The 60,948-nt window shown below is 46.7% G+C and overlaps 1 pseudogene; it reads left to right on the top strand.

Moving 5' to 3' along the window:
- Positions 1-201: 201 nt before the first annotated feature.
- Hnrnph1-ps2 (heterogeneous nuclear ribonucleoprotein H1, pseudogene 2) lies at positions 202-24,896 on the top strand (annotated as a pseudogene).
- Positions 24,897-60,948: the final 36,052 nt, after the last annotated feature.

Genomic DNA, 60,948 nt, shown 5'->3' with positions numbered 1-60,948 from the left:
GGAAACATCTTGGAGTGGTTGTTGGAACAGAGCTATAGCCACAGCAGCAGGCTGTAAAGGGAAATACCTGGGGAAGGGGGAAGCAGGCAGACTCCCCTCTTCCCTGGGTCCTTTTCAGAATGCTCTTCATCCAGGCAGATGACAGGATCTGGCCCACCCTTGACTTCAAGCAGATTATTGGCTGCCTTGGCCTACCTGAACATGGACCACTTCCAGATTCTAAAGTCCATCTTTCAGGTAGGCAGAGACAACAGCAGCGATAGCACAGATGCCTATCTCCATGGGAGCCATTGAAATTCCTCACCTGTCAGACAACACCCAAGGTGTAATGATCAGATCAGAGTAATTAGCCTTTCTCCTTGCTTAAACTCATAGCAATGCTGTTGATACAGAACAGCTGTACTTGGTAATGAACTATGATGTACTACTTCCATTCACATATACAGTGTGCATAAACAAAGCCAGGGTAACCAACATTTCCATCTTCTGATTCCCCGCTACTTCATGAGGGCCACGGTGGGCTTTTGAGAGCTATGGAAACTGCACCCTGAGTAGGGTTCTACAATCGGATTCTGCAACGTCTTTTCAGCTTTCATCATGAAAGTGGTAAGGTATTTTAACCACCTTGGTTATCATGAGATATCTGACCCAAAACGCAAAATCACAGCCATGAAAGAGAAGACTGATGAATATTGTCTTTATCCATGGTCTGCAATCTACAATGGCAGTTAGGGTGGGGGGGGGGCAGCAGGAAGGAGGGCATGAAAGAGCCAAACAGCATGCACAGAAAGTTCTAGATCTTGATCTAGTCAAGAAGTACACTTGCAAACCATTCCTTGAGATGTACGCCCGAAGGCCTGTGCGCTCTATGCATACAATACCAAGCTATCAACTCAGCTAAGTTCCTCTTTAATTGTTTGTTTTCGACAGGCTGGCCTTGAACTCTCTAAGTTGTTGAGGATGTCATCAACCTTCTGATCCTCCTGCTTCCACCTCCTGAATGGTGAGATTCCAGAAGTGAGTCATCATACCTAGGTCTGCAAGGTGTTGTGGATCAAACCCAGGGCTTTATGAATACTAACTAGGTAAGGACATGACCAACTGACACATACCCTAGTCCTCTGTTTAGCTTTTACTTTAAATTTATTTTATTTACTAGTAGGGTGTGTGTGTGTGTGTGTGTGTGTGTGTGTGTGTGTGTGTGTGTGTGTTATGAGCAGAGGGAGGTATGCACGTCACTGCATGGATCATGCATGTAGAGGTCAGAGGACAACTTTGTGGAGTTGGTTCTCTCCTCCAACTTTATTTGGGCTCCAGATACTGAACTTAGGTTGCTACTTTCGCGTAAAGGTGGCAAGTGCCTTTATCCTCATAGCCACCTCAACAGCCCCTCTATTTAGTTTTACTAGCCACAAGTTTTCTGAAGCGATCCTGCATACTTCTTACATCCTCTATGGTAACATACAAAGTTAGCAATAATAGTAACTACCTCCTTACCAGGTACTCCTTCCTTCAGCCAAGAAGAGTCTAGTGAAACATTGCTTAGCTCGCCTCGGAGGCATGGTAGGCTAACTGATTCAAAACTGATGGGAAAGGACAGCAGTGGCCAAACCATTCATTGTCATGGGAACAGAGCACTTTCTACAGTGAGCAGAGCATGGCCATCTTGTCCCTTCACCTCAGCTCTCCCAGGAAACAGTTTTCTAGTTTCATGAAACAGATGAAGAAACAAAGACTTGAGCATCACACTGAGCTATCCCGAGTCTTGCAGAGAAAGAAATGAGGAAATTGATCTGCATAGTTGATTTACTCTCCTTAACATGTCCATTTTGTGTAGGATGGAAACCTGTAAATGTTTTTACTCTGTAAATCCACAAATCCACACGCTGAAAGGCGTATTCGCTGACAGGGAGACCAGAGACCAGGCAGTCTGACTTCATGATCCAGCATGTGCTGTCCACTGGTATAGATGAGGAAATTGGGTCTCAGACATCTCAGGGATGCAACCGAATAGGCTGTTGAGCAATTGCCTCCATCACTGGCCTGTGAGCAAGTGTTTGGAACATTTTCTTAACTGATGACTGATGTGAGCGAGGTCCATCTTACTGTGGATGCAGATAGCCCTGGGCAGGTAGTCCTGGGATAGATAAGAAAGAAAACTGAGCAGTTCATGGAGAGCAAGGCAGTAATCAGTTTCCCTCTGTGATTCCCACCTCTGCTCCTGCTTGAGTCCCTTCTTTGGTTTTCCTCAGTGACTGGGCTGAGTAGCCTAACAGCCCTTTCTTTCCCACGTTCTTTAGGACCCTGTGTTTATCACAGAAACAGAAAAGCAAATGCAACGGGAGCCTAGGCTGATTCTCGGCCTGGCTGTCATGAAGAGTGCCACAGTGAACATGGGTTATAGGCAGCTCTGTGGGCTTCTTCAGGTTTGTACATGGCAGTGGTGTGGCTAGGTTATGCAGTACCTTTGGTTTGGTTCTTGAGGAACCCCCATACTGATTTTCATTAATGGCTGCACTAGCTTACAACCCCACCATCAGAGAATAAGGGGGTCCACCTGACACGCTCAACAGCTTTTGTTATTATTGTCCTTTTCCATAAACAGTATGTATGTGCGTGCATGTGAGTGTATGTGTGCATGCATGTATGCGTGTATGTACTGATTGTATGTACGTGTCTGTGCACATTCCACACCTCACATGTGGAGGTCAGAGGGCAACTAGTCGGGTCTGTTCTCTCCCTCCATCATATGGGTTCTGGGAACTGAAATCAGAGCCATCAGGCTGGGAAAGAGCCTTTGCCCATGGAGACATCTCTCTGGCCTTTATTTGTTTTCTTAACGACAGAAACCTGACTGAGGTGACATGGAATCTCAACGTAGTTTTAATTTCCATCTCCCTGATAGCAAAAAATGTTGGACATCTTTCACCTTCCTCATGGCTAAGGATGTTGGACATCCGTCACGGTTATTGGCCATTTGTACTTCTTCGAGAACCTTCCATTCGATTAACTCCCCATATATGGATTTGATTTGGTTTTCTGACTTTTAAGTTTTTGAGTTCTTTATGATATGATATGATATGATGTGTGTGTGTGTGTGTGTGTGTGTGTGTGTGTAGCTACAATGAGCTCCTGCTATACATTAGCTGTCTCTTCACTATGCTGTTTCCTTTGCTGAATGGAAGTTTTTAAATTTTACATAAACACCAATCAATCATTGTTGCTATTGCCTGGGTCCTTTTCCAAAAGTCCTCACCCAAGCCATGATCTTAAGGAGATTCCTAACAACTCCAGAGACTCGGGACTTACACTGAGGCACTTGACACAGTTTGAATTGACTTTTTTTTTAACAGAGTGAGATATATGGGTCTAGTCTCATCCTTCTCCATGAGGGAAACCCAGTATTCTGCACAGCACTTGTTAAAGGGGTAGTCCCCTCTGCTGAAAAGCAGGTGTTGAAGCTTTGTGGGTTTCCATGTCATTCCATGGGTCTAATGTCTGATCTTTCTCTCTTTGGGGTAGTATGTTCTTTGTTACCCTGATGTTTTTCCTTTATAAAGTCACATAAGGCAGCTTCTGTTCCTCCCCTCACTCCAGTGTATGTCTGGAGACATTCTCATTTCAGATGCCACATGCAGGCTTCCTCTGTAATCAGGACGGGATTTTAGCTTAGTTATAGCCTCTTTCCATCTCTGGCTTCCTCAGGTGACGGACAGCGATTGTTTTCCCTGGTGCTTACTTTTGTTAGTTTTGTCTTCAGTGTTTTGCTGTCGTGACTGTCGATGCTGATTCCTGCCGTGTCTACTCGATCTTAGCAATGGCCCCTCTCAAACTCTCGGCCTTCCCCTCCCCCCATTACAATAGCCACTTAAACATAGTTGTTTTCTTTGAGCACTTGGCACAGTCTCTATTCACCCTGAAAAGAGTCCTATGATGTGGCTCCCTGAGTGATCTCTTCAAAGGCCAACATGTCTGATAGTTAATGAGGTTGCTATTTTTCACCAGGCTCTGGGCAGAGTGTCAAGAAATCCGTTTCCTATTGTGTTACACACACTGTCACCTGCATTTCAGGTTGCCCTAGAAAAGCCACGAAACAAAGATCAGGAGATTCTTGACTTCTACTCAAGCCCTAGTCTTCTACCCCAGTCATAATAGACTTTGACCAATGAGATAACAGCAAACACGTCACAGGGGGAAGCTGGGGAACGACTTCTATCTTTGGGTCTTTGTTTCCTTCAGCTCAGGGAAGCCCAAGGCTGGCAATAACCCAGGCTGGCTTCCTGGAGGACAATGGATGTGTGACGAGATCATTTCTATTACCTCAGCCGATGTCAGCTGAGTGGGCTGTAGGGCACTAGGCATCTGAAGGAGACATTTAAGGGAGGCCAGACAGAGCCACATGAAGCTAAGCTATACTATGAAGCAATCCACTGTGGCTGTTTGGGTCACTAAGTTTTAAGACAATCCCCCTCCCTAGAAATGCTAAATTTTTGGAAGGGACTCTTTCCCCTCTCCCCCTTTGTCTACCTCCTTTCTTTGCTTCCTGTCCATATTATAACAGTGTGGCCATTTATAAACAGTCCCACAGTTACTTAGACAACCATCGTACTAGGAAGTGGAACTTATGACCATGAGTGAAATCTACCTTTCCTCCCTTAGATTGGTTCTGTCAGGTATTGTGGTTACGGAAGCTAGGGACTCGATATGATTCTTAGTGAGTTCTTCACACAGGATAGGACAAGGTAGTCCTAACGTTCTCGGCAAAAGGGTTGAGGTCCTCCTCTGTCTGGCCTGGAGCACCTCCCTTGGGGGCCTCTTTGGTTCCTCTTTCCAGTGAGTTTCCCTTGCTGGTTGGCTTTGAGCGGAGCCCTGGATGGACTGGACAAGGGCTTGGAAATCTAGGGCTCCCAAGTCCAGCCTTCCTCCACCACAGCCTCGCTAGCACCTCTGCTGGCGTCTGGCTCCTCTAGTCCTTGCGTCTTTCTGAGAAACCATTCAGTTGTCTGCAGCCCCAGAGCATCTGCTCAGTACTTCTCCGGTCCATTGATGGATCTGCTGTAGTTCAGAGCTTCAAACATCTCGGCTCCTGAGTCTGTATTCCTGTTTGTTCTTATTTGGGGGGAACTTGAATTCATTCCGTTTTTATTTTGAGGCAGGGCCTCACTGTGGAGCTCTGACTGTCCTGGAACTCATTATGTGAATCAGGCTGTCCTCATACTCACAGAGATCACCTGCTTCTGCCTCCAGAGTGCTGGGACTGAAGATGGGCATCAGGGGCGGTTGTTTTATTTTATTTTATGCTAACAAGAAGAACAGGGATGTCTTTAGTTGGCTACTATCCCAGTCCCTTCCATCAGAGATCCAAGTGGAAAAACACTCCGGTACTGGGCAGAGCCTCAGCAAACCAGTTCATTAGTATTTTAAATGGAAAAACACTGCTTCGAGGGGCAGACGTTTACCAATAACAAGGGTTCTGAGCTCGTCACTGGACAGTCCGTGTCTCCCATGGAAGGGCTTGGCAGTCTGGTTTTACAGATGTGCTGGGTACAGTTCAAAAAGCGACAAGTGATTTGTTGAAGGAAGCGCAGATAAGACACTGCAGGCTGGGCAGGCAGCAGGAGGGACAGCACTGGACCCTGGCCAGGAAACCTAGAAGTAGGAAAGCGGGTGGGCGTTGGGAGCTCAGTCTGATTCTTTTAAGGCTGTTAAGGTAGAAGTCACACTGCCAAAAACTTGCCACCTTCCCCCCTCCACCATAGGTCTCTGCTCAGAGTCACTTTCTTTTTTTTTTTTTTTTTTTAAGTTTTTTTTTTTTCTGGAGCTGGGGACTGAACCCAGAGCCTTGCACTTGCTAGGCAAGTGCTCTACCACTGAGCTAAATCCCCAACCCCTCAGAGTCACTTTCTTGTAGGGTCCTCTGCCTTCCTATGACTGACTAGCTATAATCTGCCTTACCTGTGCTTGTCTGTCATCAGCCTAGCAAGGAATGACAGACACTCTGGTTGACACATCTAGTTGGAGTACCTGCTGACCCCTGTATTCTACTGGCTCCTGGATAGGATGAGGATACCTGTCTTCTCACTCTCTTGCCTAGAACAGTACTTGGCACACAGCAAAAGTGGTAATGTAAACAAATATGTACATGGGTTACTGTGTGTGTCCACAGTTTTCCATGACTAACACAGATGAGAGCTGGGGTGCTGATGGGGTCCCACTGCTCACAGAGTAAATACCCTACAGACACCTTCCATGGTGGCCCTTTCTCTTCAGGAACTATTTCAGTATCCACAATAGTAACTCCCTCCTGGGATGCCAGGGGGCTATAGAAATGGGAGAGATATACAGTCCTCTTCAGGGGAGTGAATTTTTACCTTCAAGGCCTGCCCACAATATCCCTATGGTCTGCCCACAGGCCTAGCCTGTCCAGAAAGTGCCCTGGAAGCTAGTCTTCCCTTTAATTAATAAGGAGCAGGCTAGGGAGTGGGGTGGGGTCAGGCTCATAAAGTCCCTGAAGGATCTCAGCCTCCTGTTTATTTTCCCCAACAATGTTCCCCTTTCCCCAGAACAGGGTGGGGGCCCAGCCGGCCGCAGGCAGGGAAAAAAGCCTTAACCTCCACTGCCTGCTTCGCTCAGGACGTCGCAAATGACTTGCACTTTTCAATAATTACAAACTTAATGAAAAAATAATCTAACCCCCAAATAGGCCAGGGGCTCATGGCTGGCCCTGGCGGGAGCCCCAGACAGCTTCTAGGGTGAGATGCAAGGAACAGAGGCGCTCCTGGGAGGTGATGGGCAAGTTTTGCCTGGAGACTCCTTCCCAGAACTAGCCTTCACTCCCCACTGCCTTTTGGACTGGGCTTAAATGCCTCAGCCTGTCTCTTAGAGCTAGTTTTGTTCTGCCCTCTATGAAACATCTCCTCCCAACCCCCAAAATAGAGGGAAAAGGGAATAGGTCTGTTGTATGCCGCAGCAAACCAGGAGGTGAGACTCAGGCACAGCTGGGGAAGACAGCATGCGTCCTCAGCCTCTTTTGAGTCTGTCTGAGAATAGTCAACATACCCTGCAGCCCACCCAGGGAAGCAGGTACATGTGCACCCATCCTCCTACCAGAGCTGGATCCCAGCCCCGCCTGTCTCCAACTCCCATGGAGGGCTCTAAAGGGATCTGGTGGTAGGAAAGATGGACCTCTACCTCCCTGACAGAACCGATGTGCACTGCACACCTGTTGCATGCAGGCTGTGTAAGGGCTCCCCATTTCCACGTCTTTTCCTCTCCACCCCAGCCCTGAGTGGTAGGTGGTGGTACTGGTCCGCTTGCAAACGAGAGAAGAGTCCAACATTATGGAGGCTGTAAACTTAAGGCCTAGGATGAAGGCTGGGCAGTGAGAGAGGGTTGAAATGAGCTTTGTGAGTGCCCAAGGGACGCAGTCTTCCATATTTACTTTTGTGTCCTCAGAGCCCAGATGGAACTTGACAGCTGGTTAATAAAATAGTTTGGGTGTAGGTAAGAGTGCACAAAGGTATGTAGTCCTAGAAGAGTTTCCTAGGCATCATCTTGACTTCCCTTCCCTGTTCATAAGCTCTCAGCTTTAAAGTGGATGAGAGCTAACCGGGTTTCAGTAGCCGGGCTGAGAGATAGGACTTGTTTGGAAAACAAGTAGGGAGCCACAGTAGGTCCTCGGTAAAAGGAGTTCCAAGCTAGGAGAGGGATGGCCTTTGTTTGTCTTCATTGATTATAAGAGTTAGCTACCGAAGGTCAGTGAAGAAGGTCAAGCCATCTCTGGATGTTTCTTAGGCTTATTGTGTTTATTTGGCTGGTGGCTGAGAGTACCAGGCTTGGGCTAGCCAGACAGGCTCCCAGCTTGCATGAGGCAAATCCACAAAGTTATGGATCAAGGATCCCAGAACACGGCATCTCCACTAGCCGCTTACAGATTTGGAATGTCACGGAATCCCTGAACAATAGATTCTTTGAAACTTGCAACTCCAGAGTCTCGGAGAAAGTAGGAACTTTATCTTCGACTAGAGGTGAGCATGAAGCATTTATTGAGTGGTTGCTATTCTCCAGGCACTATATACAAACATCAGCTCATTTACTTCCCACCCCGCCAGGACACTCTGAGTTAGCAGCCAGTTAGCAGTTTCCCATGGATGGGAAACTGAGGCATCACAAGGGCATGCAACTACCAAGGTCTCCCTAGCTAGTGGGGTAGGGCTCACAGTGGGCAAGGAGTGGTTTCTGTTTCCTTTTTCGTCATTGTCTTTGAGACAATAGCTTATGTAGTCCAAGCAGGCTTCCAGCTAGCTATGTAACCAGTGATGACTTTGAACTGCTGATCCTTCTGCCTCCACCTCCCCATTTCCAGGATTATAGGCATGATAATACCATACCATGTTTTCTGTTGTGTTGTTCATCAAACCCTGGGCCAATCATAACACTAGGTGCTCTAGTTTGCTTCCTGTTGCTATGATAAAAAAAAACGACTGAAAGTAAGTTGGAGAGGAACGGGTTTATTTGGCTTATACTTCCACAGCACAGTCTATCATTGACGGAGGGCAAGGCAAGAACTCAAGGCAGGAAGCTGGAAGCAGGACCTATGGATGATTACTGCTCACTGGCTTGTTCTTTTGGCTTGCTTACTCGCTCAGCTAGCCTTCTTATATAGCTCAGACCCACCTGCCTAGGAAGGGTGACACCCACAGTGGGCTGGACCCTCTTACATCAATCATTAATCAAGAAAATACATCTCTCTTAGACACAGCCACTGGCCAGTCTGAGAAGCAATACTTCCATCAAAATTCCCTCCTTCTAGGCAGGCATCATGCCAATGAAGCTAACCTCCAGCTTGCTAGGGACTTGAAGCCCACGGTGTCTAGATCCTTGGACTCACCCCAAAGGCAGCAATCCTGAGCCCAGTCTTCTACATGGTGGATGTTGGAACTGAGGTCCGTGGAGGTGAAAGGAGATTTCCCCAAAAGACAGACCGTCAGTGTTCGGAGAGAGAAATTAGAGTGGACAAAGAAAGGGTCAGGTTGGCAGGGGTCTGTTTGTGATCTGTGGCAGAGAACATGTCCATGGTCAGCGGTTCCACCACCTCCATCACTGTTGCTTCTTCCTTCCCCGTCTTGAACCCTCCTCTCAAGCTGTCCTCATCAGGCCGGGGGTCCTATCTATACTGAACACAGATTTTTAGAAGTTGGCACATAGAGCTAGCTTTGTGTAAGCAGGCTTTCCTCAGAGATGCATATTCCATGGGGGCTCAGAGTAACTCCTCTGCTCATCTTAGGCCAAGGAAGATGTCAGATTGGAACTCTGAAGAGATATGTTCACAGAGTTCCGTGCCTGGAGATGGATGACTGATAAGGGATTCTCAGTCCCTCAGCTCCATCCATCACATGGCCTATGCATGATCTCTACAGTTTTTCTTCGTGTGTGTGTGTGTGTGTGTGTGTGTGTGTGTGTGTGTGTTATGTATGTATATATATAATGATATTTTATGTATTTACATTTCAAATGTTATCCCCTTACCCCCCCTTTCCATTTCTCCTCCTCCTTCCCCCTCCCCCTGCTTCTATGAGGATGCTCCCACTCCCATCTGCCCACTCCTACCTCAACACCCTAGCATTCTCCTACACTGGAGAAACGAGCCTTCACAGGACCAAGGGCTTCTCCTCCTCTTGATGCCAGACAATGCCATCTTCTGCTGCACACGCAGCTGAAACCATGAGTCCCTCCATGTGTACTCTTTGGTTGGTGGTTTAGTCCCCTGGAACTCTGGGAGGTCTGGTTGGTTGATACTGTTGTTCTTCCTATAGGGTTGCCATCCCCTTCAGCTCCTTCAGTCCTTTCTCTAACTTTTCCATTGGGATCTCCATGCTCAGTCCAAGGGTTAGCTGCAAGCATCCTCATCTGTATCAGTAAGGCTCTGGCACAGCCTCTCAGGAGACATCCATATCAGGCTCCTGCCAGCAAGCACTTCCTGGCATCAGCAATAGTGACTGGGTTTGGTGGCTGCATATGGGATGGGTCCTCAGGTGGGGCAGTCTCAGGATGACCTTTCCTTCAGTCCCTGCTCCACTCTTTGTCCCTGCATTTCCTCTTGTATTTTGTTCCCCCTTCTTTTTTTTTTTTTTTTTTTTGTTCTTTTTTTTCGGAGCTGGGGACCGAACACAGGGCCTTGCGCTTCCTAGGCAAGCGCTCTACCACTGAGCTAAATCCCCAACCCCTTTGTTCCCCCTTCTAAGAAGGACTGAAGAATCCACATTTTAGTCTTCCTTCTTCTTGAGTTTCATATGGTCTGTGAATTGTTCCTTCGGTATTCCAAGCTTTTGGGCTAATATCCACTTATCAGTGAAGTGAGTGCATACCATGTATGTTCTCTTGTAACTGGGTTACTTCACTCAGGATGATATTTTCTAGTTCCATTCATTTGCCTAAGAATTTCATGTAGTCATTGTTTTTAATAGCTGAGTAGTACTCCATTGTGTAGATGTACCACATTTTCTCTATCCATTCCTCTGTTGAAGGACATCTGGGTTCTTTCCAGCGTCTGGCTATTATAAATAAGGCTGCCATGAACATAGTGGAGCATGTGTCTTTGTTTTATGTTGGAGCATCTTTTGGGTATATGCCCAGGAGCGGTATAGTTAATCCCTGAGCACAACAGCCAGTGGTAGATGGAGCCCTAAGGGGCTAGCCCCAGACTGAAAGCAGAAACATGTGGAAAAGACACCAATCTGTACAAAGTGATGGTTCTCAACAGAGTCCAGAGCTGTGCTTTCTAGATCATTCTAGAGTGTTCCCAAGGTCTAACTCTTATGAATGCTGGAATATCATCTGTCCTGCTCACTCCAAGGGTTTCCCCAATTCCACACAGCAGGTAATGCACTGTTGCACTGAGAGGAGTACAAAATATTAATGCCAAAAACTCATTCACAAATAAAAATACCCAAATTTCAGTTAATTATGAATTCAACCCACATTATGCACTTTCCCTTTTGTCTTGGGTTTTAATGTGGATTATATTTTTAAGTATTGAAATATTTATCTTAATGACTGAAAACCTTTAAAGATTTATTTTTGATTATGTCTCCACCTGTCCTGTGTGTGTGTGTGTGTGTGTTGAGTGTGTTGAGTGTGAGTGTATGTGAGAGTGTGTATAAGTATGTACACGTATCTCTGTGTGTGTGTGTGTGTGTGTGTGTGTGTGTGTGTGTGTGTGTGTGTTGTGTCCAAGAAGGCTGGAGGTGTTGGATGTCCTGGGGTTTGGGTTACAGGTGGTTATAAGCTACTTGACACTGGTGCTGGAAATTGAACTCCAGTTCTCTGCAAGATCAGTACATGCTTTTACTGCTCAGCCATCCCTCCAGCTCATGATGGAGATTTCTGATGCACTTAAATTTTACACTCAAATGCCTCATTGTCATTAGCACTGCCCTACTCCTGTATCAGGCTATACTGCAGATAAATAGAAGTCCCCAGGGGTCCTACATGACTGAAGGGAATAAAGGGGGTTCCCAGATCAAAAGGACAAGACGACTGAGGCTAACAAAGGCAGTGGAAGGGCCTAGATTCCAAGGTTACCACCCTATCTCAAGGCATATGGATAGGTTAGAGACTGTCCTGGGGGTAGGGCTAGGTACCCAGACCTTCTGTCCCCAGCATCTGAGGCATTGTCTTATTATCCAGTGTGAAATTTTCCATCATTTTTCTGCACACTCCAAGTAAAAGCCAAGCCTTCTCCATGGCCCATGCCCTGGGAGGCCTGATCTGCCTGCTATACCCTTGACCAGCTGGCATCGCTCTTGCCACAATGGCCTCTTCCCATTTCCTCAAAGTGCCCATCTCTTTCCACCCCAGGGCTCTTGCACACGCAGATCCCTGTGCCTGGAACTTCTTCCATCTTGTTTTTAAATCTCTCTCTCTCTCTCTCTCTCTCTCTCTCTCTCTCTCTCTCTCTCTCTCTCCTGAATGCTCTCCCCTTCCTGGTCCTCTCTCAAAGAGTTCCTGCTCCTATCCCTCCTCCCCTTTTCCTTTGAGAGGGCACTACCCCCCCCCCCCCCCCGGTATCCCTCCTCCCTGGTGCATCAAGTTTCTGCAGGATTAGGCACATCCTCTCACATTCAGGCTAAACATGGCAGCCCTCTGCTACATATGAGCTGGGGTCCTCAGACAAGCCAGTGTATACCTTTGGTTGGTGACTCAGTCTCTGGGAGCTCCCAGAGGTCCAGGTTAGTTGACATTGTTGGTCTCCCTGCGGGGTTGCCATCTCCTTGAGGGCCTTCAATCCTTTCCCTAACTTCCACAGGGGTCTGGCTCAGCTGTCAAAGGCTAAGCTCACAACCTGTTCTGCACTCCACCATCATGCTGCCCTCCACACACAAGAGATCAACTTTTTCATGACCTTTGAGAGGGAGGAAGGGAACCCTGTCCGGGCAGCCAGGTCAGCTTCGTTAGCCTTAGGCACCTGCAGGGTGACAGGTGTCACAGTCAGATGGCCCTCACAGTGAGAAGATCCCTACATACCCCAGTCACCAGCACGGATCACCCTTGGGGGGTAACACATCCTTCAGCAGTTCTAGGGCAATTCCCAGGCAGGAACCACCTACAACCATAGTTCCATAGTTGGCGTGGGTTTCAGGGGAGGGGATCCTGAAGATCCCAGCACCCCCTCCAACTCTACCATCATTCATGCAGCCGCATCTCCTGGTGGGCACTGCCCTCTTCTTAGACATCTAACTGCATATAGTATCCAGGTTGCCTCTCGTCATTCCAATACCGAGGCTCGGTGCACTGGGGAGTATGCTGAAGAACTCTATAGCTGGGTGCTAACCTCAACATGGGATCTCAGGTTCCTACTTTGGACTCTTCTAAGAGCACTTTCCTTAGCCCACCTTAGCTCAGAGTCCCAGAAGCCACTCTTTCTGCTGTTATGGAACCTATAGACCAGTGAGATCTAGATACCTAGAAAGATGTACAGAGAATGTGGCTCTGAGAAGTGACTTGAAGCAGGGGAAGGCCACCTGGGAAGACACAGACGTTGAGTTCAGCCTCAGTGGATGACAGATAATGAGAATGTTCCAGAAGGTAGAGCAGGGGTGATTCTAAATGGTGAAAACACAGATTTAAAGACAGCCTGAAAGAGCGAGACACATTAGGAATGGGCGTGGTCTGCTAGGACAGGATGAGGTGGGGAGGATAGAAGTGCCCAGCTCCATTTCTCTCTCCCCTTAGCATATTCTGAATGAATGAATAAATGAATGAATTTCTACAAATGAGGGCAGGTAGGGAAACCAGAGGAAGGCCAGGGTGACTGGCCAGGTGAGAAAGGACGAGCCTAACCACAGAGGAGCCATGGAGATGGAGGAAGAGGAGGAAGGAGTAGGGGGGGAGGAGAAAAAGAATATACCCCAGAGGGTTCAAGACCCAGAGCTTCCCTGGTACATCTCAAAATCTAAGTTGAACCATGCATGGTACCACATCCCTTGCCCTGCAGCTTTTTTCCCTTGTCATCCCTTGTCCTGCTTAAACTGTGTCACTGGGAAGCTTGTCTGGCCACTGCTCCTTTCCCTTTCCCACTGACAGCGGCCTCTTCCCTCTTGTCTCCCTTGAGCTGGTGATTTCCCTTCAGAGTCCGTGTTCAAACCCAGCACACTACAACTCTTGAGTGTGTGTCTGGGGAAGACCCCTCCCCCCCCGTGCACTGGAGCTGGCTATGACAGGCTGAGCACAGGGCCACATCCTCAACACAGGTAGAGGCTCTCCCCAGCTGCCCACTCCCTCGCCCTCTCAAGGCAGCATGTGGTTGGAACTGGGGCTTAAAGTCTGGGTAATTGGAAACAGAGCAGCATCACTGAGGACAGTTCCTAAATGCTCAGAGAAGACAGCACAGTTCTTCATCGTGGGGCTTGAAAGCCCTTCATTAAAGTTGCCATCTGAACAAAGGCTCTGATGTAAGAGTTTGGACCCCACTGGAGCAGAGGATCCAGGGAACCAAGCTGCCCCAGTGTGCAACACAGAAGTCCTCAAGCCCTTGGGGAAGAAATCTTTCAGGCCCTCAGGAGGGAAGTCAAATGCCCTGCAGGCAGCATTCATTAGCCTTGTACCAGCTGACTCTCCTGTTTGCAGAGAGAGCTGGCCTTCATACAGGAGACCCACTGGATGGGAAGGTTCCTACTAGAGCTCCAGGGACACCAGGCTCCATGAGGATCCCATGTGTTGTTGGGGTGGACTTTGTCTCTATTTCTCTGCTCAGCACCCTTCAGAATAGGCTTCATTCTGAGTCTCTAAGGAAGACAGATTGGCTTCACGAGGATGCAGCCACCACAATGAAGCAGTATTACACCCTGAGGAATTGCCCTCAGGTTATACTGTCCATGAGCAGGGAGGGATGCCACAATCAGAATCCAGTCTCTGAGGCGGGGCTGGATTGGAGGGCAGGATGCCATCAAGCCTCCCATGAAGGCACATCTGCTTGTCAGCCCTTGTGTTAGCCATTACAGACAAGGCTTGAGCCCCAGAAATACAAAGCCACTCTTACCATAAGGAAGAGGCGAAGGCAAGCATCCAGCCCAAGCCTGCCTGGCATTACAGCTCAGTCTATAAGGGCTCTGCCATCCTGCCTGCCAGGCCACATCTGTTTGAACTTGGGGCATGGCACTGGGTAATTAGAAGGATGACATTGCCAAGGGGCCTTCCCTGACACCCTCTCTGACAGCCGGACACTCAGTGGCATTGGCTTGAATTAAAGACGCACTCAGAGCAGACACATTTTGGGGCTATCTGAGGAGACAGTTAACTGGGGGTTGAGGGGAGCAGCCAACTTGGCTATGGAGGACTTCCAAGCAAACAGAGCCTGGAGAAGGAAAACACTCCATCCTCCCCAGGCTTTGTACGGCTACTCTGAAACCGTAAGTAATTTTCTTCATTATGCACAATGGCAGGGGCCTTTCTATGTCTTCCGTGTGCTTTAACCTTAGTCTTTTCAACAACCCCAGGAAGCTGGTGCCACTATTGATCCCCATGACTGGGTTCACGTAGCCTCTACTTTGTTCAGAGTTCAGTAAACTCTGTGTCAGTCAACTTTCCAATGCTGTGACAAAATGCCAGAAACAATCAACTTGAAATGCAGAAATGCTTATTCTGACTTATAGTTTCAGCCCTTGTTAGTTTGTGCTTATGGTTGATAGTGTCGTGTATGGATGCATAAAGAGAAGGGCGAATATAGAAGTAGAAAGATGGATGTGTAGGCGCAAGGATGGATGCATAGGTGGAAGGTGGATGAATAGGTAGGATATTTGCTGGACACAGTTTGCCTACATGGTTAACTGGATGGTTGGATGGTAACTTGGTAGATGGTTAGGAGGAAGGATGGATATGTGGATAGGTGGGAGATAGGTTTGGGAGTTGGTAGGTGAACAGCCAAGTGGGTGGAGAGGCAGGAGGGCGAGTTGGTAGCAAGCTTGAGGGTGGGTAGAATGGTACTCGGAGAAACACAGATGATTGCCTTTGGCCTCTTGGCCACCTCTTCCCAGCTGCTTTCTCCAGTGGAAAAATTGAAAATCATGGGCCCTGGGAAGACATTCCCCTGTGTGGTCTGTTAATAGAGGCCCAGAAAGGCCAGCCGAGGTTGTCAGCTCACCCCATACCAAGACCCTGTCATTAGCCACATTCCCCCCTACCCTACCCTAGAGTGGAAGAATGAGCTGGTGGCCAGTGAGGGGCTGGGCCCAGCCAGGCCCCTCATTAAGCCTTATTAAGACCACAGAGGGAGAGAAGATCAGGAGGGGAGCTTTCTCCAAAGGTCAGCAGTTGGAAAAAGAAGGTTCAACCATGCTCCGGGGAGGTCACATGCCCTTGGCACTCTTTCAGGGAATGTGGATGTTGCCTGGCCCATTCTGAGCCACCCTCGCCTTGCAAGCTGGGAAACTAAAGCTGGCAGAAGAGAGAAGAGGGGTCCACACAGAAGCCAGAACAGAGACAACCCTGTCTCTAGTCTCCTTGACTCAAACATTAGTCTTATCTTTCTGAGATTTACAGCAACGGGGAGAAGGGGAGGGAAAGGAATCTACATGGGTGGACTTCATGAAGCCATTGGGTCTCCTGTGTGCTATTGTAGTCTGGGTTCGGGGGGGTCAGCATCATACCAGAAGATGAACTGGAATGTATTTTTCTCCTCTTCTCGTTTCTGGGTGACATCATTTAAAGAAACACCCATTAAGCAGCTGTCTCTGGCAGAAACCTAATCTGGGTGCTAGGAATATGGCATAGAGTGGCCAAAGTCCCCAGCCTCACAGGGTTTACCTTTCAGAAGAGTTACAACAGATGCAGACATAAATGAGAGATAGTGAATAAAAGAAATAATGGCAGTGACAGAGGGTCATTTTTTTAAAGAGATGGCCCAAGAAAGGCATCTCTGAGAAGGCGATCACTAAATGCTCTCCCTTTTACTAGAACTTGCTCATGGCCTCTCTCCATCCATGTCTGATCCCATGACCTGTTCTTGCTACCTAGATGGGAGCAGATCTGGGTTCTGCAGACCTGGACAAGCCTCCTCCCTGGTCTTTTGCCTTCCTCTTGACTGCTGAATGCAAAGATATGGCCCCGGGATAGAATAGCCACAGTGGAGGGGAGCCTGGGTCCCTGCGTTATCAACAGGAGGAGGACCACTCCTGACCAGCTCATCTACTACACACTGAGAAATGCACTCCATGACTGCTTGAGCCTGTAAACATCTCGGGGACTTTTGTCATTTACATTCTCTTGTGGTGCTTGAAAGACATGTGACAAACTGAGTCAGGACAGAGCTGAACTCAGCATGTTGGAGAGATGTAAAGGTTGGGATCACGGTCAACAAAGAATAGAGCAAACGACAACAAAACGCAATGGTGTAAGAGGCAGAGAAGGTGAGATGGAGGAGGTCACAGTCAACCATCTTGATTTTGGAGAAAGGTCAGTGGAGGGGGAGGGGACACAGGCAGGGTAAAAAGGGAGGAATACTACTTGATTCCTACTTTAGAAAGACCCTTCTCTGCTGGGGGTCTGAACTGGAGAGATGCAAGTGTGTCAAGAAGCATGGCTGACACAGCATGCAGCACCACAGTGGGGAGCAACAGGGAGAGGGAAAGAATGCATTCTGGGTCAGCATCAGGAGCTGGGCTGGTGAGCAGCTTGCAGAGGGCAAGGGGAACTACATATCTCATAGGCCACAAGACACACTAGCACCTAAGCCAGTGTATACTAACGGAAACTTCTGAGGTATCCTTCTAGCTCCTAGCCTCTCTTCCCAAAGGCACCGTCCCCACCCACCAAACACACTGTGGTTGTCTGGCAATGTAAGCTTATCTGAGGACCTTGCCTCACTAGCTGACTGGGCCAGACTTGGGCTCTTGACGGATCAAATCATTCTAGCTGGCAGAAGACAGAGCTTGCTTCATTCCCATGGGAAGAGAGCTAAGCCTCAGAGCTCTTTCTTATCAATGAAAACCCAAGAAGGATGGGAAGAATGTGTTCTTCAGTGGATCTATTATTCATTTACCCCATAGGAACACACAGATGGAGTCAACCTCCTTTATCCATAGCAAGAATTCATTAAATACAAGTCTACTGCCCCACTCCCCTATCACACCTCTGTGTCCTACAAGCTCCAGAAACCCTTCCACACTTTACAAGATCTTCTGAGTGTCTCAGCCACCCCAGCCTAAATTTCTGCTTACTGTGTCACTTTTCCTGGGGACATGTAAACACAGCTCTTCTCCCCAGATAGGACACTGACAGTGAACTGAACAAGCAATTCCCCTCAATCCTAGCTTACCAAATCATTGAGTTTATTGGGCTACTTATAGAGTGAGGATGAAAGGTATTTATAGAAGTATGGTGACTTACAGACTGCTGTCACTGAAAAGTTCACCCATGACAACTGCATTCCTGGAACCCCACCAGGCCATTCACTGGTCAGACTCTCTCCTCTCCCCAGCAACAATTGCAGTCTTTATAAACTTAGGGAAGTCTTGTGGGAATCTTGTAAATTTCAGGAGCTTCCTGAGACTTATGAGCTCATGGACTTCCTGAGACTTGTAAGTTCGCTGACTGAGTCTTAGCATCCTTTCGTGGAGGAGTATTTCAACTAGAATGAATGGTTAGGCAGCACCAGAAAGTCACTATGTAAGAAACCACAGCCCCTTACCCACCTCCTTCTCACTGTCCTTTCTGTGAAGCAAGGCTCACTTTGCACTGAGTGTCCGTCCTGAGAAGGGCCTTGCTTCAGCTTAGAAAGAAGAACCAGTCCAGAGAGGAACCCCTACCTCTGTGCCCACCATGCCAGATGCACATTTGTCTCTAGGCTACAGAAGTTTCCCAGTTGCCAGGGTCCTTCTGTAGATGCCAGGAGATGCTCCCCCAACCGCAAAGGGGCCAGAGCCTGCCTTCCTTCGTGATTCCAACATCTGTAACGCTTTCCCTGCATCCCAGAGCCCTCCCCTCCAAACTCCTCCTGCTTCATTGCTAGAGTCCACACAACATGAAAAAATTCAGCTGTCTCCATCATTTTCCATATTTGCTGACAGCCGCCTTCCACATGCCTGAGGGACACCATACGTCCTGTGTACCCCTTCCATTCCAAAGCAACTACCTCAAATGAGGTCCAGTTGTTGAAAAGCTTTGGTACTGGGGCCTCCACAGCCCTGTCCCCTGGATGTCCTGCCTGAATGGTTGGAGGTTGACTCATGCCTCAGCAGACACAGGGCTCAGGGTAGGACCTTACTAAGCCTGGATCCAATCTTAGTACTATCCCTCATGAGTGGGAGGCCTCTGTGTTTTCCCTGTGCCATCCAGAAAAGGCAAGGACATCCATCCCAGAGCACATGGATTTGGATCCACACGCCAGCTCTGCTGCTGTGACTCCCTTAAGCTCTCTGGGCCTCAGTTTCTCGTTTGCGAAGTGGCAGAAACGATAAAAGCAACAGCAGCACTGTGACCAGGAGTCAAGAACACTGTGACAATGAGAGCACTTGGCTCCCATCAAGTCCTGTTGTGTGCCAAGCACTGAGCCAGGTCCCTCCCTGCAGCCCTTTAAAGGTAGGGAATGACAAAGGCCAAGAGGTCAGGGATCTCCCCCAAGGACAAGAAAGGGGCAGTGTGGGAGCAGAACCAAGTGCAAATATCCCAAGTCCAGTGCTTAGAGTGCGTCTGCTTGCCCTGGTCATTTCACATCCTCTCTTGGTCCTGAATGCAGGTATCAGAGACTTGCAGCCTTGCAGTGCCGCAGTCCCACTGTTCAGGTGATGGACATCAGGAGGGGAGGAGGGCATCACCAGTCACAGCTAAGATGAATCCTGAATAAGAAGTCCCAGGGTGTAAGGAGATGAGCTGTCTCCCTGAGCGCCAGTCTTGAAGGCTAGTTTGTTTGTTTCTTCATTCATCTGCACCAAACTGACTTTCTGCTAAAAGGGAGAACAAAGTAAGTCGGTTTCTAAGAGAAAATTCCAATGCATGTCCTACAAATTAAATTAGCCCACATGGAGCTCGATCCAAGTAGCCGTATCATCTGAGAATAGTTATGTTCGTAGTGATAAAGAGCGCTAATATTTGCATCACCCTTGATCCATTGAAGTCCTATTTCTGGGCCTTGCACCCTGAGCGGTAAAACTTTGTCCTTTGCATGGGCATTTGTGGGAGGTATGATTTATTCCCATCTTACAGCTGAGGAGGTTGACACAAGAGGTTAAATGTTCTGTAAGAATAGAAAGTGCGGTCTGGACCCAGACCCCGGATCGTTGGGTCTGTAGATGGGCCTTCATGTGACTCCCCGGGAAGCTGCTGACCTTCAGAGGAACAGCCATGACCCTCCAGAGTGTCTTTCGTCCTAGGAGTGCTGCAACAGGCTGCTGCTTAGCACAGGTCGCAGCCGAGCCACTCAGTCACCGTGACAACTCTGGGAAGTCGTTTGCCTCCTCTATGTTAAGATAGAGTACACAGTACTCTCTGGGATTCTGCCTGGGCAAGGAAGCAGTGAGGAGCCTGCAAAAGTCACATCCGCTGAATTAGTTTACTTCTCTGACCGCGACCCCAGCGCCGTGGGAAGTGAAGCGTGATGGCGGGTGCTCAACAGATTTCTCACTGGTGGCAAAGGGAAGCCTAAACAAAATGGAAGGGGATGGAAAATGACTCTTACAACACACGATGATGGGTTTCTATGGGAATGGGAAAGTGGGTAAAATCTGTGCTGTCAGTTTCCTGACTGTACAAAGCTCTGATCTGGGAGTAGAACTACCAAAGCTTATCTGGGGGAGAGACAAGCCTGCCCACCCTATGTTTCAGAACACATCTTGCTTTTAGAAAGTTGAGGCATGTGTGAGCAGAGAAAGGAGGGTGCTTACAACGGAGGAGCCAGGCCCCCAGTCGCACCGTCAAGATCACGGTCTGGAAAGCTGTGATGGTGCATGAGTGTTACCCCAGCACCCAGGGGACTTTGGAGACAGAGGCATGAGTTCAAGATCACCCTCAGCTACCTAATGAGGATTATGACTAGCCTGGGCTACATTGGTCTCAAATAAAACAAGAGAAATAGTGAATAGGAGAATGAGAAGGGAGGAACAAGGAGAAAGGGAAGGAACATCAAAAGAGAAAATGAGATAATGGCCTGGTAGAGAAAAGGTTCGTGACATTTTCGTGTGTTTGTTTGAAGTGCTGGGGAATGAACCAGGCAGGGCCTTGTGCGTCCTGGGTAAATGCTCCACCACTGAGCCACACCACCAGCATCCAATGGCACTTGTCGAGAGGACGGGGATATGAACACCCTTCACTGTTCTCAGAATCCTGACGTCATCTGAACCCTGCCTGTTCACCTGTCCCATCTGGAGGACTTTCCATTGCAGGTCCAGGACGGTGTGTGAAGTCTGTATCTCTGGCTTGGGACGCGGTAGTCTGCTGAAGGTAGACATCCTGAGAACTGGGTTCGAGGTAGCCTCCCATTCTGATCCCTGCCCCTGTACACTTCCTGGCACTCTGTTCCTATTTTACAGATGAGAAGTGTGAGGGGCCAAACGGTGAGGAAATCAGGACCTTCCTGCTTCCCGTGAGAAGCCCATCTCCTTCTCCACTCTGCAGTCTCCTTCTCAGCCCCTGCCCGCATCACCCCAGCCCTCTCCTCCCTGCCGGGGAGATTCCTTCCTATGCTTTCTCCCTAAGTTCCAAGTGCCCTCCCTGTTCCTCATTAACAAGACTTTGGGTATTTTTGTCTCTCTGAGTACTGTATTCTAGTGCCAGCAAATAACTTTAAATAGAAAAAATATGCCCAAAATTAGACTGGAAAACAGGAAATAAGTAGAAAGGGATTGAGCTGAACGTCAGCCTGCTCCCTGGGCAGAGAGGCGAATACAATTAACCACCTCTGAGCACCTGGCTTTCAATCAGGAGCGATGGGGAGTGGACACACCATCCAGGGACCGTGGGATAGGCCCGTGTGGCTGACGGACTAGAGGAAAGGCAGAGGAAGATGGAGTTCGGAAGGCTTCTTGGAGCCTGTCCTGGAGGGCCTTTAGCCAAGGGCATTAAGGCTGGGGAGTTGAGAAGGTCACACTTCAGCTGTGGAGATCACTGTTGTGTCTACCTCCTGGAGTACCACGTGATGCTGTAGAAACGGTGTGTGCCCTGCTTAGATCATCTAAGTGTCCACTGCTGTGTGGAGTTACGAGTTCACTCATTGCTCGGACTTGGAGACACTGTGGAGAGTTAAGGGACGCTCACTCCCGATTGACCGTTCCCAATCAAGACCTACTTCAAAGCATGCCCTTAGGTGGCATTTTCCTGTAAATACAACTATAAGAGAATCTCTTTACCTTTTCCCCACTCCCAGTTTGGCTGTTCACAGCAGCGGTGTGACTTTCTAAAGGCCTAACTCAGACCACAGGATTTCCAACTCCAAAGCCTTCCCTCACTCCCCAGTCTCAGCACTAGGCTAAGCCCCCCATACAGCCTTCATGGGGGCTTCCAAATTCCATCTTCCTGTGATGTTTCTTCTTGGTTCTCAGTTTGACCAGGTCTGGAATCAACTAAGAAACGTGCCTCTGGGTGACTCTGTAAGGGTGTTTCCCAGGATGGTTAATTAACTAAGGATGAAGACCCTTTCCTGAATGGGCATCACCTTCCACCTCTAGCTCGTATTCTAAAAGGTCCCATGGAGAAGCTGTTGCATTTGCCTGCCTGCTTCTGCTTCCTGCTGGGGAGTGCATATACACTGTCGCTGCCTCTGACACTGCTGTCCTTTGTTGACATCGGAATACAGCTCTGTCTGCTTTTCAGCATGATGGAAGACCAGTGGCTCTCCAAGAATCCTTCTGGCCTTTAGCACCGGATGGGGACTGCTGAGGCTTGCAGCCTTGTAGACTGAGTAGCTGCCAGGCTTTCAGCTTTTCCCATGGGGAGAACCATTGTTGGCTTTCCCAAGCTGCATAACTTGACTTTTGATACTTTATGGGTTCTTTATTCTATCTCCCTTCCCCACCCCTATTCTAACCTCCACCGCCTAACACTAGGTAGGAGAGAAAGAAGATTAAAGAGGAAAGGGGGCGTCAGTATAATTAGACTGCTTCCTGCTGGTTATGGGTTTGAGCCCCTTGGGCAAGTTTGATCTTCGCAGTCAGGATTTCTTCTTCTCATCTCTTTGCACACAACCACTTGACAGACTGAAACAATGGCAACCAGCAAGAGCAGCAATAGCCACAGCCCCTCTGGGGCTGTAGCCTTTATACGTCCTCTCAGGAGTCCCCCAGCACTCCAAATGGCATACACTTGCAGGACCTATGTGCAGCTGGCAAAATCACGATCGTGCTGGAACACGAGGCAAATCACAGGCAGCTGCTGAGGACAATCTAAAGCAGCCCCACATCCATCCCACACCTGGGACCAGAACGAAAACATATCCCTCTAACATTTATGTGTTTTAAAAAAAAAACAAAGTTCTCACTACAACACCACACTGTAAAAATCAACCGAATACCCCCCCTTTAATACAGATTGCATTTTTTCCTATATAGAGGACTCGTCAACTTCTCTTCAACCTTGTTTGCATTATGTACTTCTACTTCCGTGGTCATCATCCTCTTCCAGATTCCCCTTCACTGGCAGCCAGGTGAGGGGAGGTGGTTAGTCTTATTGTTCTATAATAATTTGCCTATTATATGTCCCTATACATCATCCCTTTCATGCCCACGGCTACCTCCTTCCTGCCCAACCCCAGCACTCCCACGACACATGGGGGCTATGTCTCGAAACATGCACAGCTTCTTGGAGAAAATGCACAGGTGTTTTCTATGTGTGTAATTTGCATTTGCAGATATGCTTGGTGGTAAAGGACCTAGACTCCACCCAGCCCTGTTCAGCTGATAAAAGGGAGCGGGTGTTTGTTTTCTGACTGAAAAATCCAAAACGAGGTTCAAGGGATTCATTTCATCCACACCAGAGAAGGCAGACTGGTGAGACTTCTGTTGAATGTGAAACAGACAATGAAATCAAATTAGTCTTGGAAAAAGACAGAGAGGAACTATGGGGCACAGATAATGTTGAAGTATTCATGTCAAACAACATTGAAATGGATTAGGTGTTGAAGCATACAGGTCCAAATAGTCATGGTCAATGATCCTTTGTACAGCTTAGAGGATTCTTCTACAGATATAACAAGGAAGAAATTGTTCAGGGTTGGAAATTGTGCCAAGCAGAATAACACTGCTGGCAGACTTCCAGCAGATGAACACAGAGGACCCTTCCTGATACTTGGTTCACTGAAAGGGCTCTAAAAGCACAGGGAAAGAATATGGCATTGGTACATTGAAATATTTAAGAGCAGTAGAGCTGAAGTTAGAACTCACTGTTGCCACCACAAAAACGTATGGCCCTGCAGCAGCCAGGTCCCTATGACAGACCTGGGGATGGCAGAGATCTAGCAACAGAATTGGCAGAGCAGAGTTGCCGGCTTTAAGAGATGAGGTGTGGTGTTTGTGGTGAAGTTACAGAGGCTATGTACATTATAGCTACCATGATAGCTATGGATTTGGTTCAGACAGATTGCGTGATGGTTTGCATATGCTTGGCCCAGGGAGTGGCACTATTAGAAGGTGTGGCCTTGTTGGAGGAAGTGTGTCACTGTGGGGGTGGGCTTGGAGACCCTCTTCCTAGCTGCCTGAGGATGCTCAGTCTGTTCGTGGCTGCCTTCAATGGAAGACGTAGAACTTGGCTCCTCCTGCACCATGCCTGCCTGGATGCTGCCATGCTCCCGCCTTGATGATAATGGACTGCACCTCTGAACCTGTGAGCCAGCCCCAATTAAATGCTGTCCTTTATAAGACTTGCATTGGTCATGGTGTCTATTCACAGCAGCAAGACTCTAACTGAGACAGAAGTGAAAGAGACATCATCAGTTATTGTTTTTCAGGAATGTCTGACCACAAATACAAGGTGGAGGCTCAACTTTCCAGAGCACAGCACTGCACACTATGCACACACTGCCTTACAGAGCTACTGAGAAGGACATATATTTTCACCACCCAACCCTGTGACAGTACGCACATCCTGAGTTTAGACCTGACGGCAGGGTCACTGGTGGAGCTCCCGTTGAGTCTGCAAACTGAAGATGCTGTTGCGGCTATGTTAAAAGGCAGAGAAAACACACAGCACAGGTATGTAGAACTCTCCTTGAATTCTACAGCAGGAGTAAGTGGTGGTCCTTAGAGTAGCCGGATGCTAGGTCACATGGGTTTGCCAAAGGAGTCCCATTCTGGTGGTCCAGCCAGCCAGCAGCTGGATGGTGGTTATGGAGGTTGCTAAGGGGCAAGAGGGACATCGGTAAATATGACCAAGTTTTATAGAGAGACTCCAGTGATTTTCATTTAAACATTACATAAGTAGCCAAGGAGCAATGGATCGCAACTACTACAGTAGGAATGGAAGGGTGCCTAGCATGGCCGTGTGAGTGATGGGTGGGGAACACATTCGATTTTGATTGTTGACTCTTGGTTAATTTTTTTAAAGAAATGAAACCCTTCACTTACTTTTAACAGTTTTTGCAATCCAGTCCTGACTCATGTCTACTCTCTTGCGTGAACGTCGGTGTTGCTCGAAGGAGCAAGGTTCAGTATTTTTGAACATAGCGGTCACCTAGGATGACGTTATAATGAAGTTATTGGACTGTAACTGTTAGGCAATTCCCAGCTTTCCTCTAGCCACTGCAGGATATGTGCAGGCAGTACAGTGTGCTTAGATTAAAGCACCTGAATTATATTAAGTGTTGCTCTTGCACTGCCTCACACTGAACACGCTGAAGCATGTTGAAAAGAAAAGCTTAAAGAACGCCATATAGAAGATGTATCTATAATTAAAAGTGAACGATTTGGGCATGTTTGTTAGTTTTGATATCATTTGATAACCTTAAGGCCCATGATTTTGAAGCCCTTTATTCTAAGCTAATAGGGAAACTTTGAGTTACAACAGCGATACCTTAGAGTTTCTTTCCTAAGTTCTAGCACATGTCCTAAGATAAATCAGCATTAGGAGGCCTGGATGGGCCAAGAACCCACCCACAAATCAACCCAGTGACTCTAATACTTTATCCACTTACGATTATAACAGAGACTTTTTCTCAGTGTAACACCAGGAAGGTCCTGCCTGGGGGTTCATGAATGCTGGGAGGGTCTAAATGACAGTCAGGTTTCATGCATACATTGCTCCTTCTGCATGAAGTACCTACCCTCCATCCCTCCATCCTCTCTGTAGGGCATCTCAGCAGCTTCCTCCTTGGAATGTCTCCAAAGCCACGTCCAATTCGGGCTCCTTCCAGGTGAGCATCCAGTGGGTCATTTGTAGTCACCTTGGTCAGTCTTCATGACATGCTCCGAGGCACCCATCTCCCACCCGGCCCTAACGAATAAGTACCCACTCCAGCATCCGCAGGCCCTGTGGACCCATGGGACTGAAGCAAGTGCTCCATCAAGGATCTCACAGCGCATGGGGGGAGGTGAGACACAGGACCACACCCAGCACCCCTTCATTATCTCCCTCTCTATGAAGGTGAATAAAGCATGTCTAACCCCCAAAGACTAGGAAAGTTCGAGGCAAATGGGGCAATTACCAAATAGTGAAAAGCCTAACAGGTGACAGGAGCCACTAGGCACAGTGCCTGATGGGAACAATGAAGTAGCAGGTGCCTCCTTGATCAGGGAAGGGCATGCTAGCTAGGCCGATGCTGTGAAAGCTGTCTCTGTTTACCAGGGACAGGCAGCAGTGGAGTCTGCTGTGACATAACGAGCTGGGGGTGGGGGGTGAGTTTCACACTCAAAGAAATCCGGATCCCGTGGGAAGAAGATTCAGAAAAAACAGTGGCCAACTGCAGGAAGAAGATGAGCATTGTGAGTCTGACCTGATGCAGACAAGGTTGTGTAGGAGGTGTTTCTGAAGGGTCAGGGTTTGGGAAGAGAGAGCAGAAGGAGCAGGTGAGGAGTGGGGCAAAACGTAGCCGTACCGTGGTGGCCAACCTAAGTAGAGAGTAGGAGTCCCCCAGAGAGTAAGTGTGTCCCAACAGAGGCCAAGATGTCTGGACCCCGCCTGCACCTCTTGCTCACTTCTAGCTGCAGGCTGCCCAGGGAGGGAGACTGGGGACAGAACTGTGCTTCAGAGCTGGGGCAGCCTGAGGACTCTCCTCAACTCTAGTTCCTGGTCCTTCAGTCTCACCTCACTTAAGAGTGGTATTTTATTTCAGCCACTTGCTTTTAAATTTTATTTATTTATTTATTTTTTGGTTCATTTTTTCGGAGCTGGGGACTGAACCCAGGGCCTTGCGCTTCCTAGGTAAGCGCTCTACCACTGAGCTAAATCCCCAGCCCCAATTTTATTTATTTTTAAATTGTGTGTGTGTGTGTGTGTGTGTGTGTGTGCACGTGCGTGCGTGCGTGCATGTGCGTGCCTACATGTGTGGATGTATGTGCTTGTCTGTAGATGAACCACTGCATCTAGGTGTCCATCAGAAGGTATCTGATGTTTTGGAACTGGAGTTCCCACAGCTATAAGCTGCCAGGTGGGCATTAAGAACGGGACCTGGATCCTCTACGAGAACAGCCAGTGCTCTTTTTTTTTTTTTTTTTTTTTTTTTGGTTCTTTTTTTCGGAGCTGGGGACCGAACCCAGGGCCTTGCACTTCCTAGGTAAGCGCTCTACCACTGAGCTAAATCCCCAGCCCCTCACAGCCAGTGCTCTTAACAGCTGAGCCATCTCTCCAGTCACTTCTTTAAAAAGGACTCCAGGAACTGTGGGTGTGACTTAGTGGTACAGGTCCTAGGCTTCCTCCCAGCACCAAACAAGGGGAAGGGTGGGCAACTCATTATAGTGTCACACAGGATTATGAAGATCTGCTGAACCAGGTTGACTCTAGCTAAGGTATTAAGGAAAGAAGTTCCTTGAAGAAGAAAATCTGAATGGCTGTGCCCTTCCCATCATGCTTTTGGGTAAAGGTAAAGCTATTGACTCTCAGAAGGAGTCAGGGATGGGCACATTTGGACTTGGGGCTGAGGCTGAAAGGTCCTTTGAAACAACCACCCCTATCTAGCCAGTATTAGGAAGCCTGTGTCCAACAGTGGGTGTGCCAGCCACCATTCCAAGTACCCTCCCCCCTCCCCATATCAGCCGTTGACTTCTCACACAACACCTTCAGGGGTGTTGACCAAGGCTGAATTTATAGTCAGAAGAGGCAAGACCCTAGTACACAAGCCCAGGGTACCAGTGAGGACTAAGCCGAGCATTCAGGAGAACTCAGCCATCCATCTGCAAAGCCATTATGAGGCTTTGGGGTCAGGGGTGGGGGTGATGGCTGCAGACCTGGCAGCCATCTTTCCACATAGTTCCTGACCCAAGCTACCCAGGCGCCTATGAACAGGACAGGGAATTGTGATGAGAGCCTCGGTCAAAACACACCAAAATCTCTTCATCACACCCAAGGGTGGAGACCTATGCAGCTCACTAGAGAGATATAAGGAATATGCTCCAAGTTGGACCTTTGGCTTTGACATTTCCATGAGACATTTACCCAGAGCACAGCAGAAGCAGGTTATTCATCCTGAGCCAAAGAAGTGGGGGATTGTGGGAGATCAGACCCTGGTCCCATTGGCCACTGGTACCCTTCCCTCATTCTGCCACGCCCACCAACAGTGGCACATGCTGTTCCTGACTGTTAAATACCCATCACTTAGCCACTGTGCTCATTAAGATGCTGCTGCTGCTTCCTGCAGGTCCTCTTGTGTCTCTTGGGAAGGACACAGGCCTAGAGGTCCCGGGAGTGAGGAGTGGAGAGAGTATGTGTAGCAGACCTGTATTGATCTTGGAGTCTGGCCTGATCAACTGAGCCCTGGCTTACTGAGTCTCAGGAGGGGCTGTGGGAGAATGAATGAAGTAGATGTGTGTTGGTGACATGAGGACAGCCATGTTGAGGACTTCAATGCCTCTGACTTATGAGAATGGCAAGGCCTTTCCCTGGTCTGATGGCTTCTTCCCAGCTGATCCCATTCTGCCATCTATCAATCAATTTGCCTTTTATCTGCAAGTGTGTGCTGCTTCATGGTTACAAGATGACTGCCACAGCTCCAAACATTACAATGCATCCTCAAAGATATAAAGAAGGAGGGAGCTAATGCCAGCTTGAGAAAACGTAGAATGGCTGGGTCTGTACTGTGGCATTTTTAATAAACTCCAGATGTTGGTCATGCTCTAGACCTGGGGGCCAAGCAAGTCCTGAGACATCGGCTGGCCTGTCCCAAGCAGTGTTCAGAGTCAGGCTACATGTTGGGCTCATAATCCATCCTCTGGAGCCCACTGTAAGTGTTCTATTTCAGGCACCCGGAATAAAAACTTACTTCGTGATCTTAATGTGTTACCACAGCAAGGACTCCTGGTTAGGAGTCAGCGTACACACTGCTGGGTTTTCATTTACTTCCCTTCCCCACAGTTGCCCTCTGAGTTTAACTCAGGCTACAGTCAGTCATCCAGCATCTTCACCTGACTGGTCACGATTCGTGCAGGGCGTAAGTCTGGCTTTTGTTTTCGTTTTCCTTTTCCTGTGGTGTACATAGTATTCCTGTGGATATGTGCAAAACGGTATGTGCTAGAACGTGTGTGTGTAGGTGTGTACAAGCGCGTTTGCATGTTTCCATGTGCATGATACATATGTGGAGGTCAAAGGCAATATCGGGTGTCCTCCTCCTTTGCTTCCCACCTTATTTTTAATCATTATTTTATGTGTATGGATATTTTGCATGTGTGTCTGTGCACCACATGTGTGCGTGTTGCTCACAGAGGCCAGAGGAGGGCACTGCGTTTCCCGGAACTGGAGGTATGGAGACTTGTGAGCTCGTGCTGGGACTCAAACCTCTAGGAGAGTGGTTAATGTTCTTAACCCCTGAGCCGTCTCTAGCCCCTTCTACCTTATTTTTTGAGAGAGGGTCTGTCAATAAATGTGGGGCTCACTGAATGATCTCTACAGATCTGCTTGTCCCTGGGTCACAGTCACCAACATCTGTCTGGCTCTTATATAAGTGCTGGGGATTAAACTTGGGTTTCATTCCTAGGCAGCGAGCATTTATAGACTGTGCTGCCCCCTCAGCTCCACGTCTGACTCTTTATTTCCAAACACAGCACTTCTCTGTCTTCCTCATCTCAGAAAACAGCAGCTTGGTCCCCCGGTCTCTGGGACTCCATCTTTGCATTTAGCCTTGGTTCCTCCTCCCCTCAGGTGCTCCAGAAAATCCTTAGGTGCATTCTGTCCACACTGCCTCCAGCGTATCCTCCCTCCCATCCCCTCTTTTTCCCATGGTCACTGCTATACCTGGGTCACACGCTATCAGCAACTACCTGGCACTCAAAGAGTTCTGGCTTGCTCCTTCCCTGACTCCCCGTCTCTTACCGAGGCAGCCTTCACACAGCAGCCAGAACCAGACCTCAGGACACCTGTATAAAGTCTCGAGAACCCTTCTCCATATCCAGGATGCAGGTCCCAGCTGCATCCCTTCTCAGCCATCTCTAGTTCCCTCTCCCCCTGCCTCGGGTGCTCCATCATGCTGCCTTGCCCTCTCCCTACACAACGCTGGCTACTTCCCCTGCCAGCTGTCCCAACCACCTGGTTCTTGTTTTCCAGGCTCTGCCTGGCAAGTTGCCACTTCCAGCAAACACGTCGACGGGCCACCTGTTCCTCCATGACGTGTGTTTGTGCCCTTTTAGTCCCCCCCAGGGCCTGCCATCTTCTGCCTTTCTCTCTAGACTGGGAGCTTCATGTGTCAAGGTAGATGCTCCTAAAATACTAAAGTAAGGAGTGGGGGAGAAGGAAGAGGTCAGAAGGGAGTGCAAGAGGGAAAGAACCAAATGAGGGAGGAGGGGAGAGAAGGAGGGAGGGAGGAAGAGGGAGAATAAGGGAAGAAGAAGAGAAAGAGGAAGAGAAGGAGAGAGGGAGGGAGGAGGGAAATCCAGCAAGGCTCAGACGCATCCTTGACACAGGACCCTGATTCTTCTCTATCCAAGTTATAAGTTGATTTTCAAGGATCCAGACTGGGTGCTCTGAACTGCTGATTAACGACAGAGCATTTGGGCAATAATGCTCCAACGGGAACAGCCTCTAAGTCCCCTGAGCTTAGCAGTCACAGTTCTTTGGCTCTTTAGCCTGGGCATTTGCACAACTCCTGGCTTCAAGCGAGGGTTCAGCCTGCGCTTCATGAGTTATTTAAACAGCCCGAAATTCAAACGACAATTCCTTTTGCCTTAAGGACATCTAAGAAAACCTTGCTTCAGTTTCTGCGTAAAGGGGGTGAGAAGTTCTGGTCTCCCTTTCCACACATCTATCATCATCCTGGGAGAAGGGCTGGCACCCAAGCACCCCTGCAGAGAGTCCCCTGGAAGCCCCGTCCTCAGCACATCAGAGCCCTGACCTCCCCAGGACCCCAGTGTCCCAGCCTACCCCTCTTTGCTCTGCAGGAGGATGTCTAGTCACCCTGGCCAGCTCACAGCTAGCGGCACAGGGGGCTTCCTCTAATCAAAAGCCAAACGGCAATTATAGCTGGGCTGAGGCTAGGCACACGGTGCCACTTAAAGGGACAGATTTATAGGACATTAACAACTCTAGAGGCAGAGCACCAGGTGCTACAAATCATCAAAATTAGAACCAAATGGGTCCCTGAGGCTCCAGATACAATATCCAGCAGGGCCTGACTCTTACAAGGATCACCCGAAAGTCGCCAGCAGTGCTTCTGTCTCGGGGCCTTGGCGTATTGCAGGCACCGCTTGATGGTTCTACATGGGCTCTGATTCAGTGGAGAATAGAATCACCATGCAATCTTTGCTTTCTTTACATATGGCTTCCTGGACCAGCTGGCCAGCACCCTGGTTTATTTCTTATCATAGCATTTATTGTTTTTTATTGAGACAGGGTCTCCTGTATCCCATGGTACCCTTGGGCTCACTATGTAGCCGTTGATGTCATAGACATTCTGGCCCTCCTGCTTCTGTCCACTGAAGGCTGGGGTTACAGACACACATCACTGCGCCCAGTTTATGTGTTATTGGACATCAAACCCAAAACTTCCTGAACGGTAGGAAAACTCTCTATGAACTGAGCTACATCCACAGCCCCAAGCATTTATCTCCATCTGATAGTGTGTGCTCGTATTGAGATTGACATCCCCACTTGCACAAAAGTAAAACACATATCCAAACTTAGAAGAATAATACTGTTCAGATACATTTCCCCATGCTGCGTGTTTTTTCCAGCCCCAGGCCGCCTGTGACATTGTCTTGTTCTCAGGGTCAAGCTGCACTTCAACGCACTTGGCAACCAGCTCACCCCTGCTGTAGCTTCCTGGAAGCTCTCATCTCTTTCCTCTCAACGTTCCTCTGAGCAGACGAAAGTCAATGTGATAACAGATGTCCCACGCCCATTCTCCCATCGATACTTTGCCTCCTTCTCCCTCTCTCCCATCCTCATGTGCCCTGGGCCCTGCCATCTTGCACCCTTACAATCAACCCCAGGCATTGTTATAACTGTCTGGCTAATCGTTCCCGTTGGGAAGTAAATACACCACTAAGTGCCATCTTAAAACAAAGCAAACTCTCTTCATTCAACGTTCTCTGTCTTCATGTCCTTTCCTTCAACACCAGTCAAGTCTTCTTCCTCTGGTCCACCAAAGCCACTCCCATCATGGTTCCCAACAGCTTCGCTGTTGCCACATCTGGGGTCACTTTGCAGTCCTTGTCCTGCTGGCTCAAGAGCATTGGATAAGATTCTCTTTGTAATTCCTTCCCCTCCTGACTTCCAGGTCTTGGTGGCCTGAGAGTTCAGCCCTAAGAGCCTTTCACTTCTTTCTTTCTACTTCCTCTTGATGACTTTGTCTAGACCAGTGGTCCTCAACCTTTCTAACGGTGCAACCCTTTAATACAGTTCCTCACGTCTTGATGACCCACAACCATAAAATTATTTCTGTTGCTACTCCGTAACTGTGATTTTGCTTCTGTTTTGAATATCCGTATTTTCCAATGGTCTGAGGCAGCCCCTGTGAAAAGGTTGCTCCACACCCTGTCACCCTGTGGTCATGCCCCACAGGTTGAGAACATCTGGCCTAACCCATGACTCTAAGTAACATGTCCATGTTGGTAGCTCTCTAATACTTCTAGCTAGAAGCTCTCGGGAACTCGAGGCTTTCTTTAGAAACCCCATTGCTCTTGCTCTCTGCTTCCAGTCACCATACCCCAGTCACCACACAGCAAATGAAAATGACCATGAACATGCATTTGATTAGCTTCAGCCAGCAAAGGGAAATGATTCATTCTGGTGATACAGGCTCCAAAACCTCAGCCAAGATGGTGTGAGGAGTACGAAGTGGGCTCCAGAGAGAAGCCTGTCCTTCCTTTCAGCAAGGAAGGTGCCTTACTTCCAGGATGCTGGGATCTCCCAAATTCCTCTCCAACCTCTTAGAATTGCTTGAAAATTCTGTCGTTGCCGGGCCATTGCGGATGCACCCTTCATTTGCCTATGCTAAGCCAAACTGTTTCCATTTACGACTCCTCCTCTCCGCACTCCTAGACAGGGGCTCTTGCTGTCTTGTCTCCAACACTCAGCATTACCAGCCTCCTAATGTTTGTCAGATTAATAGACGGAGAGCAGTGACTCACTGGGGACTTATTTACTCAGGTGTTAATGAACTTGAGCATCTCCCATTCGTTCCCTTGCTTCTTCCTTCACAAATCATTAATTATTTGTCTTTGCCGTGTGTGTGTGTGTGTGTGTGTGTGTGTGTGTGTGTGTGTGTGTGTGTGCATACAAGCATGCATATTTGAGTGTGCAGGTCCCACAGAGGCCAGAAGAGGGTGCAGGATTCTCTGGAGCTGGAATTACAGGCGGTTGTGAGCTGTTCGATGTGGCTACTGGGACCCCTACTCTGGTCCTCTGGAAGAGCAGGTACACATTCAACTGCCCACCCATCTCTCCAGCCCCATGATTATGCATCTTCAGTGCCAATTAAAGGACTCTTTTGAAGTGACTCGTCCTTTGTCAGATTTCAAAATTACAAACCTGCTGACACCCAATTATCTTTGTTTGCACATCATTTAAGAAAAACCCTCAATTTGTAAGTTTTTAAATCTTTTTTATCGGAAAGTGAAACATGGAGGGAAATCACACATATTAGTAACAGGTCAGCATGTATAACTTTAAAAAAATTGAATGTTTTAGATTAGCATGTATTTGCTCTCCCCCCGCAACTGCCTGCCCCCACACCCCCAACCAGTCCCGCCCTTCCCTCTGTCACCCCACTGCCTCCTTATCCTGTGTATTACATCATTCTCTCAATTTCCCAGCTTCCTCTGCTTTCATGACTCCCTTTTTACTTTCATGACGTACACATAACTTTTAGTCTAGGTTCTTCATAAGGAAGAAGACCTGGAGAATTTGTATTTCAAATCTGGCCATTTTCCTCGATACAATGATTTCCTGTTTTATCCATTTTCCTGGAAATGTGATTCTGTTTTATTTAAGGCTACATAGAATCCCATTGAGTATATGTTCCAATGGATTAATCCCTTCATCAGTCGACAGGCCTCCAGGTTGCCTCCGTTTCCTATTTTCGAGTAATCAGCAATGCGCATGAATTTGTGAGCGCCTCCATGGTAAGACAAGTGTATAAATACAGGGCTGATATAGATGGGTCTATGACAGCTCTACTCAATTTTTAAAGAAACCTCTGCAGTGATGTTCACAGCGATTGTATATGTTTGCATTCTCACCAACAGCAAATAAAGACTTTTCGTTTCCCACATCTAAAACATGGCGTTGGCTACCATTTCTCTTGGGCCATTTATTCTGACTGGAGGTGATTTGTCAATACCCTTTGTTTGCATTTCCCTGATGACTCAGGATGATATGACTAGAACAATTTTCTAAGAAACTGTATGCTTTCTTTTGGGAACTGTCTACCCAGTTCGCTTGCCTAGTTAGTGATTGGAAGACTTCTTTTCCTTTTTTTGGTATTTAATTTTTGCACTTCTTTATATATTCTCTGTCTTAGCTCCTGTCTGAGGTATGGCTGGCAAGGATTTTCTCCCATTCAGTAGCCTGACTGTTAACTCTGCAGATGGTTTCCCTCAGCAGGCAGAAGTGTTTTACTGTCATGTAATTCCATTCGTTCACTCTTGGGGTGATTTCCCACGCCATTGGAGCCCTTTCAGAAAGCCTTTGCCTGTGCCTACATCTCTAAGGGTCTTACCTATGTTTCCCTCTCCCCTTTCCAAAGCTTCAGGTCTTACATTAAGGTCTTTGATTCATTTAGAACTATGCAGGGTGAGAGACATGAATCTTCCAGTCCTCCACACATGGAAATACAGTTTGCCCAGCACCATTTGCTTAACGTGTTAAGGGTGTTCTGAGAGAGCCTGTGTGGTCTGTTAAGTTAGCAATAATTTGACGTCTTCCTTTCCTAATCACAGCCCTTTAATTAATTTCCTTTGTTTTATTGTCTGGCAAAGATTTGCATACAATATTGGATAAGAATAAAGAAAGTGGGCACCCCGTCTCATTTCAGAATTTATCAAAATGCTCTTGGCTTTCCCCCATTGAGGCGAATGTTGGCTATAGGTTTGCTATACGTAGGCCTGCCATATGTAGGTCTTCCATATGTAGCCTTTATTTTCCCACCATATGGCTCTTCTATTACTCGTTTCTTTGGAGGACTTTATCATGGAGGAATGTTGAATTTTTCAAAGGCCCTTTTCTGCATTGCTTAAGATGACCATGTGATTCTATTATGCCTACTTATATGCTGTTTTGCGCTCATTGATTTTCATATCCTACATCAGCTGCACACTCCTAGAATAAAGCCAACTCGGTAATGGTTTGTCATCTTCTTCATGTGGTTTTGTTTTTTGCATCTGTCTGCATGACTTTTTTTTTCTTTTCTTTTTTTTTTCAGAGCTGGGGACCAAACCCAGGGCCTCGCGCTTGCTAGGCAAGCGCTCTACCACTGAGCTAAATCCCCAACCCCTGTCTGTATGACTTTTATCGAAAAATTTTACATTTATGCCCATCAGGGAAATTACTCTAGAGTTTTCTTATCTTCTTTTGGTATCAGGACAATGCTGGCTTCATAGAATGAGTTTGATAACGTTCCTTCTGTTCTATTTTATGGAGCAGTTTGAGAGGCATTGGTGGTAGCATTTCCTTAAAGGACTGACAGAATCCATGACTAAGTTCATCTAGTCCTGGGCTTTTCTGTGTTAGGAGACTTTTTATAACTGCCTCAGCCTTGTTGATTGTTCTAAATTTAAATTTTATAATTTTATATATCTAGGAAGTTATTATTTTACAGACTTCTCCATTTTTAGAGTATAGAGTTTCAAAATACCTTAGATTTATTAGACTCTGGTAATCTCCTATTTACCGCCCTGATAGGTAGCATGAACCTGAGAGAGCAGGAGCCTAAAAATGAGGCTGACCAAAGTCTCATGCAATAGCTAACTTTAGTCAGAGCATCAGACAATTTATACTCTGAGGGTTAAGAAGAATGACATGAGTAAGATGTTCAATCACAAGGACCAGTCACACGTGGAAACAAACAGATATGTTTTTCCACAGAGGCACATGAATAACAGCAGCTGAAGCAAACTCACTCCTATCCGCTCCAGTTGTGAGGAGTACAAGAACAGATTGCAAGAACCAGTCTGGGTTTTGAGGAAAACTGGGGTCACAAGCCTCTTGAGTTCTTGGATTTTTCTCATAAGCACTCAGAGTTCTCACATGATTCCATTCTTGGACCGTGTTTTGACAACCTCCCCCCTTTTGCTCTCTACCTTCATTAAGACTTTCTTTCTCATTCTTTCGGTTTACATAGCTAGGAGTTTGTCAATCATGTTTACTTTGTCAAAGACTCAACTCCTTGGCCGATGTAGGCGTTGTTCTTTTCAGCCTCCAGTTTAACGGTTTCTGCCCTGATTGTCATGATTCCTCCTGCCTTCCTCTTTGGAGTGCTCCTGTCGTTTTCTTGGAGTTGCAGGTGCATCATTGGGTTATTCCCCTGAGGTCCTTTTGGCTTTTTACCATTAGCACCCAGAGTAAATTGTATTTGCATTTGCATTCGATTCTAGGAACCTTACACTTGAACCCTGCTTTTTCAGTGTCCTACTAGGTATAGTTTGTATACTGTTTGTGTCTCATTCATTCTACTGTGTTCCGATAAAGAGATCAATTTTATTCTTTTGTACTTGAAAGACTTGATCTGTGACTTAGGAAATGGTCTATGTTAAAGGAAGTTCCATGGGCTGCTGAGAATATATATATATGTATATATGTATATATGTATATATGTGTATATATATATATATATATATATATATATATATATATATATATTAGAATCTCAGTTCATCTGGGCAGACCACACCAGGCCAGTATAGTTCCACAGGAGAGAGGTTTAGTGTGGGAGAAAAGGGCAAAGGAGGAAAGAAAAAGGGGTGAATGTCAGGATGTAACCACGCACAAGTAAGGATGGTCATCGCTGGATTCAGAGGTCACCTAAAGTCGGTTCCTGATGCCAACAACATGTATCTGTTGGGTGGAAGATTATATGTGTGTGTGTGTGTGTGTGTGTGTGTGTGTGTATACACATATAATATATAATATATATATAGCGTATATATATTCATTCTACAATGTGGCAAACACTGAAGCTTCTCTCTTTTTTTCAGAATCATTTTTCTTTTTAATTCTCCACGTATGTGCACACAAGTGTAGTTGCTCACAGAGGCCAGGAGCATCTGATCCCCCTGAAGCCTGAGTTACCTGACATAGGTGCTGAGAACCAAATCCAGGTCCTTTTCAAGAGCAGTACATGTTCTTAAGCATTGAACCGTCTTGCCAACTCCGATGCTGATGTCTTTGTTGGAATTTCCAGCTTAGATGACATATTTAGAGATGAGAGTGAGGGCATCGGGACTATTTAATCTTTTGTGTCTATCACCTTTTTTTTTTTTAAAGAAATGAAGTTTGTAGTCACAGCATTTGGCGTGCGTGCACACACACACACACACACACACACACACACATACACACTCTCATTACTTGTGCTCATAAGTTTCTCAGTGTTCTGCTTTGTTTTTGGTCAGCTTGTCACAAGCTAGGGTCATTTGGGAAGAGGGAACATCAACTGAGAAAATTCTTCTATCAGACCAGCCTGTAGACAAGTCTGTGAAGCTTTGACTTGAATGTTTAATGTGAGAGGACCCAGTGAACCAGGAGGAGCAAGCTAGTAAACAGTATTCTACCATGGCCTCTGCTTCAGTTCCTGCCTGCATTACCGGAAGTCCTAACCTTTCTTCCCTCAGGGATAGACTACAATTGGGGACATGAAGCCAAACAAACCCTCCCCAACCCAAGTTGGCTTTTGGTCACACATTTATCACAACAGTAAAGGGGCAATGAGGACACAATTATTAAATCTACTTGGATACTATGTCAGATATTGAAATAGCTACACCAGCTTAATTTTTGTTACTCTTTACTTGATAGGCTGTTTCCTATCAGTCTATATGTTTCCTGGAGATGGAAAATAGTTGTATCTAGTTTTTCAAGCCATTCAACTAGTCTGCATCTCTTTATTAGTCAATTTAAGTCATTTATAACTAAAACTATCACTTAGGATGTTTATTAGTAACTATAGTTTCATTGGTTGTTTTTCGGAATGGTTAGCTTATACTTTGTTCTTGATTTTTTCTTTGTATTAAACCTTTAGGAGATTTTTTTCCCTAGGAGAATAGAACCGATGGAACCTGACTGAATTTATCTACTTGTTAATATCCTCTTTCAGGCCTTTGATCATTTTTACCAGAAATGTTTTGAAATCTTCTCCTGGCATTTCATCTGTTTCAAAGCATAACATTGACAGCTGGGGAGTCAGCCTCCTTTGGGGGACTTGTGTTGCTCTGCCTTGTCTTGTCTGTTGCATTTCTGCCTGGTGATTTGCATGGTATCTCTTTAGATTGTTTTGTGGGGATTTTGTTACTGACCATCCTACCCTTAATTGCTCAGTAATGGAAAGAGATTCAGGGAGAAAAGGAAAAATGAAGATTTCTCAGTAATTAAAAACAAAATTAGGTAAATATAAGAAAGGGAATAAAAAGCAAAAACATGAGGATTTGAAAACCCTAAAATAAAATCAAAATACTACTAAATATATGCTGGGAAGCAAAACCACAAAGGATAAAAAAAAAAACGCAAGAGAAACTAGGAAAAGAAAAAATATCCTATAAAGATAACAATGCATAAATGATGTAAATGTATAAAGGAGAAGAATAGCAAATCTAGTTTTTATGCATAGCTTTCATTATGTCATTATGTTGAGGTAGGTCCACTGTGTTCTCAATTGCATATATATATATGTATATATATATATATGTATATATATATATATCTTTATCCCCTTGTGTCTTCCCTCCAATTCTCCCATATCCCCTTGAACAGTCCCCTCTTCCAATTTCATGTCTAAAAAAAGAAGCTGTTGCTAGATTATGTGGTGTGCACCTCTAATCCCAGCACTTGAGAGGCAGAGGCAGGTGGATCTCAAAGTTCAAGGCCAACCTGGGGTCCAGAATGAGTTCAGGAGATCCAGAAACGCTGGATTGAAAAACTAAAATGATGGTGGTGGTGGTGGTGGTGGTTGTGGTGGTGGTGGTGGTGGTGATGGTGATGGTGATGGTGATGGTGATGGTGATGGTGATGGTGATAGGCTGTTAAGTCTAAGTGGTGCTGCCCATGTATGTGTACATGAGTGTGAGGCCTTCCAGTAGAACATAAGAATCCTAGCAATGGCCGCATCCTCAATGAGGGATGAAACTATCAACTGCCAAGATCCCCTCAGTAAGGGGCAGGGCCAGAATGTTTTCTGTCCCACCTTTGCAAGAACTGTTTCCAGCTTGATCGTGTGCCGATCCACCAGTGCTATGAGTTTATGGTGTCATGCTCAGATATTTGGTGGGAATTAAACCTCTGTTCTCATGCTTTCCTGGCAAGCATTTTACAGCATTTCTCTCCATCCTCAGGCCCTCGCATCCATGATAATGTCCCTCTTGGGTCTCGGAGCAGGGAGTTGGTGTAGGTGTCCCATTTGATACAGTGAGGTAAAAATCCTGCTGAAGATGTGGCAAGAGAAGAGCAGGGCTCACAAGAAGATAAACATGATAAAAGGAACATGATAAAAGGAACATGATAAAAGGGGGGGACAAAACACTCACAGGAGGTAGAGGGTGGGAGGGGCTTGGGAGGAAGAGAGGAGGGGGAGGGGAAAAGGGGGCAGGATCAGGTATGGGAGGAGGGGGATGATATACAGAGGGTCAGGAAATTGAACTGAGGTGGGTAGCAATGGGGGGATGGGGAACTAGGGATAGCCACCAGCAAGTCCCAGATGCCAGAAAAGCAATGGGGATGACATTAGTTGAACTATCCAACAAAGGGAGGGAGAATCTGTAGAGACCATATCCAGAGGATAGGCAAGGCCCCCAGTTGAGGGATGGGGCCAAATTTTAACCCAGAATTGCTCCTGTTTAAAGGAAATGAGGGCAAACTGTGAAGCAGAGACTGAAGGAAAGGCCATCCAGAGACTGCCCCACCTGGGAATCCATCCCATATGCAGCCACCAAACCCGGTCACTATTGCTGATGCCAAGAAGTGCTTGCTGGCAGGAGCCTGATATAGCTGTCTCCTGAGAGGCTCTGCTAGAGCCTGACAAATACAGAAGCAGATGCTCGCAGTAAACCATTGGACTGAGCACAGGGACCCCAATGGAGGAGTTAGAGAAAGGACTGAAGGAGCTGAAGGGGTTTGTAACAGCATAGGAAGAACAACAATATCAACCAACCAGACACGACACCACCCCCGCCGCCCAGAGCTCCCAGGGACTAAACCACCAATCAAAGACTACACATGGAGAGACCCATGGCTCCAGCTGCACATGTAGCAGAGGATGGCCTTATCTGGCATCAAAGGGAGGGAAGTCCTGTGAAGGCTTGATCCCCTAGGAATGCCAGAGCAGTGTGGTAGGAATGAGTGGGTGAATGGGGGAGCACCCTCATAGAAGCAGGAGGAGGGAGGATGAGATAAGGGGTTTGCAGAGGGGAAACCGGGAAAGGGGATAGCACTTGAAATATAAATAAATAAAATATCCAATAAAAAATGAAGTTGAAAAGTAGCTTTTTTCTGGGTCCTCAAAATTGGAGACTGCCAGTCATGCACAGAGAGTGGGTGGGACCAGCTGAGTTTGTGGGGTCTTGTGTTTCTCATGGTTTATGCTGCTGCTCCATAAGGGTCCGATGTGCACCGGAGCTCTCTTCACCATGGTTGCTTTTCTTTTTTTTTTTTTTTAAACAAAGCTGGGGCCTCTGCTGGTCACACTGAGTTCTTCAGAAACTCCCTGAGGTGGCTAAGGTATTTTATCCTAGGGTGTCTCTGAAGTGTTGGGGTGGGAAGTAGCCACAGCACTAAGGTCAGTCCAGGAAGAGGACGCTCCTGTCTCTGCCTTCTCAGAGCTTAATTACTGGTGCATAGTGTTGCTGCATGGGCTGCTGTAGTGGGGATTAAACTGAGGTCCTCACACTTTCATGGGAAGTACTGAGGCCTGTCTTCAGCGTGAACACTCCTCTCTTACGGCATAACATGTGCTTGGCCTTCTCTCTTTGAGAACCCACTAATGCTCAATACTCACAGGAACGAGCTCATCGGAAACTGGAAAATGAAGGTGTTCGGTCTTTTCTTTTTCACTTCTTTACTAGAATAATCTGTGAAGAGATTTTTCCCCCATTGTCTTTGGTTACTCCTACTGTTTGAATGTAAAATGTCCCTACAGGCTCATGTGTCAAACACTTGATCACAAATGACATTATCATCTGGAGAGGTGGTGGACACTTGAGAAGGAGGGGCAGATGCTTGAAGTGTTATGGGGACATGCCTTTGCAGAATATCTCCTTGTCCTCTGCTTTCTTTTTGACTCCTTTCTTCCATGAGGTGGACCGCCTTCTCCTCTTCCTGAGGCTGCCTCACTGTGGACTCAGACCAACAGAACAGAGGACCGTGGACTGAATTCTCTGAAACCCTGAGTTAAAACGAAGCCTTCTTTTCCTAGGCTGTTTTTGTCAGGTACTTTGTTGAAGTAACTAGGGCTGTTACTGTTGCAATCTGAATTATGCCCCCTCTTTAACTCTACTGTGAATTGTTGTTTTGGGCAACAGGGAGACAATTAAGATAAAATGAAGCCAAACGGGCTGATCCAATAGCAATGGATGCCTTATCAAGTGAAGATGCTCCAGGAAATTTCTTTCTGTCCGCATCCACGCAGAGGCCAAGTTAGAAGGTAGAAAGCCCATGAGAGATTTCACAGACACCTAATTCTGGACACCATGGCCTTGTATTTCCAGGATCCTAAGTTATAAGGAATGTATTTCTGTCATTTAAGCCACCAGCCTGTGGTATTTTGTTATGGCAGCCAGAGAAAACTAAGTCACCAGCGGTAGACTTTGTACACAGAGGGATGAAGTTGCTGTTTGATCCTTTCTCTTTATTTACCAGATTCCGAGACAATTAATTTGTTTCTATCGTCCTCCAAGGGTCACCCCATGGTGTAGATGCTTTTGTCATTACTGAATCACGGATTTAAGAATAGTTTATAAATTTCAATTCATCACATTCCTACTCTAACACTCTAACTGTTTCATCTTCAGCCAATAAGGAGCCATTTCATACTGGCACCAGAGTTCTTTGGCCAGATCTGTCTTTGAAGCTTCTGTATGGGATATGGCTGAACATTCCAGGTTTTTCTGGTCCTCATGTTTTGCCTCAGACTGAAGATAATCTACATCTGCAAGAAGTGTAGGTTCCTGGTAATGAGGATGGGTATTTCAGGGAAACAAGCCAAAGTCTAGAAACATTGTTGCTTACTCTTGGGATGTCTGTTGTTTCTAGACCAGGGCCCAAGAACACTTGCCTAGCAAGTGTAAGACCCTGGGTTCAATCCCTAGTCCTGGAAAAACAAAAACTCTAGATACTTCTATCTCTCTTGATGTGTGTGTGTGTGTGTGTGTGTGTGTGTGTGTGTGTGTGTGTGTGTTTATGTGTGTTACATTGACAATTTTGGATTCTGATGTCATAGAGATGAGAGAACTAAAATAGACCATAATTAGGCATCTGCTTTATCGTTATGGTACACAGCAATCTCATAATATTATTAATATTCCCAGTTTTATCCATAATCACTAAGAATCATTCTTGTATGAGTATACTGTAGCTACCTTCAGACACACCAGAAGAGGGCATCAGATCCCATGACAGATAGTTGTGATTCACCATGTGGTTGCTGGGAATTGAACTCAGGACCTCTGGAAGAGCAGTCAGTACCCTTAACCGCTGAGCCATCTCTCCAGCTACTAAGAATCATTCTTAAGGCTTATACATGGGCTCAGGAGATGATTCCGAGGATAACAGTGCATGTTGTGAAAGCATGAGAATTTGAGTTTGAATCTCTAGAATGTTCATTAAAAGGACAGGTAATACACACACACACACACACACACACACACACACACACACACACACACACCCATATACCTCCATACATCCATGCCCACGCACCTACCTACATACACCCATACATGCACAACCACACAAACATACTCAAATACATGTACACATACACACACCTAAACACATACACACACAAGTTTGCATGTGCAAGTCCATTCCTGGTCCCAGTCAATATTGTACTATTTTTTCCTCCCCTTGTTGTGTGGCATTTTTCCTAAGGAGATGGGACACAAATATTTCACCCCAAATAAAGAAGCAATGAGAGGCCAAAGAAATAATACCATCGAAGTCCAACTTGGAGAACCAGTGAGTTTTCAGGGCTTACTCACAAGAGTATAAGTGAAAGGTTATCTACAGAGGAATCACTCAAAGACAGTTGGATCCCTGAAAGCTCACCTAGTGTGGCGGTCAGCCCAGGAAAGCTGGAAGGCTAAAATGTCACTAAACTCCTGGAGGCACCCAGGCAAAGGTCAGAGGGTCTTTTAGCTACCTGGCCTTTTTTTTCCTCAGGTCCTTACTGCTTATAGAACTTCAGGGAGAGAGGGGCCTTGTGCATCTAGTTCATTTTAGAACCTTCCTGAGACTTCTGAATTGTTTACTTCCTGAGTCTTTTTTTTTTTTTGGTTCTTTTTTTCGGAGCTGGGGACCGAACCCAGGGCCTTGCGCTTCCTAGGTAAGCGCATTACCACTGAGCTAAATCCCCAGCCCCTACTTCCTGAGTCTTAAGGGACTTCCCTCCCTGATGGAATGTTTTTGGAAAGTTGCTATACAAACCCCTCAGCCAGTCTTGCTCTATATTAGTGCTCACTTTCAATCCCATTCTGGATGGAGAGAAACTAAAGTATTTCTACTTAACTCCAGGACAGAACAAGGGTGTTCATTCTCTCCATTCCTGTTCCATACAGAACTTGACATCTTAGCTAGAGTACTAGGAAGGAGATGAAGAGATCCAGTCAGGAAAGGAAAAAGTCAATGTATCCTTATCTGCAGACAGCATGATTTTTATTTGAGTGAACATCTTTCTATGTAGCCTCGTCTGGCCTGAAACTCATTGTGTAGACTGTGTTCGGCCTCAAACCCATAGTGATCTACCTGCTTCTGCCTCCATAGTGCTGGAATTAAAGGTGTGCGCCACCATCCCCAGGCATGTAATATGATTTTATACATATAAGACCCTAAAGACTCCACCAGAGTACTTTCTACAGCTGATACATACTTTCAGCAAAGTAGCAGGATGCAACATTAATAGACTTTATCTCTTAAATTGCATTCCTTTGTTTCTAAATAGGATTTGTATTCATACAGTGAAAGGCATTCTTCAGATTTTGGAATCTGTTTTAGGCCAGCAACATGCTCTCCCCCTGATGCTACCATTCCTGGTAGGATGTTCAGAGCCCTGAACTCAAATGACGGGACTTCAGAACTAGACCTGAGATAGCTGCTGGTTCAGCCTGACATGGGGGTGGGGGGAAACGATAGCTTCCTTTCTGCCTTCAGCCTCGGTCACCTCTGGCCCAGCACTCTCAGCCCTGCATGCTTTCAGATTCGGGTGCTGACCTCGATCTGACAAAACCCACCAGCAACACCACTCATCAATGGCCAGCCATCCTGGCTGAAACCCAAGATGAGGATACCAGGCACAATGGGTGACTCCTCAGACCACATGCTTCCTCCCATGCTAGCATTAAGTAAGCCCCTGGGGAATCCAACACCACCTGGCAGAAAAGAAGCTTCTAAAAGGGACTGAGATTTCAACCCCAATCTTCCTCTACCACCGCTCTCTCCTCCCTTCAGCCATGTGGGTCCTCCCACTGTTCTCCCAAGAGGCCAGGCTTGCTCCAACTCCTGGGAGTTGTACCTTTGCCTCTCACTCAGCTAAACCCTTTGTCCCTGGGGCTTTCTGAGCCCCATGCTCTTACACTACAGGTATCTGTGTAAGTGCTACCCCACTGGTCCATTTCCTCACCAACCTGTATCAGCCTCTACTAAATGATGGGACTCATTTATCAGCACCTGTCCTAACCCTTGCTTTCTCTTTCTTTCCTTTTTATTCCTTCCATCGGCAATTTCACACATGTACACAGCTTATCTTGGTCATCTTCACCCCCTTACACAATTCTGACATTCTCCGACCACTTCTGCTGAACCTCCTCTTTCTCCCCATCAAGGCCTCCTCTATCCCTCCTAGTTTCATGTCTTTGTCATGTGACCCACTGACTTTAAACAGAGTTAATCACACCCCTGGGGGGGGGTGGAAATGAGCCCTCCCCTTCCATGCTTGAATGGCGACTGTCTGGATCTTGTCAGGTGACTGCAGTTGCGGTGGGTACATTAGTGTGCCTGCTATGTGGAGTCCAGAAGACAGTTTTTTACTCTTCGCCATCCTCATGAGCCTCTCATGTTTCCTGGCCTCTCTTCGGCAATGTCCCCTGAGCCTTGGGGAGTGATGTGGACGCCCATTTAGGCAGTCATTTATTCTCAGTTTTTGGCCAGTTATAAGTCTCTGCCCCTGCAAACAAAAATGTCTCTGACCAAGGTTGATGCAAACACTAATCTATGAAGGCATTTTAACACGTCTAATTTATACAACAGTGGTGGTAGTTCCCCAGTTCTCTGTTTCCGTGACCTCCCCAGCCAAGGGCTTTTGAGCAGGTTTTCAGAACCAAACCTCTTGCTTGGTGTTTCCTCAGAATGTTCATCCTGTTTAAGCAGTCTATCATAATTCATCGGTTTGCTTCTCCTCTGCCTCCTACATTGAATTATAAGTCAAACTCCAGAGTGGTGGAGATGTCATCTAACGTCTCTGTGATTATATTCTTATTCCCTCCCCAGCCAAAGAACTTGGGACATAGAAATTCTGGAGAAACATTTGTTGAATTAAGTCTCTGCTGTATAAAAAAAATAGAACCCCCTCCTCAGGTAATGCTTTTGTGTACGAGGAATAGGGAAAACCATATCTATCAGAATGTGTACCTGACTCATCTATGTTTGGAGTCCGGAGGGATTCGTTTGGATTTGTTTAGGTCTGCCCTGTACGGGGCTCGAATCCAGGGCCTTGCTCATGTTAGTCAGGCATTCTACCACCGAGCTACATCCCGCCCCTTTTCTCACAGATTATTTTGAGGCTCACTTCACAGGGCAGCTCCAGCTCTGAGGGATAACAGAAAGGTGAGCCTGGAAATCGTTTGCAGGGCAAGCATGATGTAGGCACAGCCGTCACTGTCTCCAGCTCCTGCCTGCTCTTATGTCTCCTGAACAATTATTTACACAGAGAAAGGTGGGCCCAGCCTTGTGTGATAGGTTTATGTCCCACTATAGTACAAAGGGAGCACCACAGAAGCAGGTACAGTAAGAAGAGTACATGGTCCTAAGAACATGGTGCCCGATGAGGAAATTAGACGGCTAAGGCCAATGGTCACATAGCCATATACTCAAGACCACCAGGCAAGTGACTTAACAACTAGTTGGGGGCTGGGCAGACAGTTTTGTTCACTTCCGTCTTTAAGGAGATATCTCTGACCAAATCTTGCCGAAAAGGGATGCAGGCCCAGTATGGCCAGGTTTTCTGATTTCTCACTGAAAACCAGAAATCCAAATGTGTCTATGAAGCCTCCCAGTTTTAAATGTTGCCAGCAGAATGAAGACTTTTAGAAGCACTGTTTTCTAACTAACATTTCGTGTAACAAACCACCCTGGGCTTAGTGACGTGAAACAACTGTTCTGTCATGCCCACAAACTCTCTGTGACAGAAATTTGGACAGGATGAGTGGCGATGGTCTGACTCAGCTCCACGGCGTCTGGGGCTTCAGCTGGGAAGACTCAAGAACTGGCGCTCGAACCATCTGGAGGCTTCTCTACTCACATAGCTGGTGCCTGGGCTGGAATGACTCAGGCCGTGACTCGGCTGGGATAGTCCACTAAAGCCCCTACACATGGCTTTCCTTGTGGCCTGAGCCTGTCATGCATGGCTCTGGGTTCTGAGGCTGCGTGTTCCGGACGGGAGTGGGCTCTGCAGGAGAACCAAGCGGAAGTCGCCTGGTCTTTTACCATCTGGCCTCCAGTCTCACAAAATCACTTCCACTGTATTCTACTAGCCAGGGCAGCCACCCCTAACACCCCCTGAATTCAAGAGAAGAGGAACCCAGCTGCCATCTCCACAGGGAAGGACATCAACCGTTTCGCAGGCTCCGAATTCTGGGTGGGCCATGCCTGTAGGGTGTGCAGGCCAGACTGGCAAGAACATCGCCAGCAGTATGCCTGCAAGGCATAAAGGGATAGGAACCCAACTGAGCCACTGAAGACCTGCAGCCAGCAGTTCCGAAGCACAGATTTGGAAGTGGGGCCACAGCAGAGGAGCTTCCCCCAGCGAGCTTCCTTGGACCGGTAGTTCAGATCCTGTGCCAGGCTCTAATACTGCCTGTCTATAGTCATACACTGGGAACACACACTCAGGTCAGTCCCCAGCCTCAGCGCTACCCCAGAACACACCTTCAAGTCTTAAGGTTTGGACCGGAAATATCCCCCAAAGGCCATGTGACTAAAAGCGACTTCTTTACAAACCAGGGGTATTTGGGGAACTAGTGGGATTTGTAGAAGGTGGAGGAAGGTTCAGAAAGTGAGTCACTGGAGTCCCATCCTTGAAGAGTAGATATGTTCCCAGCTCCTGCCCCTTTCCCAGTATGTCTCCCCTCCCTTGCTCTCCCCTGCTTCCTGGATGTTATAGTGGGGACCACTTTGCTCTTGCGCATGCGTCTCTCCACGGTGCCTCACCACAGGCTCAGAAGCAATGGCGCCAAATGACTAGAGTCTGAAGCTACGCTTTCCCCTGCAGGTTCATTTCCTCATGTATTTTGTCACAGTGATAGATGACTAACGCATTACCTACTACTAAGGCATCCTCTATATGGAAATATAGACCCAGAGCCTCGGCCATGTCCCTTCATCTTCCTTTCTAGGGAGATTTTTTTTTCTTTCAATCCTCAGACCAAAAAGGCCAACCCATACGTACTCCAGATGTCACAGACTGAATGTGACCCCTGCAAATCAGTATGTTGAAATCTGCCTTGAGTGATGGCGTTTGGTGGCTTGGGAAGGGGATTGGTTGTCCGTACAAAATGGGCCCGGCAGCTCTCCCTTGCTCTTTGCACCGCTTGGGGACATATCAGACGCCATTTTGACCAGGCAGAGGCCTCACCAGGACCAGCATGGGAACTTTTAGTGCATTGTGCAGTCTAGGCCACAGAGTTGCCTGAACATAAGCAGTTTCCCTTCTACCCACAAACCTGGCCTCACGCCTACCCTGCACCCAGAACACATCCTGACACGCTAGGTTTACCCTTGAAGTGTTCCCTACAGGTTTGAAAGACTTTTATTTTAGCCAGCACCTTGATCTCAGGCTCCCAGCCTCCAGAATGGTAAGAAAGACTTCTTTAGTTTGCAGCCACTCAGTTTATGGCTGTGTTCAAACAGGCCAAGACACAAGACCATCCGACGCAAGTGGTTCTGGAGGGCCCAAAGGTTCTCTTGTGGCAGACACCTTTCCTTGCCAATTTTCAAGGAAGTGTAAAAGAAAAGGCATATGGGGAGACAGCCATGGCCTTGGGAAGAGTCCGGAAGCTGGGCCAGGCCACGTGCCGTCTTGCTTATGTTTTTTCACGAACTACAATGGCCCCGTGGAGCAATATTTTTCCATTCAAGAGATGAACAAATTAAGTTTCTCGGTAAGCAGAGCATGTGTGTGAGCTCGTGCTAGGTGGACTCATAAACTCACCTATAGGGGAAGAGTGGGCGGGGAGGAGCTGAGATTGACAGGTGAGGCCAACTGTGAAGAGGCTTGCAAGCTCATCAGTTTGAGAAGTCAGGTAGGAGGGAGCCATCCGAGGTTCTGCAGCTGAGGGCATCTCTACTAATTAAGGTCAGTGAAGATAAAGCGATTCCTTCCGGTGTTTTGTTTTACAGATCCTCTTTTCCGTGGGCTTCTCATTTACAGTTGCCATGTAAGCAGAGAGTCTGGGAGTCACAAAGTCCAAAGTCCCAGCAGCAAAGCGAAGGCAGTGTGTGAGCCTCTTGAGTCCTCTCCATGGTCAGCGAGGGGAAGTGGAGCCCTTCATGGCATACTGTTCATCTGCCCTTCATTGAAGCCACCTAACATACTTTCTGTCACCTCATCTCTTGCTCTTGGTGATTCTAACAGGGCTGTCAATCATTGGCTCTGTGTGGGCAGCATGAGGTCCAGCCGATCAATCTGAGTGACTGTCTAGGACAACATGGATGCTGGAGGAGAGCCAGCCTCAGGCTTTCTCGGGCCAATGGTCCCCAATCCCTGGCCACCACCTCTACTGTCATGTAGAGAATAACTTCCTGAGGGTGAGTCCCAGTGATGATAATTCAGGCTTCTCCAGAAGCCAACCAAGAGCTCCAGATTCCTTCTGGCCTGGACAAGATTCTTGTCTCTTGTTCCAGACGCAGCCCTTACCTCTGTGCCTTGATTGGCATAAACAGGTTTATTCCACACCTCAATAGCTGCATTCGTGTAAGGCAGTGAGTCAAAACAGCAACTGTAGGGAGTTTGTACAGAATTAAAGGCATGTCGGACTGTGAGGTAGCAAGACTGAGAGGAAGGTATCAATGGAATGAATAAATATTACATGCAATTATGTACAATTACTTGTAATGTAAATTTATAAAGTGACTATATTTATATTTGTATGCACTCAACACAATAATTTTCATAGAAATTTCAAATTTTGGGCTGTCCAAGTTTGTTTTCTATTGCTGTGATAGACAGCATGGCCAAAAGCAATGGGCGGGAAACAGGGTTTATCTCATCCTACAGCTTATCACGAAGTGAAGTCAGGGCAGGAATCTGAAGGCAGGAACTGAAGGGAAGATCATGGGAGGATGCTGCTTGCTGGCTTGCACCCCTTGGCTTGCTCAGCTTGCTTTTTTATACAACCCAAGACCACTTGTTAGGGGATGGCACTACCCACAGTGGGCTAGACCCTTCCATACCAATCATTGGTCTTTTTAAATGCCTCATAGTCTTGCCTACAGGCCAACGATTCCTCCCCTGCTATTCCCTCTTCTCTAGTTTAAGTCAGTACAGCTGACAAAAAACTAACCAGCATATAGACATACTGTTAGAACCTCAAGAATTCAGCAAAGTAACTGGACAGGTAATCGATAATTAAATATGAATAATGTTTCTATAGACTAGCAATGACAAATCAGAAAAAATATCCTTTGAAAAAACAAAACAAAACCAGAGCCTTGAGCTGGGGCTGTGGCAGCAGACTCACACCTTTAAGCCCAGCACTGGGGAGGCAGAGGCAGGGGGATCTCTGAGTTCAAGGCCAGCCTGGTCTGCCGGATGAGTTCCAGGACAGCCAGGACTACACAGAGAAACTCAGAAAAAAAGCAAAACAACAATAGAGAGAGAAAGAGAAAGAGAGAGAGAGAGAGAGAGAGAGAGAGAGAGAGAGAGAGAGAGAGAGAGAGAAACTTCATTCCCAATGACACAAAAAATCTCTAGAGTACTAGAAACAACCTGTATGTGTATGCGGGATATATGAGGGGTGTGTGTGTGTGTGTGTGTGTGTGTGTGTGTGTGTGTGTGTGTGTGTAGGATGGATTATTTCAGGTCGTGAGGCTTACACAGAAAGCTTTTTGACCTGCTGAGTACCTGTTAGAACTCAAACCCGAATGGCTATGGTACCTATTTAGCATATGGAAGTGGACCTGACTTCCAGATTCTCCCAGCATCCCTCAGTCCTTACCTATTACAGGGTCATCCTAGCTGGCATAGGGCCTTCTACCCTAACCTCCAGCCTAGGAACTGAGCTAGGCTGCCCTTCCTACGGCGACTCTTCTTCATGTAACCCAGCCCTTTTTACTCCTCTTGCCCTCTTGCCTCTGCCCCTGGATCCCCACTCTACTTCTCCTCACATGGCCAGGCTCAGTTGACCAGCAGTGTCCACTCTTTCTCTCCCAGATACTTCTGCCTCTGCCTGTGCTCTCCCTCATGTCTACAAAAAAAATCCCTCAAACACTTGGGAGCAGAAGCAGTTATGTCCTCTCTCTTTCTCTCTCTCTCTCCCTTTCTTCCTTTCTCTCTCTCTTTCTTTCTTTCTTTCTTTCTTTCTTTCTTTCTTTCTTTCTTTCTTTCTTATTCACCATCTTCACTGCCCATTGCTTTAATTTTATTATTCTTTTTGGTGGGTTTGTTATAGGGTCTCGAGATGTGGCCCTGGCTCTCCTGGAACTCTGTAGACCAGGCTGGCAATAAACTCACAGAGGTCTCCTCCTGAGCGCTGAGATAGGCATGGGCCACCGCCTTTAGCTTAATAAGAGAATGGAAGGTAATTTATTGTAGTTTTCTTTAAAGACTTTTAAAATCATATTTAAGTATGTGTATGTATATGTGTCTGTATATGGGTAGTATGTGTGTCTGTGTATGAGTATGTTTGTATGTCTGTGTTTGTATATATGTATGTGTATGTGTGTGCATGTATGTGTATGTATATGATATATATGTATATATGTGATGTATATGTGTGTGTCTATGTATGGGTATGTTTGTATGTCTGTGTATGTATATATGTATGTTTGTATGTCTATGTACATGTGTATGATGTATATGTATGTCTGTGCATGTATGTGTATGTATATGATGTATATGTATATATATATGTGTGTGTGTGATGTATATGTGTATGTATATGTATGGGTCTGTGCACATGAGTGCAGGAGCTTGTGAAGGCCCTAGGCACTGGATCTCCTGGAGCTGCAGTTACAGGCAGTTGCTATTGGGTGGGGGCAGTGTAGGCACGGAGAACTGAACTCAGGTTCTCTGGAGGAGCAGTGTGTGCTCTTAACTATTGAGCCATCACTCCAGTCTGAAGGCAGTGTTTCCAAGCCCTCTCTCTTTGTACTTCCTGTGCCATGGACATCAAGCCTGGCTATGTGACTGACTTTGGTGAGTGATAGCATAGATGTGAGTGATGTTACAGTGCTTGGAGAAGAGCCTTTGGCAGCACCATGCTCCCACCTTCTTCCACCTTCCATCAGAGTATCACGTTCCAAATCAGGCTGCCCCTCACCTGTGCCCAGGAGGTTAGGTCAGCACCCCAACCAATTGGGAGTGTAGGGTGAACAAAAGGATACATATGTGGCATAGCCAGGGAGATGTGCTGATGTTGTTTTAACTCTGACTGATAGGAACACCACCCACTGAGCTGATTAAACGCTGCCGTTTTAATTCATTGAGGCCACTGGTTCTCAACCTTAGAGGGTTGCAGAGCGGGTATCCTGCATATCAGATATTTACATTACAACTCATAACAGTAGCGAAATTACAGTTATGGAGTAGCAATGAAATGATTTTATGGCTGGGGGTCACTATAACATGAGGAACTATATGTATTAAAGGGTCACAGTAATAGAGAGATCAAGAACCACTGATCTGGGCAAACAACGGCACTTTATAAACGGTACATTGATGTCTCCAGCCGGTTCCCCACTGTTCAGCTAAGCACAAGCATGCCCCAAAGTATTTACAGTGATTTTGTTTGTGTGTTTGTTGTGACAGCATGTCACTCTGTTTCCCATACTGGGCTTGAACTTGCAGCAATCCTCCTGCCACAGTCTCCTAAGTGTTGGGATTGCAGGCATGCACCAATACACACAAGGTTTTTATTTATATAGAAAAAAACTTGCAAGAGATGACTTTGGGGGAATGCAGCAGGCCGCTTGCAGGCAATCCACCCTTCACATTAGCACTGTAGGGAGTGCCAAGTCCTACAGTGAAGGATTTTATTAGATCAGTATTTCCTGACACCATTTGAGGACAGGCTCCTTAGCCAGCTTAAGAACATCTAATGAAAGTTTGCTTCATGGGTTTCTCTCAAATAATTTTTTTTTCGTGAGTTGACAGACCATGGAGAATTAGCGGGTTGGTTTCAAAAGCAAAATCAAATTCTCTCATTAGCACAGTTGTTTCTGTATCCACAAGTGCTGTCCTCAGTCTGAAAGCAGGGCCTGGGAGAACAGAACTCTTTCCAGTTTCCTTATCAGGAGATTAAGGCCACTGCAGGTAGGTAGGGAGGCCAGTGACTGACCTCCACTCCAGGACGGAGGTGGTCAGCACTCCTAGCTTCCTGACATTTGTGCTTTAATCAAGCCCCACTCATCCCTCCCAGTTTCAAAGCCCAGTGAGGAACCACAAACTCCCACAGCCTCTGGCGGGAAAGCTGAGGGGAACCCTTTGAAAGGTAATTAGCGGCCTTTGAATCCTAGGCCCTTTGATTTTGCTTCCTGGCCTTAAACAGTCACAGGAGATTTTGCAAAATGGGAGAAAAACAAGGCAGCAAGTGGGGCCCCTTCCACTGATGCTTTCCAAGTTGAACAGAGCCTGAGAGGACATTTGTCCCTGGAGGGGTAGAAGGGTGTTGTAGTGATGTCCCCCAATCCATCCATCCATCCATCCATCCATCCATCCATCCACTCACTCACTCATTCAGTCAATTGTCATCCAGATAGTTAATGGGTCAGGCACAATGCCATGTATCGAGTACATACTTTTAGTTATCATTCATTCATTCATTCATTCATTCATTCATTAGTTCATCATGATGTGACATCTCTGTGTAGATTCAGAGCTGGGGTCCAAGTCTGTAAGTTTAAAGTTAGTGAGAAAGAAAGACAAACGGGTGAACTAATAAAAATTGTCACTGTTGAGAATAAAGTGCCAGGGGCTGGAGAACTTCTCAGCCAGTAAAGCACTTGTCACAAAAGCCTGAGGAACTGAGCTCAGATCCCCATAGGCTTGTCAAAGACTTAGGGGTGGCCATCCGATCTGTAACCTGTGTAATCTGTGCTGGGGATCCCTGGAGCTCACTGGCTAGCCTATCTAACCAATCTATTAGCTCTAGGTTCAGTGAGGGACACTGCATCAAAAGATGAGGAGGGCATGGCATGATGTCAAATGTCTTTATTCCCAGTACTCAGGAGGTAGAGACAGATGAGTTCTAGGCCTGCCTGGTCTACATAGTAAGTCCCAGCCAAAGCTACATACTGAAACCCTGTCTCAAATAAAATAAAATAGTGAAAAACTGTCATGGAAGACCCCTGACATCAGCCCCGCCCCCAACACACCACACACACCCACACACCCACACACCCACACACCCACACACACACACACACACACACACACACACACACACACACACACACACACACGGTTCACAATATTCATCCAGAGAAGAGCAGGGAGTTGTCCTTAGGGGAGATATTATGGTTTCGGATATCAAGTGTTCCCCAAAGACTCTAGGCTGCTGCTCTGGCTGCTCTTGCTGTAGAGGAGTGGTTGGATCACCATGGTGATGACTGTTTAATGAGCACAAGCTATCAGGAGGCAGGGTCCAACTGGAAGAGGAAACAGGATCCATGGGGACAATCACAGGAAGGGTATATCTTGTCCCAATCTTGTGTTGTTGTTGTTGTTGTTGTTGTCGTCGTCGTCATCATCCTCCTCCTCCTCCTCTTCTCCTTCTCCTTCTTCTTCCTTATTTTTCTTCCCCCCTCCTGCCATCTGCTTATTGACTGCCATGAGGAAAGCAGCCTTGTCCCACGACGTTTCCACTGTAGTATTCTCCCACTTAGTAGAGAAACAACAGAGACACGTGACCACAGATGAGAGCTTCTCTCCTTTGATTCATGTTCCCGAGTATTTTACCATAGCAATGAAGATTGTTGGTGCCATTTCAGTGTGCTCCAATGCGTTCTGCAGCAGTACCCAAGTAACTCGGCGAATGAATTTGTAAAGTGGTCTCAATGATTTTGGACAAGGACACTGTTGCAGTTCTGAAGTGCAGATTAGTTGGAAGGTAAGACTTGTCAAGCAATGGTTCCAAGCAGAGATACTAGGACAAGACTGAAGAATAGTGATATTGGAGTCCAGGTGATGACCAAGAGGTTTTTTATGTTCCCTGTCAGTTAACACAGGATGATACCCAGGCCATAATGGAGAGTATTTATTGAAACTTCCCCCTTGGACTATGTGTAGCTGCCCTCCAACAGTTCTAGTAATGAGCAGATGGGTGGAGAAACAGTGCTGCAAACTGCACAGAGAACTGACACTGGCCAGCTCCTAAGGTGCTGACAAGCCATTGGTGCCAACTAAGCCATGAGCTCAGATAGCACAATGACCTTGTGGAGGATTCTGGGAGCACTACCTACTACCTGAGCCCTCTGCTTCTTTGAACACACCCTTGACTTCCTGTTCTTCCTGCTCCTATCAGGCCAGTGCACAGCCTGGGAAAGAGCTGAGTTAGAGACACAGTCCACCCATAGATGAGTACACATAGCTCATCGGCTGACAGGAGGTAGGAGTGTGAGGGAAAGGAAGGGAGAGGGGGAAGAAGTAGGAAAGAGGAGGAGGAAGAGAGCAGCACAATGACATCCTTCTCACTCCTCAGTCTGGACCCAATTTTCCAGCAACCCAGCCCCACTTCTTCTGAATCCCAAAGTCACAGCAGTCAGGGAAAATCTTCCAGCAATCTCAGCATCAGTTTTGGAGAGTCCCCAATCGGCTTTCGGTTCCCACGCCCAGAGAATGGTAGTCCAGAGAATCCGTAATTCTGATTGCCTTATGTCCTGTGTTCTCCCTTGTCCTAGAGTGAAAGATAGAGGGTGAGATCTGGACTCCCTGGTCCTAGAAGGAGAGGGCTGGACTGTGGCTCAATAGTTAAGGGTACTGGCTGATCTTCCAGAGGACCTGGGTTCAATTCCCAGCTCCCTCATGGCAGCTTACAACTGTGTGTCACTGTAGTCCCAGAAAATCCAATCCACTCTTCTGATGTTCTCGGGCACCAGTCACACACATGGCACAAAGACTTACATATAAGCCATACTCATAAAATAAGAAACAAGTAAGTCTTTTTTAAAAAAAGAAAGAAGGAAGGGACGTGAACACTCTTTTTAAACCCAGAGCTAGAGGGAAAGAAAACATATACTCAACAAAGAGACATTACAAGCCATAAATAACCCTTTAAGAGTTTCCTTGCCTGGACAATCCCCTGAATAGGTTGCCCAATTCCCAATGGTCAGTCCTAAACACATATAGATAGGTGCAACATTGAATGTGCTCAGTGGTTTTGCCCATGTGTGTGTGTGTGTGTGTGTGTGTGTGTATGTGTGTGTGTGTATGTGTGTGTGTAACAATAGTAATTATAGAAGAAAAGGTCATGGGTTTGGGGAGTGGTAGGGGACATGGGAAGATCTGGGGGAGAGGGAGAGGTGGAAATGATGTAGATACAGTCATCATGTATGAAATTCTCAAAACGTAATTTTTTAAAAACCACCCTCTGGGGAACTGATTGGCAAGCATCTTCTGTGTGACTCAAGCACTAGAGGCTGCAAGTGATTACTTGACACCCACAGTGAGAGCTGAGAAGGCCTGTTGAAATGGTTGAAAATTCCCTCTCCTGTCCCTTCCTCCCAACCATCCAAGGAGGGCTAAACCCACACACATCTAACATTCTAAGCTTCTAAGCCTGATGCTCTCTTGGAATGTCTCCAGGGCAAGTCAATAGGAACCAGCCCCCAAAGGGAGTCAATAGGGGGCTCTGAAATCCCCAGGGAATATTTCTAGAGAGTATAGAAGGAGGAAGAGGAGCTGATCTTTGAGCAAGAGCCTGAGGGTGGCTGTATGTCTGTCTGGAGGAAGACAGACTTCCTCTGCACTGGCTATTTGTCAGTCTGCAAGAGAACGAGGCAGAGGGGCTGAGAGTGACCTGGAATTGCAGGGCAAAGTAAGTCTAGTACACAGACTCAGCACTGTAGCACCCTGGAGACCGCCTGGTAGTAGTGATGTTTGAATGTGAACTTAAAGCACAAATACCACTAGAAATATGATGGAGACAAGGCATGTACAAGCTCCAGATAATCTGTTAGAACAGCACAACATTCCGCGTGAGTGGATGTGCCAATGGGGATGGGCGAATGCTATGTTGAATGTTCCCACCAAAACTCACATTAAAGTTCAATCTTTGGAGCTGGGAAGAAAGCTATTAGTAAAGTGCTTGCCTTGCAGACATGTGGACCAAGTTTGATCCTGTGAAACCATGTTAAAAAGAAAAAGAAAGAAAGAAAAACCCAAGCATGGTGGAATATTCCTGTAACCCAACACTAGACAGGCGCCTGACTGGCCTACTTAGCTATTTCTAGGTCAATGGAAGAGTCTGCCTTTAAAAAAGAAAAAAAAAGTCCTGAGGAACGACACCTAGGGTTATGTCCTGGCCTCTACACATGCACACAAACATGCACTTACATGCACATACACAAAAGAAATTTTATATGATTTGTGATATTTTAAGAGGTGGAGCCCTATAGGATCTTGAAGTGTAATCGTGTGGTGAGGTCTCTGTCTTCTCTAATGGACTATTCTATATACGAACTAAGGAATTGATGGTTTCTCTTAGAATTGGGTTTCTTTGAAAAGGCAGCTTGGTTCTGACTTTGTCACACACCCTTTTCTGCACACTTCCTTTTCTAAGCATGGAAGCATGATAACTTGTGCCACTGGCAGAAGAGTCTTTATCAGACTTAACTTTTCAGTTTTGGGTCTTCTATACTCTGGAACAATGAGTTGAACCAACCTTTATTGCTTATAAGCTCTTCAGTCTCTGGTATTTGGTTACAGCAACAGAACCTGGATTAATACAACCATGAAGCTGTGGTTGTAAGTTTGCTTGTGACACTGTCCTATTTAGAGCTCTGAGTGACTCTGTTCTCCTAGCACTGAGGATTTCAGGATGGGTGATACCATGTGTAAATCTGCTGTGGCTCTGGTCTTGGCATAGCCGGAGAGGATGCTAGGTGTATGGATCAGCACTTCTGTTGGGAAGGGACAAAAGGTAACCAATTCTAGCCTTTCTTGGCCCAAAGCACAGTCTAGACAGGATCCTGGAGTAACACAAGTCATTGCTTCAAGTTGTGTGCAACATCTGGAAAGAGATGACCATGTGACTTGGTATTTTCTTTCTGGAAGGCAAGTAGGCAGGATGAGTAAATGTGTAAATAACCTTCTACCTGGAAAGTTCTCTTCGAGGAATTTACCCAAAGGAAATCATTAAAGATGTGGAAAAAGAACTTTACCTCAGTGAATCTTCCCGCAGCCTACTTAGGAAATAACAGGAAACAATGTGAACTCCCCCTACCCCCGGTCTCATAATGACTAGCAGCCTGCTGATGGGTTTCTCTAGCTACTTCGTCAGCTGCTAGAGTGAAAATGAAAATTTTCCACAGAATTTGGTGAGGTGGCTGTTTGGAAGTTTTTGCTGGCTCATGGCACACTCAGAGAAATGACAATAGAAGATGTTCACCACATCTCTGCTCTCTTTTGGCTTCACGGTAATGATGGATGGTTATTATTTCTTCTAAAAAGGAAAGGACACGGTTTAATTGTGGCATAAACATAAAACAAAGTCTGGAGACAGCAAGTGCTAGTGGAATGCTGGCCTGTGGTGTTCTGTGAGTCTCTCATTATTTCATCTCTAAGGGATGGAGCTGCTCATGACATAATTTCCTAATTTAAGGTAGGAAGACAGGCATGAGAAGACACCAGTGACATTTCCCTTCTACAAGAAAGCAATAGCCATCTCCCAAAATCTCCAGAGATTACTTACATTCCACAGCCTCCATGAATACACAGGGATATAGCAGCAAGAGAGTCAGTCAAGAAATCAAGACTCTGCAGAGGGAATGGGATTAGCACATCAGGCTTTCTGATGACAACGGATTTCTCAGGACAAGGTATACCAGCCCTTCAAACAAAATCAAGAAAGGAATGGACAGAGAAATAGAAAATGACTATTGAGGAGCCAGCCAAGCCTTCCACACCTTAGGGAAAGAAAGGGGACAACCCTAGGTTGGTGCCCCCTGGTGTTTTGAAAAGTAGAATGTACTGGCCCATGAAGGACTGGAGACTAGAAGCTATTAGAATAGATAAGTGATTTCAAACCAGGTTTTTGTGTCACTGTGTTATTTAGGGGCTGCTGCTAGAGTGAGGAAGTGAAGGAAGAAAGGGTGCTGGTACTGGCTCTCAGTCTTCAACACAACTGCCTCCCTTTTCTGAATATTATATTGACTATACATATAAAAGTCTACTGTATTGTGTGTATTTATCTGTATAAATGTGTACATACATGTGTATTTATTTACTTTCAAATATATGTACAAAAATATATGTATCTAGAAAGCTATTTAATAGGGATTTCAAAGTGGAGGTGTTGTAGTAAAAATATAAAAAATAAAAAAGTATGGTTGTTTTTTTATCTCCCATTTAGGTCCAGCACCTCAGGGCCCCAAGATATCTGCTGGATATCTTAATTCTCAGTCAGCAAAATGTCTCACCCGCTCTGCTCCATCCCATATCACTGCCAAAGGCCTCTCTCTGAGCCTGGCAGCAATCTCTCTTCCTACCTTGTTCCCAAGACAGGTTTCCATGCCAGAAACACACATCCCAACTCGGTGGCAGCCCAGACCAGCCGCCCCACACTTTCTTACACTTAAATCTACACATGAAAGAACACACAACACAATAACCTTTGGCCCAATTGATAAGATATAATTGCCCACCTAAACATACAAAGCCCAATCTACATCCATCCCTTAAAAATATTTGTAACAACCTGTAAAGGTACAGCGTGGAATCTTAACATCACCCGCCATAGTGTCCTGCCACGGCTTTTCTACCTGTCCCTCCTGTCTCTTCCCCCTTTCCATTCAAGTCTCCTCCTCTTCCTTCAAACTTTTCTCCCGCCCATCCTTCCTTCTCGTCCAATGACAGGCCTCCTTCTATCTTGTACCCGCCTCACCTGTGACATCATCCCACATGGAGGTTTCTAAAACTTAAGTCTGTATTCAAAATATTTTTAAGGGGCTGAGCATGATAGCAAATGTCTTTAATCCCAGCACTCAGGAGGCAGATGCAGGTGAATCTCTTGAGAATTTCAAGGCAGCATGATCTACACAGAAAGTTCATGCCAGCCAGGGCTTATATGCATTAGATTTTTTTCTCAAAAGAAAAATCACACACCTTCAGTTCTAGCACTCAGGAAGCAGAGGCAAAGGCAGGAAATTCTCTCTGAATCTGAGGCCAAACTAGTCTATATAGCAAGCTCCAGGCTAGCCAGGGTTGCAAAGTAAGACCCTATTTAACAAAACAACAACAACAACAACATCATCATCAACAACAACAACAACCTCTTGGACTTGTGACTGGCATTACAGTGCCGATACAATTTATACTGCATGCTATCCTAGTAACTGACAGTAGTCGAGAGTGGACTCACAGCACATTAGCATGACGTTATATATCTGTCAACAGCCCTAGTCAGAACGAATACATGTGATGGTTCTAATATCACGATTCACTCATTTACAATAATTTTCACATCAACCAATTCACCTTATGTACATATACATGTTAATGTGTGTGAAAGCGTGTGTGGTGCCTGCTCATCTGGGTGCACATATACATGTCAGTATGTGTGCATGCATGGCTATGGAGCCTAAGAAGACAGTCTCATTTTTTTTCCCCTTTGGTACCATCTACTCTTTTGAGGCAGACTCTCTCACTGGCCCAAAGATCACCAATTGTGCTAGACTGACTGGCCAGTGAGCCCAGGGATTTACCTATCTGTGAGCCCCCAGTGCTGGGATTACAAGCCTGCTGCCACCATGTTGGTCCTTTTTTACATGGGTCCTAGGGCTTGAACTCAGTCCCTTGTGCTTGCCCCCTGCTGTCACTTTTAATACCCA

Source organism: Rattus norvegicus, chromosome 3 (genome assembly GCF_036323735.1).
Source record: "Rattus norvegicus strain BN/NHsdMcwi chromosome 3, GRCr8, whole genome shotgun sequence".
Taxonomy (NCBI): Eukaryota; Metazoa; Chordata; class Mammalia; order Rodentia; family Muridae; genus Rattus; species Rattus norvegicus.
This window is presented reverse-complemented; position numbering and strand designations above follow the sequence as displayed.